Raw genomic sequence first — 60,279 nt, forward strand, 5'->3', positions numbered from 1 at the left:
TTGCGGAAGTGTCTCCGTGAGGATGATCAGTTGTTGGCTAAGATTCCTGAGGATCTTCAGCCTAACATGACTTTGGAAGCGAGGCCAATGAGGGTTCTCGAGAGGAGGATGAAGGAAATTCGGATGAAGAAGATTCCTTTGATGGGAGTCCTTTGGGACTGTGATGGTGTTAAAAGGGAAAGGTTCCTCATTAGTAGTTGCTAAAAGAGGACAGTTTCCAGAAGTGGAAAGTTCTAAAAATGGAAAGTTTTATGTGAATTAGAATTTGTCCATTTTTTGTGGTTGTGAGCCTTGGAGAGGCTAGTGTGGCCTTAGTGGCGGACCATGGGGTCATTTTGTGTCTGTGCAGCGGTCTCGCGAGACGTGTGTGGCCTTTGTGGTGGGCTGTTTAGCCATGTGTGGCCTTTGTGGCGGGCTGTTTAGGAATTGTGTGGCCTTTGTGGTGGGCTGTTTAGCCGTGTGTGCCCTTTGTGACGGGCTGCTTAGCCATTGTGTGGCCTTTGTGGCGGGCTGTTTAGCCATTTTGTGGACTTTGTGGCGGGTTGTTTAGCCATTTTTTGGCCTTTGTGGCGGGCTGCTTAGCCAGAGTGTGGCCTTTGTGGCGGACTGTTTAGCCAGAGTGTGGCTTTTGTGGCGGGCTGTTTAGCCAGAATGCCTGTTTAGGCGGTCCTTCGGGACAGATGGTCTTTGTGACGGTCCTTCGGGACGAGTGGCCTTGGTGGCGGTACTGTTTAGGACATTTATTTGGCCTTTGTAGCGGTCCTGTTTAGGACATTTGTTTGGCCTTTGTGGTGGTCCTGTGTAGGACATTTGTTTGGCCTTTGTGGCGGTCCTGTGTAGGACATTTGTTTGGCATTTGTGGTGGCCCGTGGGGCAGTGAGATGATCCTTGTGTGGTCAGGAGGTATTCCAGTAAGGGGATATGTGGTTGGTAGGACATCGTGTTGTCTTACGCGAGCCACGGAAAGGGAACCTGGATAGGGATAGGACTCAAACGAGTTCAGAATTGTTTGCTCGCGACTCCTGAGGAACTTAGGTTCTCCTAGTACCGCCATATTCTAAGACTTTGTGGCTTGGGAGTGTGGTTGGTATATCGACTTCGGATGACGATCCGGGGGCGCGCTGTAGGGTGGCAACCCGAGAGACGAGTATTGGACTCCTTTATATATATGGCATGCAGGCTTAGGCTCGATGAGTAGCCAATATTATGGCATGCTGACTTCGGTCTGATGAGGAGCCAATAAAAACTCAAGGTTTAGGCATGTGAGTAAAAAGGAGAATCCAAAAGTCGAGAGCAAATAATGCCTGAAGCGTGAGTCTATCGCCTAGAGGTGACCTTTCGTAGATCGGTAGGAGGAGTGCGGGCCATGGAGACGGTTGCACGGGAGTCCTTGGCTGATGGTTGTTCGAGATTCGAGGACGAATCTATATTGGTGGGGGAGAATTGTAACATCCGCGAACCAAAATCCCAGTTTAGAGGATTGCATCGGTTGATGCATATAATGCATCAGTCGCAGGTTCAGTGTTCTGCGGATTGACTTAACTTAAACACTGCGTTTTGGGTTAGGAAAACGCTTACGTCGTGTTTTGTCTCATTAGACGAGTTTGGCCGTTTTTAAGAGAAAGGAAAAGGAGAAAAAGTGTTCCTAAGTGTTCTTGAGGTTTTTGGGAGATTTGAGGTTGTTCCTGTAGAGATCAGTAGCTGGGATCGTTGTAGGAGTTTCCTTGGAACGTTCTCTTCCTGTGTTTGGGTCGGATTTCTTCTGTGGCAAAGGTAAGTGCATGACCATGGCTTATCTAAGCTGGAGATTACTCTGATCTGTTTACTTCTGTGTTGTTTGGCTTGTTAGAATGTTATTTGAGGCGTTAGGAAGCTTTCTTGTGGCTTGGGAACGAAGACCCGGCGAGTAGCTTCAGGGAAAAACGATGCTCGGCATGTGCATCGGTCGATGCACTATGTGCGTCGGTCGATGCTAGTACGAGGTCGATGTGATTAGGGTTGCTGAGGAAGACAGTCGTTGCAAATCCGCGAGGAAGACAGTCGTTGCAAATCTACAGCGCAATCGGGAGGCATTTACAACAAATTCGCAAAGAAGGTCACCTCCCTCGCAAATAAATCGCAATATTGCAACGATTTTGCGAAAACATAATCCATAGCAAAATATCTATGGACATGCGAGTGAATTGCGAAAGCCATAGCAAATCCATTGCTAAATTAGGAATTTTTTTTTTTTTATAAATATTACAAAACTTAATATTCTTAAATACATTTCACTGTGTTCATAAGGTGAATTATTCTGAACTACATTACTAATACATTATTATTAATAATTAAAAAGATGATAGAAAACAGTATTATGAGACATTGGACCTTATGATACTTGAAATTTAATTTTACTAACTTTTAAAATTATTTTGATGGTTTTTATAAATAAGATATTCAAAGTTTATGACAGATTTGCTAGATATATAGCAAATGCGACGCAAATCCATCGCAATACACTAATCGTAGCTAATCAATCGCAAATGACAACTTCAAACCCTAACCCCTAAACCCTAACCCCTAAACCCTAAACCCTAAAGACTAATAACATTACTATTAATGATTAAAAAGATGAATCCAAGACTTATAATCATAGATAGGACAGTGCAACACAAAATTGTTGGAGAATTGGAAAATTTTTGGAATATTTGTCTCAATGTAATGAACATGTATATGATATAGTGTAGAAGATAGTTAATGATTGGAGGAAGATGCAAAATTGGACAATTTTGGAAAGTTTGATGATAGAGAAGAGTATGATGAGCTTATTGGACCTTATAATATACTCGCAAGTTCATTTGACTAATTTTTTTTTAATTATTTTGATGGTTTTTGTAAATTAGATATTCAAGGTTTGCGACATATTTGCGAGTAATTCGCTAGATGCATAGCAAATTCGTCACACATCCATTGCAAATCACTCAGACCATAGTCGCAAATGACAACTTTAAACCCTTGATCCTAAACCCTTATGACTAATTACAATACTTTTAATGATTAAAAAGGTGAATCCAAGATTTATAATCAAAGATAGGGGACAAATGCCAATTTCAAAACCTAAACCCTAAATTAGTCGCAAATCCATCGCAAATGTCTCAAATCATAGCAATTCCTTCGCAAATGACACTTTAAACCCTTGAACCTTAACCCTAAAGACTAATTACATTATTATAGATGATTAAAAAGATGAATCCAATGTTTATAATCAAAGATAGGGTACAAATGTCAATTTCAAAACCTAAACCCAAAAGACTTTGCGAGAGATTTGCTACGGTCTCTCGCAATTCTCTCGCAAGGTCTGGAAATATTAATTACATATGTTAATATGGTTGCTAGGGATTTGCGAGGGACCGTAGCTAATCCCTAGCAATGTTTGCGAGAGATTTGCGACGCTGTGTTTTTCTATATAACTAGAAAACCTAGTTTGACCATACACTACAAGAAAACATGGAATTGCCGACTGCAAGTTGCGACTTAAAAAGCAGTCACTAAATTTAGCGACTGCATTGCGATTGTTTTGCTATTGAATGGTTACTAAAATAAAACAGTCGCCTAGTAGACGTTAATTCGAGATTGATGCATAATGTTGCAGTTTAGTCACTAATTTATGACTAATTTTGAAACCAATTTGACAGTCGCCAAACATTACGACTAAGCAGCTACTCATTAACGACTAATATATTTAATTTGGGCCTTAAACCATTTGGGTCCTAACCAAACGACGAAAATCCAAAACAAAAAGATGTTTTTATTTAGATTTACATTTTTGTGAATCTAAATAAAAATAAAATTATAAAAGTTCTCGAGATCTTCTCTCCCCTCTCTGTCTTTTTTTTTGGTGCAAATCTCTCCCCTCTCTATCTCTAAATCTCCTTTCCTCTTCAGATCTCCTCTTCTCATTGTCTCCATATTTCCTCTCTCTTCTCTTCTCGTCGTCTCCCTCCGCCGCAGCTACCACCAAACCCACTCGATTCAACTGAAACCCGTTCTGCTTCCACATCTTCCACCATTTCTTGTCACCTTAACTCCAGATCTGGCTATCTCTACTACACAAAATCTATTTCTATAGAAACCCAGAAGCAGCCATGGTAATTCCTCAACTCCGCCTCTTAATCTCCATCTTTAATGATGAAGTTTTTGTTTACGAGCTTGATTTTGTAGATTTCAGATGAGGTATTTGTTGTCTTGAAGCCTAGTGATAAAGTTTGTAGAGATAATATGAAGATTGGGATGTGGGAATGAGGAAGCAAGCTTTGATTAAGCTTAACGAATGGAGTTTCTTAACGCTTAAAGATGAGAAATTTAGGTTTACTTTTTGTGATTGTTTTTTATTTCCTTTGGTTTGGTTTTTAATTGTAGAAGAGGATGAGGAAAGGAACTAAAATTGGTAATCACGGTATGAAGCTTTTTCACTTGGATTTTAAGATTGATACATGTGGGATTTATGGTTTGAATTTTGTCTGTTATTTCAGACTTAAAAAATTAATGATGGTTCATAGAATCGTTGATGTGGTGCAGGTCTCGTTTTGGTGTCTTTGTAGATGAGGACCAAAACAAAACTTTATAAGGCACATATATATGGTAATTGCTTCATTGAGCTTATCGGCACATATATCTTTGCATCATATTAGCATGCTTTTGTCTTCATAAGGCAATTAGCAATGATTCTGCGTGAAGCGCTTAACACCAAAACAAAACTTTGTATATATATTTTTTATGACTTTTGATTGCTAATAATAATCTGTTTGGTTTCTCCAGTGTTATTGTGGGAGAGAACTCAACCGTCTTTGGGAAAAACGCACCAAGCAGTGACAGGGAAGATGATGAAGATAGGATTGAAAAGGGTGCTGCAGCTTTCAATTCCTCCTGGTTACCGGGAAGTGACCCCAAGTATGTCTTTCTTCCTCGAGTCTCAAACCAATGACCCAAACCCTTTTGATGTTCAAAGTTAGGTTCTTTCACTATCCCTCCATCCCTCATGTTTATGAAAACTTTTGTAATATTTGCGACTTGTACTCTTGGATGTTTTCTTGAACTTATGTTGGATGTAAAATTAAACTTATGTCTTTGTTTAATTTCATGTTTGTTATGTTTTAGTTATAGTTTTTATAATCAGTTTTGGTATTATAAAATCAAATAATTCATTTTTTAAAAACATGATAATTAAACATTCGTCAAACAGTCACCGAAACGTACACAAAACAATAACCAAAACAGTCGCAAATGAGTAACCAGATCAATCGCTAAAGCGTTGCAATTCAGTCGCTAAATTTAGCGACTGTTTGGCGAGGGAAGAATAACCACAATTATCAGTCGTCAATTAGTAGCTCCATTTCGACTGTTTAGTGACTGATTATTTTAGCGACGCACTGTTTACCGACTACGCATGTCAGTCGCCAATCAGTCGTTACTAAGTAGTTTGCGACTGAATAGTGACTGTTTTTGTAGTCGGCGATTCCATGTTTTCTTGTAGTGGTAGCTCAAACCTCGATTAATCCGCAGCCACAAAAAAAACCCTAGTTCCCTAATCCTTCTCTTCTCCGATTTCTTCTCTCTTCTCCAATCTCTTCTCTCTTTTCCGGTGAGTCTCCTCCTCTTCTCTCAGTTCTAGTAAACCTTTCTCGAACCCTTCTCCTCCTCTTCTCTCAGATCCGACTCGATCTCTTCTCTCTTTGTCGGTTAAACTCGATCTCTTCTCTCAAGGTCCGATAAGTCTCCTCCTCTCCTCTTCTATCTCTTTGAAGTTAGAAAGTTTTCTTAGATTAGGGTTTTGATTTGGGGTTTAGGGTTTCGATTCGATTTAGGATTTTAATTCGATTTTAGGGTTTCGAATTTGGGGATTCAATTTGGAGTTTAGGGTTATAATTCGATTTGGGTTTTAATTCGATTTTTGGGTTTCGAATTTGGGGATTTAATTTGGGGTTTAGGGATTCAATTTAGGGTTTCGAATTTGGGGATTTAATTAAGGATTTCGAATTTTGGGATTTAATTCGGTTTTAGTGTTATGATTTTAGGGTTTTAATTTTTTGTTTTTAATTTTGTATAATTTAGGGTTCTAATGAGATTTTTTTTCTGCTTTCAGATGTCTTCTAGAGAGCAACACGGTTCTGTACTCCTCCAGTCTCTACTCGAAGGAAAACTTCTGCTTTTGCTCATCCCCAAAGATTACCTTCTCCCGCTTCTTCTCAAGGTACATCACCGGCGATGCAGGATAATCTACATGGAAGCTCTCCGGCGATGCCTGATGATCCTCCTACAGCAATCATTTTTTACTTTGGAAGAGTTACTTGCAAGTCCCGGACGTGCTACCTTACCGAAACTAGATCCTAAGCGACCTTCGGGTACCCTCTGGTGAGACTGTTTCAAAGTATCTTCTCCTGTCTAATTTTTTTTTTTGTATTTTCATAGTACCTCACTCGATTTATCCTTTGCTTTGTAGGTTTTACCAGGACTCTTCAGTGGCTTATTTTGTAAGTTTGCTTTGTGTTTGATGTGCTTTAATTATAGATTTTGTGTTTTAATTATTAATGCATGTGATGTTTTTTGAAGCAAACATATAGTTTGAACTGAGTTTGAAACTAAGTTGAAGAGTCGGATTAGTGATCAAGTGTGTCAGTGGAAGCGTAAGTGGAAGCAAAAAGGTGATGAAGCAATGCCGCGGTGGCTTGATCCTACAGTATGGGAAGGGTTGGTCAAGTTTTGGCTTGAACCAAAGTCAGAAGCAACGAGTATCAACAGTCGTAATGCTCGGTATAGTGATCCTGATGGCACCAGAATACACAAACACCGATCTGGTCAGACATATTTTAAAGCCCGAGCACGAAAGCATGTAAGTATACCTCTTAAAGTTTCTTATTTAACACGTTTATTCACTGTTTATGAGCATTGATCACTGTCTAATCAAATACTTGTTTCATAACTCTTGTGTTAGTATGAGAAGACCGGTGATCCATTACCTGATTTACTGCTTGTCCTAGAAGAGACTCATAGGGAACTTGATGGGTCTTTTGTTGATGGAATGTCTGAGAAAATCTACCATCAAGTGTCATCGAGGATAGCTGAAGCTGAATCTTTGCTACTCTCTTGGGATAATGTGGAGAGCAGTGCTTCTGGCGGGTTATCTCTTACCGCAAAGAACCAAATATATGCTGAGGTAAAATTCTTGCAAGTTCATTGTTTATGTATCTTTGTTATAGTTTCTCTTTGTATCAATGTCTAACTGTTGGTGTGTCTCTCTTATGTTGGCAGGTTGCTCCGAAGAAAACGAACAGGATATATGGGGTTGGGAACTTTCAAGCAGAAGCATCTTCGGATCACATTGGTCAACCGCTTCCTCCTACTGAAGATCCACATGATCTTGCTGCAAAGCTTGCTGCTGCTGAAGCTACCCTTGCAACTCAGGCGACTCAGTTACAGAAGATGCATAGTTATGATGTTTACTTTGATTATCTTGCAGAGAAAGATCCTGAGTTTGCTGCAAGATTTCGCCGAGAGGATCCAGCTGCCAGAGACACAACCACCGGAGAGGCAACCGGCGGAGAAGCTACCGGCGGCCAAGCAAATTGATGAACTCTCTTTCTCTCTTTCTCTCTTAATGTGTAATGTGTAATGTTTAGCTTAGAACTTGATCCCTTGTAAACTTATTTTATTATTAGAAAACTTAGTAATTCTAATTACAGCTTTAATTTACATAAGTTATAAGATTTAATTCTAATTACAGGTTTAATTTTAATTACAGGTTAAATTCTAATTGCCGGTTTAATTCTAATTAAGCTAATCAAAATGAAATTTTTTTTTTATACCATTATTATTATTTGCACAGAAAAAATAATGCAAAAGCATCACAAATTTGCGAGGGAGTTACTAGATAGTAATTTTGCAAGGAAATTTCTTTATAAACAAGTCTTCGCAATTTGCGCTTAGTTTGCGAGGGAATTTTTTTCCTCACAAAGGTTGCGAGGGATTTGCAACGTTGACCGATTTGCGAAAAGCGATTTGCGGGGAACGGACTTTCCTCGCAAATCTCTCGCTATTGTCGATTTGCGAGGGATTCGCTACATATTTGTCCATCGCAAAACCGTTGTTTTCTTGTAGTGGATTTACATGTTCGTTTGGTGGCTTACTTGCCACTTCATCAATTAAAAAATAACATCGGATGAATCATTCCATGTCATCATCATCAAAGGAAATACGAAATGTCTTTTTTTCTACACGTCTTGTTCTTCACCTTGTTCAAAAAGGATTTACATGTTCTTCACCTTGTTCTTCACATCAACAGAGATATCCAAAACTTAATTTTTGAACGTCCAATTCGTCATCGTCTTCCTCATTATTCTTTTTCGTTCATCGTGCTCTGATATGTGATGGATCCGGTTGCGATAATTGTTGTTCTGATAATTGGATAAATAAACACAAATATGTATTTAACATTAATGATAGAGGGTGTAGAGTTGTGCAGATAGATGCGCAAAACTTGTCCAATGTAGTATTGTTGTAATATATTTATTTACTTTCAGTTTCTTTCTTGTAATAACTTAGCCGAAAAGCAATATAGATCATTTGTTTACGTTCAGTTTTTTTCTTGTAATAAGTTAGCCACAAGCAATATAAATCAGCCGTCATATGAATTTACGCAACATTTCGTCTTCCATGAAATATTATAACTCAGCCGTAAAACTATATAAATAAGCCGTCATATGAATCTATGCAACCTTTCGTTTTCCGTGAAATATTATAACTCAGCCGCGAAGCAATATAAATCAGTTGTCGTATTTCATTAAATGACAGCGATAATAAAAAATCTTAATCAGTCAGAAAAATGGTTTAAATCACGGGCTATTATCAGAACACTCAAAAACAAAGATTCGACACATACGGGAACCCAAAAATACGAACACGAGTGTAGACGAAATGCGACAGTGATGATGACGAGAGAGACAATCGCCGATAAGCGGCCAGAAGAGACAACCGTACTTTCGTTTATCTTATTATTATTTATAACATATGTTCTATTACATAGGTATCTGTGATAGGGAATTTTTTTATATAAAACAAGAAACAAACCACACGTTAAGTTTAAATGATGAAGCCATGCATAGTCCATAGTTTACCAAACCTCATATAATCAAATTAATTAAGATCATGCTCGCTAGACATGTAAAACCGTGAAGAAACACCAATGTACAGACGAATTCAACGGTTGAATAAGGTACATATAGAACATAACATATGATTATAAGTCTCACCATAATTCTGTAATGTATATGTTGTGTGTGCGTACGTGCGTACATGTTGAGATGAAAATGCTACTACGTGACTAAACATTAGTCGGATTTTCAGTTTCCGACATGGAGCCGCCCTCCATAGCCGCCTTTCGGCCTCTTTCTGACCGGCTATTCTCTGCAAATTTAAGGCTACCTTCATGCAATCCTTGCCGCTTTTCTTCCTCAGTCCACTCCGCTGCATAGTAATGTTCTTCTTTTGATTTCTTCTCATCACTTGTTGGTCCAAAGAACATACTACCCCATTGTGGAAAATGTATAAACGCAACCAAAAGCGTAAAAATCATTGCCATGATTCCCATTAGCGACAAGCCATCAGCAGTGTGGAATTTTGATGAAGAGAAAAAGACTAGTTGAGTCAGTCCCGATCCAAAATTCCCTCCCGCACCGGTAAGTCCTGATATTAGTCCTAGAGAGCGACGCGACACAAAAGGAACAATGCCAAAGATGGCCCCACAAGCAGCTTGTACGCCGACTGAGAAGAGCATCATGGCTAAAATAGCTATAGGAAGTGAAGTAGCACGGCCGAGCCAAACACAGAAAAGACCACCAGAAGTTTGTAATATCCAAAGGGTCCATAACCTCCCTCTCATGCCGAAATATCGAGCTGACATGTCAGATGCATAGCCACCAAGAGGACGAGCAAAGAAGTTAGCCATACCAAAGCTGGCTGCTATCATACCAGCTGTATGGAGTTGAAGTTGAAACCTAATATACGTAAAGCACAAGAAACAGATCAGGTTACTTGTGATTAAAGAAACTCAAAATCGTTAACCAAAACTTGTTATTTATGTTAATTCAAACCTGTCGAAGAAATACTCTGAGATAACATTGTTGATGGTCATTTCGATTCCCATGGAAAATCCATAGAGAAGGAACAAGACATATGTTCTGTAGTTCATCACAGCATACCAAAACACCTAAAAGATACAAAATTAATTTGTTAAGGAAACAAGAATAATTTTAATTTTATTTCAACTTATAGATATTGATATGTTTTATTAAGTACCTTGGAGAACCTGTCTTTGGAAACTTCACCTTTCTTCTGTAGAGTACTTAGGTTTCCATCAGGAAGATCTTGTCCAAGAGTGAGCACAAGAATGCCCATAATGACCTGTAGAAACCCAGGGACGAAGAAGGCGATCCTCCATGCCACGAAGGGACTGGCTCCGGCGAGTTTGATGACATGGAAGACCATTGGCATGAGTAACTGAGTCACGCCTCCTCCCATGTCACCCCACCCTCCGGCACATCCGTTGACCAGTCCGATGATCTTGCCGTTGAACATGACGCTCGTCCAGTATTGACAAGACACAAACGTGGCTAGACAAAAACCAATCATGAAGCGGACGGCTAGGTAGCCACCAGCGTCAGACACAAAGGACATGCTGAAGACTGTTGGAGCCGATAGCATCAGCAAAAAAGCAGTCCCGTACCTGTTTCATTTTTATCGGAAGTCGCTCATCAGTAGTTGGAATGAATACTTATAATGAAAAGAAAAGAAAAATTAAAGAAAACACAGTTAAAATTGAAAAAAAAAAAAAAAAAATGCATGCCTATGTAGATCATAAAGTTTGGCGTTAAAAAAATGATGTAGATCATAAAAACATGTGACGGGATTGATGACGGTTGTAATATTTCCTAAAGCCAATAAAAATTTGATTGGTTTATATTTTGCCTAATAGAAGTTTGAACAATATTGTTGAGAATATTTAAACCTTTAAGAGTCTCTTTTGCTATCGTCCAATCTGCCTCATATAACTCTTCGAACTAGAGTCTATGGATGATACATTAGATCTTATTATATAAAAGTTTGATGTCAAAATTACTCATTAACAAGATCATAACACGTGTCAATTGTATTGATAAGATGTCGACACTTGTCCAGATTACTGATTAACATGATCGCGACATGTGTTAAATTAACAAGCTTAGATTTTGACACATGTTAAGTTAAACGCTAGAAAAAAAAAAGTTAAAAAAATATTTACCAAACAAAAAAAAACTAATCCAAAATCAAAAAAGAAATATTTATCTATCACCGGAAATAGATCATATGTCTTATTAATAAAGATGTATATTAAGTAATGGTCGAAAATGCTTGTAGATAAACCTCATATATGTCTGGATTTAATTATGCTTCATATATGGGTAGACAAACTAAGTCAATGTGTACGTATAATATTTATATAATGTTACACATATATCTTCAACTACTTTCACCTATCTGACTATTTCCACATCTATAAATAATAGATATCATATTATTTTAAAATTTTCATTTTTTTCATTGTCTAAAATAGTTTACCAAAATACAAGGTTCCAAAATTACAACTTAGACGATGGTAAGGACTTTTAATATGTTTGTCTTATACAATTTTGGATGAAGAATCTATTTTTTTATTCCTTCTTTTTATTATTTTAATGTAATTATGTTATAGTTTTATTAGATTTTAGTTATATTCTTTAGTTAAATTAGATTTTCTTATTAGAAATTCCGTGATATTTTGAAATAATTTTTTTTGCTATTATTTTGAGTTTCTTTTTTTTTCCGTTAAAGATATGTAAGATCTTTCTTTATTTATTCCTTTTAAAATAAATATTTTAAATTTCTTATGCTGTACTATTTTAGATTTTTATTTTAATATATATTTTATATCTATAAATTATCTAAGACTCCTATATCATCGTGTATAATTTTTTTTTTAACTGTCTTTTAATTTTTCATATTTTATTGGGTTGGTCATAAACTCATTGCAATCATGTAGATATTTTTTTCTCAGTTTTTCATCCAAAATATTTTTTTTCATTAAACAGTTTTAGAGGTTAAACAAACTGTCACTATAAACTTTAGTGGTGAAAAGAAGCTACGTCAAAATGAAAGTAAAGAGATAAAAATTAGTTTAATTTGTTCAAGAATACATTTTATAGATAGTGATAAAGAGTGCATTTTAACAATAAAATATTTTACCGTACAAGAACACATTATTAGTGGTAAAATATAGAGTAAAATTATACGTAGATGCTAATAAGATTACACTTTGACGAGTTGATTGCATGTAAAAAAATTTATGAATAAGTTGTTGATTGTTTTTGAAATTTGACAATAATATAATATTCGTAATGGATAATGTTTAAAAAACATTTTGGTGGTCGATAATTTAGCTTTAGGTTAATTTAAGAATTGTAATAATAAAGTAAAAATAGATAAAACTTCTTTCTAATTAAAAATATTTAATTAGAAATAGATAAAACTTCTTTCTAATTAAAAATAGATAAAACTTATTATAATTAGATAAAAATAGATAAATAGATAATTTAGCTTTAGGTTATTTATCTATTAAAGTAAAAATAGATAAAACTTCTTTCTAATTTAAAATATTTATCTTTTTATTTCTGAAAAATATATTTCACTTACAAAATATTATTTTTATATTAAAAAAAAAGTTTTATTAAATAATTTTAAAACCCGCACATTGTGCGGATCCTAATCTAGTTAATTATTATAATTCTATACTTTTGTTTTTTGTATTTTCCCATGATATGATAAAATGTTTCATATTGGTGACTGGTGAGTCCTAGATCTAATGTATGTGTTGTAACAGCACGTTCGTTCGTTAAGTCCATAGTCAAGATAATTTCGCTAGTAAACACATTCGAATATAGTTGTAAAACATAGTAAGTACGTACCTAGCCCCGAGCAAGTCACAAACAGCTCCCATAGCGAGTCTAGAGAAAATGGCTCCAGAAACTGAGGCGACTCCGGCGTTTCCAATATCATTTTTGGTCAAATCGAGGTTATCTCTGATGATCGGAACGAGAGGTGCGGCGGCAAACGTGGAGATGAAGCAAGTGAAAAAAGAGATCCATCCTAAGTGGAAAGCTCTCATGTGAGGTTTGGCAAACGAGAATGGTTTGAATACCTTTGCTCTATGCTCTGAGTCAACCGGCAAGGCAAAGTTAGCCGTTGGATCATCAGATTGAACAGGCTGAGACGCAGGGGCATCTTCGCCTTGGACAGAGAAGGAGAAAACTTGTTCCCTCGCCGTGACTCCATGCATGGAGGTCCCAATGGAGCCTTCTTCATCATTATGGTAAGCCATTATTCCCAAGAAATGGGAGAAGAAGACTCTTTCTTCTTGAGAGGCAACGTGCTTCTCGTCCTTCCCACGCCTTTTCTTTTTGGTTTTCTAGGTTTGTCGGTTTTATTTTTTTTCATGCCATATATATAAACGTAGAAATATCGCATATTCGTTTGGGACAATTAAAAAATATATTTTATGGAAGATTTGGTAAAATATGGTTATTTATTTATAAGTAATTAGAATACTCTGTAAATAACTTTCCTTTTATATATCCAGCGTGTCCTTATAATAACGTATAGGGTCAATAAAATGATTCACTTCCTCGTCTCTCAACCAATCAGAATGTTCTATCTAATATTTTATTTAAAAAATAAATCAAAATTAATTTAAAAAGCAAAACAAATTAAGGAAACAAATTTTATATATTTTTATTTAAAGAAATTTAAATATTGTTTTGGTGTAGATTTTACAATTAAACAAGGTTATATATTGGTTTGAGTTTATAAATGAGAATTAGGATTTAGATTTTACAATTAAAACGAAACTATATGTCGGTTTGGGTTTACAAATGAGGTAGTTAGAGTTTAGATTTTACAGTAAGAACAAAATTGTATGTCAGTTTGGGTTTACAAATGAGATGGTTAGGTTTTAGATTTTATAATTAGAACAAAATTATATGTCGGTTTGGGTTTACAAATGAGATGGTTAGGGTTTAGATTTTACAATTAGAACAAAATTATATGTTGGTTTGGGTTTACAAATGAGATGGTTAGGATTTAGATTTTACAATTAAAACGAAATTATATGTCGGTTTGAGTTTATAAAAGAATAATTTAAGTTTTTAATTTTATAATAATATATACAAATTTTATTTCCTTATTTTAGAAGTTCAGGGGTGAACCCAAATATCTCTCCAATAAAATTTGTATAAGGGTGTAAATAGTTTCCTGACATGAGTCAAATAGTTATTCTAACAAAACATAAACTGAAAATTACAAAATTTATGGTGTCATACACCATAACACCCATGCTTCTTAAATTAAACCCCGTAAATATTTACGGATATACCAAAATTCTTAAATTAAAAAAAAAAACTTCCAATATATATCGATAAAATCAACTAAAGTCGGTTTATGTTAAAGAGAAGTAGCCACAACCATATCTGACTAGAGACTTTGGCGGATGTGTAGACTAATCCACCATTTTAAAAACAGTTTCAGCAAATAGGGTATTGCATCTACAATTTGCATAGTAACATGAATGTTAAAATAAGTACTTGGAAAAAGTAAAAGCTAACTTTCTTGTATGCCAAAAGGAATATCCAATTAAACAGAAGTAAATCATGTAATATGGTCGTTGACAATATCGCATTATATAATACTAATACTCCATGTTTATGTATCACGCTGTCAATCTCTTAATAAATTATAATTGCAACTTGGTAGACCTCACGAAGACATAACCAAGTGCTCATCGTCGACTAGTAAAAATGTTGTCATCCCGTGTTAGAAATTTTATACAAATAAGTGTATCATTTTAAAAATCATAAAAATATTTGGTTATTATTACCCTTCTAGTCCACGATTAGCACTTGCTAATCAACTAAGCTATGCGAGTATGCGACAATATTGACTAATTTCACCGTCCATAATATATAACTAGATATGGTACGTTACGTATGTGTACCTACCAAAAAGTAATCTAGTGTTGCCGTACGAGAACCTAACTCGATCTGGTGCGTACGGTGGGGCACCGGCATATCATCAAGCTGATCGTCGTCATGTTGCTTCCCTTATTCATGCCTCCTCTCTTCTCTCTTCTTGATTATTAATTACAAAACATTTGTATATAGAAATACATAGTATTTTATTTGCGTTGTTGAAGGTTTTAGAACAATTTTTGGGTTCACTCGTAAGGTGAACCCCCTTGTTGACTTCTCCTTATTTTAACCAATTATAATTTAACATATCACAAAACATTTAATAACCTATTCATTCATTTCCTTATAAAATAAGGAAACAAAATTTGTATATATTATTATAAGATTAATAACTCAAACCGCTCTTTTATAAACCCAAACCGATATATAATTTCATTCTAATTATAAAATCTAAACCCTAACCATTTCATTTGTAAACCCCAAACCGACATATAATTTCATTCTAATTGTAAAATCTAAACCCTAATCATCTCATTTGTACACCCAAACCCACATAAAATTTCATTTTAATTGTAAAACCTAATCCCTAACTATTTTATTTGTAAATCCAAACCGACATATAATTTCATTCTAATTGTAAAATCTAAACCCTAATCATCTGATTTGTAAACCCAAACCGACATATAATTTTTATTCTAATTATAAAATCTAAACCTTAACCATCTCAATTGTAAACCCAAACCGACACATAATTTTGTTGTAATTGTAAAATCTAAATCAAGCCAATATTTAACTTTCCTTAATTAAAAGTATACATAATTTTGTTTCCTTCATTTGTTTTTCTTTTTAATATAATTTTGATTTATTTTTAAAATAAAATAATATATAGAAGATTTTGATTGGTTAAAAATGAGGAAGTGAACAAAGGGGTTCACCTAGAAGTGAACTTAAGTATTTTTCAAGGTTTTATATACTACAAGTGATTGCTACATTTTACCGAAGAAACATTGACTATATATGCATTCGCCATTCGATGCTATTTATTTGATCACATCATCAAATTTAAATGATGGCTACGACATATATATGTTTTTTTGGTTTAAAATATATATGTTTATATTGATTGATTAACGCGATAGTCAAAATTAAATAATTGATTGCATATATATATATATATATATATATATATATATATATATATATATATATATATATAAGTGAACCCACAACCACGATGGATGCTGGTTAAGTCATATAGATACGTGGGACGGGAACTTGTTGAATTATTAAAAAAAAAAAAAAAAGATAGTCAGAAGCTCTTATCAAATGAAAATTAAAAGCTATGAGTATTATAATGACCGTACAGATCATGCGTCTCAATCTCTATCACAAAATCCAGGCTGTGCTAAGTTATGTATTAGGCATATTCTGTTCTCATGTAACTTTCAAAAGCCAAAGACTAACGGAGTCTAAACCATATTTCTCATTACCTACTTCCAATTTTCCCTCTTTTAGATGTTTTATTTTTTTTGACAAATTTCGTCAACTTTATGAACAAATTTTAAAGTCCAAAGTCAAAAAAACTCTTCACATAATATAATACTTCGATTAATTAATTTCAAAATGTGGAAACAATATATCAAATAGATTTTGACAACTTGTAACTTGATCCTGAACTTGCTAGAAAGATATAAAATTAAACTTATAAATGCTAAAATGAGGTTAGGTCCCCCACGTCATACTAGCCAATGAGATGACACGTGCGTTTACAAAAGATATATAGCAAATTTTTCTATTATTTCCCAAATTTGTGTCCAAATTTTCTGTTGAATGATATATTTTGTTGTGACTTTCCAAAAAAATAGTTCAGAAATATTTAAATGAATATCATATTTTTAAAATATGACATAACATTAATTCAGCATTAATTATTACTGAATACGGTCTAACCGAGTTTTCAATTTTTTTGCTTTCTAATTTTATAATTATATATAACTAAGTAATGTAATGGACTTATTTTAAGCCCATGAAAAAAGAACTAAAATTTAATAGATGTAAGGCACAATATCGGTAAAGATGAGATACATTACATTAGGCGAGGTGTAATAACACTTCGTAATGTTGTTGTTATTAATTATTTCAATTCAAAATAATTAATAAGAACGACCCACGTAATTTTGGTAACAAAAGTCTGCGAGGTGCAATAGAAGTGTCCTACAATTATTTTAGAAATTTACCATAGGAGAATTAGAGCATAATTGATCTAGTTTTTTTTGTTTTAGGTTTTTTCCTAGTTCTAGGTACACCAAACATCTATATACTAAGTAATTATTTTATGATTAATTTATGATATGAAAAATTCTCTAATTAGACGAATTATTTTTTTCTAGTTTTATAAAATTATTTCTTAGTCATAAAACTTATAAATCATGTTATTTTATCATTTAATATATAGTTCGTTCATATACCAATTTTTAATGTAACCTATAATCAACAGTTTCTAAACAATAGTCTAATTTTTTTTTGACAGAAAAACATTTAATAAAGTAGGAATTGAAATAGCAATGAAAAATATATTTCTTTCATTTATAGTTTTAAAATTTATTACAGAACTTATTTTTATATTTATATAATTTTTAATTTTTTTTTATTATAATGTGCGGTGTGCACCATACTAAAAGATGTTGTAGATTCGTCACTGATTATGTAGTCTTATTAAAAAAATGCATGGGAGAACTGAACATACTCAGAATTTCAAACCAGAATTTTGAAGTTTCTCTTGAATGATCATGTCTATTTTGTTCACCATTCCAGGAGTCAAGTAATTATTCCAATCACCGACTTCTCCTTTACGGAAAAATGTTTTGTTATCTCTACCATTATATAATTTTCCGGTCTTGTTGATCTCCAAACTGCTCAGATTACGTAGAGAACAAAGATCTACAATCTCATCCATCGATCCACTCTCTCCTTCTTCCTTCGTAAAAGGACAACCTAAGAACTCAGCAAGTCTCTTGATCTGCTCATGAGGTTCTGCTTTCATCTCCTCATACTTCATAAAAAGCACATGATTGGGATCTTCTAAGCTTCCTCTCCAGTAGCTTAAGACTTGATCCCAAAAAGGTCCAAAAAGGCTGACTCCCCTACAAAAAGACTCAAACGTATCCTCGAAACTACTTATTACTTCATCGTTAATTTGTTTCTTACAGAAGAAGTGCCAATATGAAACCAAAGTGTCTTTCACGTTCCTGGACATATACACAATTTTACAAGTGGAATTTTTGAGACCTTCTTGCAGCGCATGTAACGGCATGTGTGTCGAAAACAGCCTTGGAGACGATGAGGAGTTGGTTAGGTCCGGTTTTTCGCTATAGTAATAGAGATTCATCTCAAGATAGGGTACAAGAACGTGCGGGTTATCAGAAAGAAGAGGATGATGATGATCATGAAGAGAAGAGTATTTTGATCTATGAAGGAGTGCGAATGTAAGTGCTTTAAGCCAAGTTGTGCCACATTTAGGGAACGAAGCAACAATGACATCGGTGTCTTGAGGCTTGAAGTTTTTTTGGAATCTGAGGACAGCTTGTAGAGCATGGTGAGTATACTAACATCCTTGGTACTTACAAACATCTTTTCCACTGGAATCTTTGTCCGAAGGAAGTGAAGAGATGAGAGTCTTTGTTTCTTCATTTAACTCATCGTTTCTCAAGTTCACCGAAATCTTTTGCTCATCCATTCTAAAGCGAATAATAATGAACCTAGACAATAATATTTGTTTATTTGTTAATCAGTCATGGTGGTTGGTATAGGATTTTGTTGTGGTAGCGAGGATTTTTTTGGCTTGGTTGGTTGTAGTTTTGGAGTCTTTCCACAATTATATTTAAATCTAAATCCACATCTACCGTACATATTTTTCAAGTATACCGCCTATTTCTGTTTCTTCCTTTTTCGGCTGTAGAAACATGAAAACGTACTACCACAACTTTTGGGTTGTGGAAATTAATAGTCTTATTTAAAAACAATTTCAAAAGTAACCTAACTTAAAAAACTACAGTATATGTGAAACATTAGAAGCCATTAAGCTAAAATAAAATTGGGTTTTAACGAGTTTCAGTTTAAGCCCAATATTGTAGGAACTAAACTTCTATGCCAATCAATATACATCTAATCAAAGTATATGTTAACACTAGGATTCAATTTATTATATTGTACTAGGACCCGTTCGATGACCCGTTTCCATGAGAGGATTTTCAAAATGTCATTTTAAAAGAATTTATTAGTATTTTTTAGTAAATGCAATATATTTTCTGAAAATAAATATATAAAAAACATTTACTGTTAACGTTTATTCTTATATCAAAAAACATTTTATTGTTAACGTTTGTTCTTTATCACCACCTAAGTCTTTGTGAACTAATTAAACCAATTTTTGTTCATATACTTTCACTTTGACATAATTCTTTTTCACCACTAAAATTTGTTTGTGATAGTTTGTATAACCACTAAAATATTTCACTAAAATTGTTTAATCAAAAAAATTGTAGATAAAAAACTAACATGATTGCAATTTGAGAAATTGAAAGATAGTTAATTTGACATAATAAGAATTAAAAAGAAAAAATTATAAGCAAGACGATATATGAGTCTTAGATAATTTAGAGATATAAAATATAAAATAAGAAATAATTTAAAAATACACTAACATTAAAATATATATATTTTTTTAAAAAGAATAAATATTGATCTTACATATCCTTAACTAAAGAAAAAAAAATACAAAATAATATAAAAAACATTTTAAAATCATCACGAATTTCTAATAAAAATCAAATTTAACTAAATAACTTAACTAAAATCTAAAAATACTACAACATAATTAAATTAAAATATTTAAAAAGGAATAAACAAATTTAAGTTAGTAGATTTCCTTTTTAAACTAGGTTTATAACTTTTACTTTTTAATTTTTAGTTTTTTAAATGTTTTAATAATTTTAGAATTGACACATGTCAAGATCATATCTATACAATTAATAAGATATATTTTTGTCTAATCAAAGTATCAAACTTAAGTAAAGAGTAATATGCATCGGCGATTAAAACTCTTCTCATCATGTGTCTACAATGTTAAACTTTACATATTTCCACCCCAAAAAAAATGTAAACTTTACATACATTAAAACCTCTATAAATTAATAAAGTTGGGACCATGAAAATTTATTAATTTAAGGAGGTTTTAATTTATCAATAAATTAATAATTAATAATTAATAGAGAGACTTTCTTAATTTGGTAATTTTTTCAAAAGAAAGAGTAAAAATAAGATTGAATTAATATAACTAATCTTTTTATAGAATAATAATTATTATTACTATATTTTAAAGAAAATACTCAAAGTTTTTATATAGTAAAAATATTAGAAATGAACTCTAACAAAAATTAGTGTGTATATATCCATAAATTTTGATAATTTTATATAATTATTAATTTATATTATTGATGGGACCATATTTTTATAAAAGATTTTCAAAAAAATTATTATTTTATTATTTTATCAAATTGTATCCAAAATTGTACTGCCCAACTTAAAAGCTGAAAAATATATTAATTTATAGCAATTAATATTTTAAAGAGTATTAGGGGGTGATATTAGTTTGAAATTTATGAAGATTTTTGAAGAGCTCAACAAAATCATTAAAAATAAATAAGTGAAATATTGTTAAAGATTGCTAGAGAGCTTTGTTGATTAGTTTTCAAAATTTTTGTAAAGTCTTCCAAACAAGCTCTGTATTTTTATGATATTTTCCATGACTTTATTTTGTAAAGAAAGTGTCTAAAATCATGAACCAATAAAATAATAATTGAACTCATTAACAATCCTAGATTATTTTGTTTTAATTGAATAACACAAAACTTTTAATGATTTTATAAAAGTCTAAATCCAATAACCCAAATATGTTAAGATTTTAAATGATTTTTTACAAATCACAAACTAATAACATTAAAATCTTGATCTAATAACAACATATTCTAGATAACATTTAAAATTTTTAAAACTCTATTCAAATCTCAAACCAATAACCCCAATTATTTAAAGAGTAATATGCACCGCCGATCAAAACTCTTCTCATACAAACAAAGTTTTCTTCCCTTTGATCTATTTAACGAAACAGCACCGTTTTTGGCTTTGTTATGTCGCGCAACTCTCACCAAAGAAGAAACCTTTTATAAGTCGATTTTAGGGTCTTTTGGCTACCCTTACCTTGAAATCCAATATTTCAGGATACGAGATTATGGCAGAAACAGAGAGAGCGATACTAGGGTTCCTACAGAACAATGCGCAGATCCCTGATTCTGGTCAATTCTCTTCCGACCACAACCTTGATCATGATCAAGTCAAGGACGTCATCAAAAGGCTCCAAGCTTTTCGTTACATCGATGCTCAGGTACGTACTCTCTTTCGGCATTATCGTAATCTTAGAGATCTTGTATCCGTCTCTATGGGGACAGAGGAGAGAACTTACAGGGTTAAGTAGATTTTAATCTGAGTATTTATCTCTACAGGAAATTACGAGGGTGGTGACATGGGTTTTGACTGAAGAAGGAAAGAAATTGAAACGATCTGACCCGTTTTTTTTTTTAATAATAAATAATAATAAAAAAAACACTACAACTACTAGTCCTATACTCACTAGTCACCTAACCACAAACACAACCAACAACAGAAAACATATACCAATAACCAATAAATAATTCAATCATAAACTAATGATCCAAACAGCATAAAACAGAGAACCAACATTCCTAAACAACATTATAGGGCTCAACTCTAACAACCTCCTCTTCATTGCCTTGATTCCACGATCACACCTTGCCCTTACCTGCATCACAAACACAAATTGCAATGCATGAGTATTTTATAAACACTCAGTAAGGCAATCCTCTCATCTACTGGGCTATACACACAAGCAATAGAGAAACTCTAACCATCAAACAACAATCAACAAACAAACCAGGCTCTGCATCGACCGACACCATCAGAAACCAACATCGACCGACACAGGGTATGCATCGATCGACACAAGGTTCAACTGCATCGACCGATGCTCCCACTTGCATCGATCCACACATGCTCGAAATCACGCGGAAACCCTAATCGCATCGACCTCGCACTAGCATCGACCGACGCACATAGTGCATCGACTGATGCTCATGCGAGCATTGTTTTCCCTGAAGCTTCTCGCTGGATCTCCGTTCCTGCAACCACAAGAAACGATCCCAAGCCACAAAAAAGCTTCCCAGCGCCTCAAAAAACATACTAACAAGCCTAACAACGCAGAAACAAACAGATCAGAGTAATCTCCAGCCTTGATAAGCCATGGTCATGCACTTACCTTTGCCACATAAGGAATCCGACCCAAACACAGGAAGAAAACGTTCCTAAGAAGCTCCTACAACGATCCCAGCTACAGATCTCTACAGGAACAGCTTGAAATCTCCCAAAAACCTCAAGAACGCTCAAGAACACTTTCTCTCTTCTCTTTTCTCTCAAAAATGGCTAAAGTCGTCTAATGAGACAAAAAACGACTTAAGGGTTTTTCTCCTTTCCATTTGCCTAACTTAAGTCAAAACGCAGGAAATTGAGTCAGCATCGACCGATGCTCCTCCAGCATCGATCGATGCACATCCCAAACCGGAATTCCGGTTCGCGGATGTTACAGAAGTATGCTGCACAAGGATCACCGGAGGTACAACTTTTCTTAGCTGTACCAGAAGAAGGTAGCATATCAATGGTTGAGCTCAAGGTATTCACAGTGGGATTTGTAACCTTAGTCATCATGCAATTAAGAAAAAAAAAACGTCCTTAAAAATTCTTGATAATTTTACAGAAAAAGCTAGGCAAATCGATGGATTTTGCTTGGAAATATGCTAAAGAATACAAGTGGTTGGAATTGGAAAACAAGCAAGTCTCGAGGAAGGTAATTGTTAAAGAAACTGTTCTGAAATTGTTAAGTTTAATGTTTCGTTTATTCCCTTTAATCTCTTTGTTTAGATGTTTGGTTTATTGTAGTCTACTTACATCAATAGCTCTCATCTCATGAGCCATATATTTTATTGTAGGTTCAACATGTAGAAGATAAAGTGAAAAGAATGCTTCTAGAGATACAACAAGGGAAGGTTTGTATCATGTACATTAATTAAGTAGAGAGAATTTTGTATATATTGCTTTTGGCTTTATCATTGAGTGTCTCTTTCTTCTACCTCTCAGGTTATTGACAATGACGGTATCAATTTTCTCAAAGGCAGAAATTTCATCAAAGAAGTGTAATTTGATTCTCTACTTTATCTTTTGTATTTTGTTTAGAATATTTTTTTTTATTTTGATCAAGATGTTTATATTCTTTCTATGTTTCCAGGAAGTGGAATGGGTTTTGTTGCATAAAGAAAGGTCCTAACTATGCTCCCGAGAGAACGATAGTGTCAACCGATTTGACTCGAGAAAATCTACAAAAGTTTGTCCTATTTCCCTTGCCTCTTTTCAACTGTACATATGTTAAAATTATTACAGTAACATTGGTATCGTACACTCTCCTGCAGCTGGAAAGAGTTAGAGTTTAAAGAGCATAACTTCAATGCTAAAGGAGCTCCTGTTAAGGCTGGTCTTCTTCACCCTCTTCTCAAGGTAAGCTGACAACAACAACAAAATTATTGTATGATCACTTTTGTTGTGTAGGCTTTTTTACTTAATAACAAACTTCTTAAACTCTGTCTCAGGTGAGGAAGCAGTTCAAAGACATATTTGTTCAGATGGGGTGAGTGAGACTCTTGGAATATATAATGTAGTTTTTCTTTTCATTATTCCTATATTTCTGGTTAATCTTAATGGTGGCCTTTCTGTGGTAATTACAGGTTTGAAGAGATGCCAACAAATAACTTTGTGGAGAGCAGGTATATATAAGGCTTAGGTAGATGTTATTAGAGACACTTGTTATTGCTATTGTACTGATCTGAACCTGTTTCCTTGTAAAATTGTAGCTTCTGGAATTTTGATGCATTGTTCCAGCCTCAGCAGCACCCTGCTCGAGATTCTCACGACACTTTCTTTCTCAAAGGTTCGAATCTTTTGAGTGTACTTAAGTCTCTGTTGCTTGATGGCATCCCAATGACTATCTTTAACTCTTGTAAAACTTCCTTTGATTCAATGTAGCTCCTTGTACGACAAGAACACTTCCAGAAGATTATGTTGAGAGGGTGAAACGTGTTCATGAGTCTGATGGATATGGATCAAGAGGGTAAATTATAATAATGACTTGTATATTTCTGGTTAATTACAACTAATTTTGTAATCTTATTGACATGACCTTTTTGCATTGAAGGTATGATTGTGATTGGAAGAGAGAAGAAGCAAACAAGAACCTTCTCCGAACTCACACAACAGCTGTTTCTTCTAGGATGCTTAATGCACTAGCACAGGTTTGACTAGACTATTAGCTTACTTAGTCGTTTCAATTCTCAATTCCATAACTGTGTTCTGTTTACTAAATTTTTGTATCTGTGTGTAGAAACCTTTTGTCCCGAAGAAGTATTTCTCGATTGATCGTGTGTTCAGAAACGAGGCTGTTGATCGGACCCATCTAGCAGAGTTCAATCAAATGGAAGGTATATATAGTACTACTGATTAGATTAGCTTCAGTTGGTTCGGTAACCTTTTATGAATTTTTCATATTAATGGTGTCTTATGTTTTGATCAGGTTTAATATGTGACCGGGGACTTACACTGGGAGACCTGATTGGTGTACTAAAAGATTTCTTCGCACGCTTAGGTAAACGCTTCCTTAGTTTCGCTGTTTGGTACTCATACACAAGAGAGAGAAACAAAAATCTCATGCGTTTATGTTTTTTTTAGGTATGACAAAGCTGCTGTTCAAGCCAGCTTACAACCCTTACACTGAGCCAAGTATGGAGATCATCAGGTAACTACAGATGAAATCTATGATAAATTTATAATGTGTAGACTAAGATATTTTCTTAATTTACCGAGAGATAACCCTGTCTGTTGTTACTGTTGTTACTGGATTTCAGTTACCATGAAAAGTTAGGGAAGTGGGTGGAGATTGGAAATTCTGGAATGTTCAGACCTGAAATGCTCCGACCGATGGGTCTACCTGAAGATGTCCAAGTCATAGCTTGGGGTCTTGGGCTTGAAAGGTAATGATTTTTGAATTTCACCCACAAACAACATCTCATGTGTTCATTGCTGATATATATATTTTTTTCTTTTGATTTGTGTTCATAAAACCAACCAGGCCAACAATGACATTATATGGTATCGAGAACATACGAGATTTGTTCGGACACAAGGTAACTACAATGGTGTTTTTCTTCTTAACGACATTTTTAGTTAGCCATTCCCTTATTTTCCATTGCCATACATACTCAAATCCACATTTCGGTTTTCTGTCGCAGGTGGATCTCGGTCTCATTAAACGGAATCCGATTTGCCGAATTGGAATCTGAGTGAGATTTTATCGTCTACTTGGTTCAAAATGGTCTCCTCTTTGAGTCTTTTTCCTATCACCTCTTGTGCATACTCGACTTCAATTACATACAATGCAATCTAACATTTCCTATGTTTGTTTGGTTATTGATGTATGTATAAAAGATCGTGCTTAATGCCAAGTACCTTGCAGAGTTAAATGATACATGAATTAATTTATAGCTCTACCCCTGGGAAGTGTCAGTCTCATGATTTAACCAGACAAAAGTTAACGAATCTAAAGTAAGTACCCAAAATAACACATAATATAGTTTTTACATAAAACCACTATCAATTTTAGTGATTAGAAGAAACATTAACTAGGATTCTTTGGTAAGTAGTTTCAGAAAAACCAATATAGATTAAGTAAAATGGTGCAGAGATGGATAAGATTAGCAAATTTTATTTAAACACTTCAATCAGTTTTAGAAACCTAAGCTAACTGATAGGGTTAAAAGTTACTTAAAAGTTAAAACACAAAAAAAAACGGAAAGGACAAAAACAAAAACAAAACAACACAGGTAAAGAGGTCACGATGCACTCAATGAACTGGATCGGTCTGATTAAGCCAAAATCTGATCATCTATGATTGAACAATGTTTCCTGAGAGCCGGAATACTAAGAGAACGTTTCCTCGTCTTTGCTTTATCCGAGGTGGGTACTCCCATTCTGTTCCCGTATTCACTTGTGAGCTCAAGGGATTCAGTTAATGGCTTGTTCGCTGTCCTGAGGAAGAGATCGAGGTTTTGGGAGTATTTGTCATCTTTGTTTGGCTTTGTAGTCTCCTTGTGGTTGTTTTCGGACACCATGGAGATTGTGTCTCGAGATTCTTCTTCTTCGTTGTCTGTCCAGTAACTCTTGTCTTCCATTGCCAGATCATCGTACTCTTCATCTGACTTTGTCGATTCCTCATCCACCGATCCAACCTGGTTTAAGATTAATGTAAGAGTCTTATAACTAACGGGAAGCTACACTAAAAACATGATAAATAGAATTAACATCTCCCAAGGAATCAGGATTTGGTTACCTCGTCACGGTTGCGTTCGTCATTGTTATCGTTAAGATCTTCATCAGAATCTGGCTCAGGAAAATCATCGTCGCCTTCTTCATCTTCATCGCTCCCATTTACAGACTGGTCCTCCTTCAGCTGCATGGAGGACATGGTAAACAACCTTCACAAAATGCAAAACAATTACGTCTTTACACATTGATTAGTGTAGGATATACCTCTTTCGAAGGCCCATCAGATATCCGTGGCGAACTGCAGCAAGAAGAGTAATGCCTGCTGCCGGTTTCAATTAAATCTGCTCTTGACTCATCCACACTCCCGGCATGGCTAGTTGCGCCATCACTGGGCCATGCGCTGATCCCAAAGTGACCAAACTGAAGATTCACTGGTTCAACTTTATGTAGCTGATGCTCTGATCTACCCTCTGTCTCAGTATCGACGACGGGCTTCCTGATCTTATCAAGAGAACCAACAGGCCAAGTTTTTGCTACAGTACCATCAGTATTGCAAAGAGCCATAAAACGCCTAGAGGAGCCTTGTCTTTGGATCACCTGAAACATTCCCTTTGAACTTAATGAATTGGCTGCACATTGGTTTCTGTGCTCGTCGTCGATAACAGAAACGGTGTTTGTGGTTATATCGTAGAGCTTGTCTCCTGTTTCACGTCTACGCAGGCAACCAAAGACCGTCGCGTGAATTGTAGCCACACTCTTGTCAACATTTGTGTTGTTTATCTTAGGAACGAGATGTTTGTCAGCTCGTTTACATAGATAATCCTGTATTGTTCTGATGTTACGTATATATTTTACATACTTATTCTTCTCTGGGTCCAAGGTCATGTACTTGGCTCGGACTGCAAACCGTTCCAAGTGTTTCTCCTCGTTGGCGATGTATACCATGAAGGGAACAATCGAAGGGTGCTTTTTCATCAGTCCCATCTGCACAAAGGAAAAAAGAAAAGAAAAAGTTAGATTTAAAAGACCTAGTACTAGTAGCCATGATCACATTGTGTACTGAGATACAGGTAAGACTTACCACAAAGTTAAGGCTTAAGTGGACCCCTTCAACAACTATCGATTCTTTCCTCTCTTCCCATGTGGTAATGAGCCTATCGAGACTGTCAATCACCATCTCGCTTTGTGCCTTATACCCTTCTACAGCCATCTGCTTATCACTTAACAAATCATTGGTGCTTGAGTTTGATCCAGCATCCGTCTTTAGGGTATTGGAGTTTACACCTCGAGAGCCTTTCAACTTTTTGGCTTTTCTTTTGGCTTTTGACTCAGCAACTGCCACAGGGTCAAGGCACTCTCCAGCATGGTATGTTGAAGCCCACAGCAAAGGATTCTGCTTCTCATCAGCAAAGCTCCGCATCATGTGCCTTATAGAGTCGGTTGATACCACAGTCGTAATCCCCAGCCTGCTACCCTGTAACACATATTTACATATTGCATCTGATTAAGAACACAATGAAACCAGATACACCTTACGACTTTTCACTCTGAAAAAATGTATATCAGAAAAGAAGAAGAGAGCTTCTTAGTGTCGATATAAAGCATACAAACAGAGGGAATGAAAACTTACCAGCAACGCAGACAATGTAGATTTACCACAGCCACTGGTGCCACAAAGTAACACAGTTACAGATTCTTTCCTTTCTCGGATTCTGCAAGAGATAAGAAGAGTTTGTAGAACAATGTGTAAAAAAGATGAAAAACGACAGTGTCAGGACATGATATATAAGTGGGAAATAGCAAATCCAATGCACAGCAAAATTTTATGGATAACAAATAAAATTACAGCCGTCCATGGGAAAGTATGAAGATAAATATGAGCATAGCATGAGAGAACAGTTGATATATAGGAAAAGCATGACCAGCTACGACTTTACAACAATAAAAGAGATCTACGTGCAAGATCACATCTCTTTACTGGTCGTTCAATAGAAACAGTCTGGCTACTATTTCATAATCATAGATACACTCCCTATCCCCTAGATAGCCATAAAAAGTCTACAGAATATCTTAGAAAGGCACATAAATATATTTTATGCATTTAAAAGAAGAAATTATGACAAAAACCAAAGACATATGCAGATTCCATATGCCATCACTTTTCCTGACATAACCTATCAAGATATATTCCAAAAGTTAAGAAATTTTACCTGCATGCCAGAATCAAATCTGCCCTTTGATCGCGACCAACATACTTGTACTCAGCCAGGGCATCACACACAACATCTAAGAATATTTCTCGTGAAACAACAACAGTTGTCCGTCTTTTGTACATCTCAAATGGTTTACTTTTATTCTTGTCAACATCAACATCATCAGCAACCAAACGATTAAGTTTTTCTACACAAGTTGAACCACCATTTTCCTTTGCGAATTTAGGTTCCTTCCCATGCTCTGGTGAGGTACTACAAGATCCCTCACTTCTTATTAACTCAAACACCCTACGGCTGATCTGCCAACAGAGAAAAAAACACATACAGATTATCAGGAATACATCAAGGAATGAAAAACTGGTCACTTATGAATATATATAGCCACAAACTCTTTCTCCTGACCATCAACTCCAACACATATTAACTCATTCACATGCACAACAAGTCATGCCAGGGATACCAAAAGAGATTTTACATAAAAGGAAATCGCTATTTTACAAAATACAACTGAATCGAGACCACTCTAATCCTGAAATTTAATATGGGTTTAATTCTCACAGCAGCAAGCTCAATACTAGTATACAAAATTTCGAAATCAGAGATAAACAAAAAGACTCAGTCAAGTACATATACAAAATTGTAGCATTAGACAAGTAAGAACAAATGTAAAAGATCATTCTAACTCCTTTCTCGATCTATACACATCACTGATCCAACCTCAATTCGCAATCGGGACAATCAAAAATACACATAAGAGACTCAACATTGAATTAAAAAATCGAAATCGAAAATAACCTTGAAGGCGTGACGAGCTTTGCATCCCATAAGCTGAAGAGTACTCTGCAAAACAGGACGCGTATAACGAAACGAATCATCTCCATTATCATCATCATCACCTTCTTCGTCACGCACCACTATATACAAGACCTTCGTCGCCTCCGTCATCTCTACAAACCAAAAAATTTTAAAAAAAATTCAGAACCAAAAACAAAATCCAGAGAAAAATTCAAACAAAGAGAAGATAAAATCGGAGAATGCAGATCAATCGATTACCCCTAGCCGGAGAAAAAAAATGGTATCGGAGATCGGAGAAGTTGTTAGAGAGGAAAGAAACTGTGAGAAAATTAGGGTTTATAATGAGGATCGTGATAAGAAGAAGAAGAAGAATATGAAGAGAGGAAAGATATTTTCGCCATTGTTTTAAAAGGTTGGGTTGGTCTCACTCGCCTTCTTTCTCCCTTTGTTCAACGCATCGTTCAAGAAGAGAGCCTTCACGACTTCTCTCTTTAAAGATACCTTCTTCTCTCTCTCTCTTTCACAGACTCGACCCAAAAAAAAAAAAAAACACTTTTTATATCTTTTGGTTTTTGTTTTATGAACTCAATCAACCCCAGTATCTTACCTTTTTGACAAAGACATCCCTAGATTTTGTTTTATATCAAATTTCCCCATCTTATTTTGCCAAATATCTTTTCTTTTGTCGGTCGCTCAAATGGAACCTAATTTTGAAGTAGTACGTAGTATTCAATAGAGGATGTAATTTAGGAGAATCTAATGAAATTTTAAATGTTTGTGACTGGAGCCCTTGGGTTCTTTGGATAGTATCCCTTTATGATTTAGTTTTTTTCATCTAAAGGAATTAAATCCATAAATTCATTGGATTGAATGGTATTGACGACAGAGCGATTTGTGTTTTGGAAGCTAAAGAATTAGTGTTGAAAGTGATGAAGATGGTGATGATGGAGCATAATGGTGAGAAGCATGGTTGTTGTCGGGAGAAGAAGCCAGAGTTTAGATTGGGATAGGGGAGAGATGGTTATCGTAAGATGAGGAGAAAGGAGAAGAAAATGAGAGGGCCAAAACTGTATTTTTGGTACGGGCTACATTTCTTAATTTCAAATATTTGGTACACAAAAGCCCTATTTTAATAAATATCCCTAAACAAGATGCAAATATGTTAGAAATTAGAGAATGTAAATGAAAATCCAAAACGTTAAGTATGTAAATTTAAGAGATAATAAAAGTAAAGGGGTTTATAGATAATTAAATAGTTTTTGGTTTGTAAGATTGGTCTTTGTCAGGAATTAACTACGTAGAAGTATGTAACTAGAAAAGTGGATTCGATATCTATACCCTAAAATTAGGATCAATGATAATCGTTCCTTTGAAGAAAAGAGCTATGAATCAATTGAGCAGATGACCAAAAAATAAGAAAACACCATGAATTTTGGTTTTGTGATTTTGTTTTTTACGAATATATATATGCACTTTGAGGTTTGTATGAATTACGAAATATAAAAAGATATTGAGTTTGATTGCCAAAAAACAAGAAGATATTGAGTTTACTTCTATCGAGAGAAGAGTATGTGCATGTACGTACCTTCGCAAGAGTATTCCTTGCACAAGTCTATTAGAGCATGGGCATTAGTGTATACTTGGTTTTGGTCCCCCAAGATTAATAATATTATTATGAGAATTTCTTATTTTTAGTATGAGCATTGGTGTCTATTTGTATTTGGTCCCCCGAATAAATTAATAATATTTTCAAAATTTAGAAATTTTATTCAACTTAAAAACAAAAACAGAAAACATAAAACATGAAAAGAAAAACAAACATTTTATTCAACACATAGAAATTTTAAAATTAATCTTCATTATCTTATACTCAGCAAGACTCTTCGTGTTTGTGGACTGAGCATTGTTTCTTTTTGCCTTTGTAGCTTTGACCCCTGCTGGCCTATTCTCACAGTCCTCAACATCACAACATAAGTCTCAGGCTGGACTTGCAACCACCCGCTACGCCACAATAACCCAACAGCTTCTTTCAACCTCCCAGTAACACACAGACCCTTTAGTGTCTTATCCAGCTTCTCTTTCTTTCTCTGACTCTCCACCTGAAAGCTAGAAACATGTTGCAGGTCAGGTGAAGAACCAAAAATTTGATCTATCAATCAACGTAAAGCTTCCGACTTTATACAACCTCATAAGAAATGATCATAGCGTGATTGAACCAATTCAAGCAGAAGTATATAATAGGGCTCAACATTCATACCGACAAAAGAAGTAAAACAAGAATCAGGCAAATGAAAGAAGTAAGACCAGAATCAGACCTGCTAATTCTCCTCTCTGCCAGCATCCGGCGTAGGATAGTGGTCGCGTAGCCGGAAAACATAGGACCACAAGCCAAAGACTGAGACACCTCCGTTTGAAACTCCCGAGTGAAAGCAACCTTGGCTAGCCTGTTCAGCGTGAAGCAGATAGACCAAGAGTTGGATTTTTGAGAAAGAGAAGACGAGATTAATGGCGTTCTCATCCAAAAAACAATGAACATTCCCATCAACGGAGAAATTGATTGTTGTGCATTCTTCCAATTAAATTTCTTGATTTAACGGTTCAAGCGCATTTCTCATTTTCCTCGTTTCTGCAACAAAACACGCAAAACACAATATCTCTAGATAGTTTCAGTTCAAAACATTCTAGATAGTTTCTCTAGACTACTACAGTGAGCAGCATAAACTTATCAGAGTAATATAAGCTCAAGTGATTAAACAAAACAATCAAATTCATATCTAACCGTTTTCAGCATTCTGTGACTGTAGACAAGTTGCAGAACCACAAATGCTGCCACCATAGTTCCTATCTTCAATTAGAAACAACTAGGAACAAAATCAATCGAAAGACTCACCACACTGACCAATACCGATTGAGAACTTCCTCATGGAAGGGTGACGATCAAACTTCCATCTATCACTACAGTATTTGAAAAGCTCCCAAAGTGCTAAGCTTGCTAACAATCCCACCAATGCAAGTGGCATCTGATACCTACAAGCACCAAAAAAATCAACACTTTAATTCCAAACCCAATTTCAAGATTCATACTTTAACCTCTAAAAATCTAAAGGTTTAGCCTTTATCCAATTAAAAGAGTAAATAGAACCATACAGTGCACAAGCGAAGAAGACGATGAAGAGGGTAGCGTAATTCCTAGCGAATCGTTTGATATTCTCATGAACTCTCATCCTCGCTTGCTGAGAAGACGACGGGAACGAATAAGAGTCGCAATTGCCAAAGAAACCGGTGGTCCACGGTGGCGTATCTCCGGAAAAGTCATCGGCGGAGAGCTTGGAGAAAGGGTTGATAGTCAGAAGAGAAGAAACAGTGACGAGCCGAGACAAGAGAGAAGCAAAGAAACCACCGGTAATGGAGGAAACGACATCATCGGAGGCAGAGGAAGTTGCGGCAGCCGAGGTTGATACGGGTGCAGAGGAGGAAGCGGCGGCAGCTGCAGCGGATGTGCGGTGATCGAGGAGCTCGAGATAACCGGAGTCTCGGAACCAAGATTCGAAAGCAGGATCGGGTACGCTTAGAGAAAGAGGGTTAGGAGAGAAAGCCAATCACAAACAACCACGTGGCCAAGTCGACGGACGAAAAACGTCCCCTTTGAAGATACGTTTCTTCGTTAATGGACCATTTTTCATTTATTTTTAAAACAAAAATCATGGAGGACGGAGCAAAAGGACGCCAATGCACATAGTCTTATTTTTGCAGAGACACGTGAAGTTTGTGTTGAGATTTTCTTGTGGTGATGATAAAAAAACCATATTTATAGAGTTTGTGATTCTTAAACATAGATAAGCTTTGGAATATTTGTTTTTCAAAGTACATTATTGGAATTAAATTTTTGATTCAAAATCATACGAAATTAATACTCATCATTTGAACATAAATGTATCTCTTACTTGGTTATTATTTTTTTATAAAAAATGAAATTTTGAAATTAATTATTGTTTTTAAATAATAATTAATTTATTTTCTCCACTCATTTTGTGTAATTTATTTATGGTATCCCTAGCTACTATAAAATCATAATAAATTAATTTGACCCAAAAGTTTAAAAAAAGAAAAAGAATCACGGCAAATTGAAGTTTTAGTGGAAACTAAAATACTTATATATTTCTTAAGGGAAAAGAAAAAGAAAATCTAAAAAGCTAATGTAATGACAAATCACATGATTCAGATTCACCGTGTGGACCATAATAAACAAGAATCAATAAGTGGTAAAAGTGTAAATCTGGCGTGGGAACAATGGTAATAAAAAGTTGAACATTTTACTTCTTCTGCGAATGATTTGTACTTTGTCGGGCAAGAATCTTAAAAGGACAAAGTGGGGTTCCATCGTTAAAGAACAAAACAAAATTCCAAACGTTACATCCATGAAGTTTTTAAGCCATCCATGGATTTAGTCAAAAAATTTCATATTAATTTCTTAGTGGATCAATAATTTATTAGAATCGTCATTGTGTGCATTTTGTATGTTACTACTGAAATTTAAACTAAATAAGACATCATGAGAAGAAAATTGTCTAATCATTTATATATTGTTATCATAATAATCAAGGGAGTGCAATACCGGTTAGATGAGAGAGAGATGGTAGACTATAATAATACCAGCTACACGAGGTAGTGGTGAATGGATTAGTATGTTCGTCTCATACGGTTGTGCCTATTCTAAGATCAGTTCATACGTTTGTTTGTTCATTTGTTTATGCTCTATCTATTCCAAATTTCGTTATATTTAAACTATAAAATGGTGAATTTGAATATGAAATGGTGGGTTCAATTATTTTGCTGTAAAATTAATTGAGACAACGATCCAAAGCAAAATCGAAAGGATATGAAGCAAAAAATAAAGTAAAACCTCTATAAATTAATACTCTATAAATTAATAAACACTATAAATTAATAAATTTTGTCAGTCACAAGTCGAGCCAATGTAAAAAATAACAAAATTCGATAAGATAATAAGATAATAATTTTTCTGAAATCACCATGTAAAATATGGTCCCAATAATATCATAAATTAATAATCATGTAAATTTACATATATATATATATAATGTATGTAAAGAAAAAAATATATAATGTATGTTTCTCCTAAATCTCATATCTACAAAACAACTGTTATTTTGTATTTTCAAAGTATAATGATATAAAATATTTTGTAACATGTCATAAATATAGCTACATTTTTTTAAGTTTTCAATTTTTAGATATCCATCATTTACATTTTGATATTTTGATTGACTATTAAAATACAACAATCTATATTATTATTCATAAATTTTATTTTATGTATGTTATGTGTATAAGTGAATTTGTCTATTGTATTTGTAATTTATTGTTAATAATGTTTTCTACATATTACAAATTCAATTCCAATACCATAAAATTTTGAATATCCAAAATTATTGTTAAAATTGTCTCAATTCATAATTTTTAATAGTTAAACTATTAAAAATATATCTATAAATTAATATCACTATAAATTAATAAAATATTTTGGTCCCAACATTATTAATTTATAGAGGTTTTACTGTAAATATAGTTTCCAAATGAGAAATAAACTGAGAAAACGATTTTAGAGGAAAAAAAAGTAAACAGTTGGCAAATGTAGGAAATAAAAATCGTTAAACATTTGCATAAATCATGATCAAAGATCGTGGGGATATGGAAAAACGGAAACATTCGTGGAGAATCTCAGATAGAAGCAATTGTTAAGTCAACTATGTTAAAAAAAAAATTGGGGAATCATTAGTAAATTGGTGTAGGAAAAATAAAATTATGATAGATCATATAAATATTTATGTATCCAATTTTCTGAATTTATTATCTTTCATGACTGAATATTTAACAATTCAAATTTAGACTACGATCATTCTATTTCTAAGGTTAATGCTGAAGTAATACATGTTCCTATTGTACCAAATATACACCATACATTAAAATTGTATAGCGTTCACAACAAAATCTTCTGTTTAAATCAAATACCACGTAAAATTATTTAAAATATTACTTCATTGTTCATTAATATTTCAAAAGTATCAATAATATATATCTCATATATATATATATATATAATATTTATGTTTATTTACTAAATACCAATATCTATCTTAATATCGTTAAATGAGGTCCTTGTGCTGCCTCAATTATGGGATACTATTATTACCGATGTAGGATGCTAAACTTATTTACAGCTTTCGGAATAGAAAATACCAAAAAACAGAAAAAAAGTAAAAAAGTAGAAGTTCATAACCATGATGTTTGGGGGCCCAAGGTATTGTCGTTGATAAAGTTGAATGTTGAAACAAATAAGATGAATGAGCATGGGGAAAATCTTGCTAGATGCTCATGCGAAGGTCAAATAACGTGCAAGTTGATTGCGTTTGATCTAAATGGAATTCATGTTGATATCGTTCATAAGACGGAATTTAACTGCAATTAGAACATGCAAAATAGAACATGCACAATATGAAATTTTCTGAAGTACCTAACAGAAAAGGTAAGAAAATATCAATTTATATGTGGCAACTTATATGTTCTCTAGAGTAATTTATTTGTTTTTCTATAGTTGTCAGCAGATATTTTCTTGATAGTTTTCTGGAGTTTTGCTTTGACAGATTTGTTGTTGGGATTTGGTCATCTAGGGAACAATAAGTTTCGACACTCAGTTTCATTGCTTTTCTTTTTATGTCGTTTGTGATAGCTCTATTAAGTTTAATCCATGTTTTTATCCAAAAAAATTGTTTTAATCCATCTTTTACTTTTTTTTTTACCAAATTATTAGTCGAGGAGATGGTCGAACAACTCATGGGATATCATAAGTCTATGACCCCACTATTCTGTTTCGTAAGTGCCTCTATGACTATGTTCTTGATAATGAGATATGCGGTTTACTTTGATATTATAGAAATATACAAGTTACAATATGTATGAGCTATATATGGAAATTGCATTTCTTCATATACACAGGATAAGGCAAAATGCGCTACAACGAAAAAGCACACTCTTGAGGATAAAGAGAACCCTCTTATCCTTAAGAATTTAAGAAAAGTTTGGGAAATGTCTTAGCTGTGACAAACTAAAGTGCAATGAGAAAAACACTTTGCTTGATGATTCGCCCTATAAAACCTTGTGTAATCATGTAAGAATTGTTAAATGTTTGCGACACATCTTTTAAACGCCAAGGTATTTTTTAGCCTGGATCATACATCAGTGATTGACACATTTTTTACTCTTTTTCAGCCACACACTAGAATCTTTCCTTACCCGTAAAGGTACAAAGACCCTAACGATTCTGCATTGGGTGATTCTTTTACCTAATTAATATTCAAGATCATCCCTAGTTTTGTAACATCAAGCTGAAAGATTCAATGAAGAATCAGATAGTTCTTAACCTTCTCTTTCAATCAATTATTAAGAAAGATGCCGCATTGATTGCTAATATCTTATGTGCTTTCAATTTTGAGAACAGGACCTGACGGTATACTAAAGAAGTACCTTAAAAAGTTAGCGGATGCTAATAATGTTCAGAATTTTGTAGACGAGAATCCAACTAGCCAGCCTGCCATAACCAGTGGCGGACCTATGTACAAACAACGCAGGTCACATGACCTGTGCAAATTTTTAAATTTCCCTAATGGTTATTGAGAAAAAAACACATTTATTCTCATCAAAATTTTTTTTACTTGTTTAACCTGATTTAAAATTTATCCTGGGTCAGCTATTGGCCACAACTGAGATGCATGAATCATGGGACTTCTATTCAAAAGTCGTCGAGGCACATTATTACTGAGTCCATTTCACTCTTTTATTTCTCCTTGTGAAAATTTATATGTCACTACCAATTTTATCTAATACATGACTATGGTTGATGTTACATGACAAGGAGTTTGGTCTTTAGGTGTTTTGGTTTTATTTAATTAGTTTAATTATTAATTTAGTATTGGGAGTTTTCCTTTAATCATTAGGTTTGGTTGTTTGCTTTTCACGTTTAGGTCTTCAGTATAAATATAGGTCTTTATGCTAATGAGTTTTTTCAGTATAAATGTAGGTCTTTATGCTAATGAGAGATCAAGCCCTAAGAATTAACCTTAATCTCTAAGAGGGAGCTAAAACTTTTCATATTTCTTAATTCTCAAACAAAGAAAGTCCATAACAGTTTGATATTAGAGCTGTTAGGTTTTGATAAGATGATAGCTTGATTCTAAGTAAACCCTTAACTCTTGATTTGTTTCTCACTCATAAACCCTCTAAAACAATAAGAGATATTACTCTTTGATGTCTATATTGTAAATGTTCTCAACGAATCTCTAAGAATACTTTAGATTGAGCCACTTCAATCATGAGATACATTTATTTTAAATAAGTTGAATCATAAAATAGGTAAAACTCTTTTTACACATATTACATAATTAATAATATTATATGTATTATATAATAATTCAAAATAATTTGAAACTACGGTTAAACAAAGATGATAAAATAATTATGATTCTAAATCCTAAAAAAACTTCCAAATGTAATAACTTAAACAAATAATATGCTATAGCTAGATATCAAATCTTAGTTTTTTTTAAAAAATCTTGATTGGTAAATAATTTTTAAATATTAATTTTGAATTTTCGTCCATAATTATTTAGAGAAAAAGTGAGTTGTTTTTTTTACAAACTAATAATATTAATTTCAATATATTATTATTTTTAATTACAATTATTCTTAAGAAGAAACTAATATGCTCATCTTTCTAATGCTATTTTGATGTAGTTATTGTCAACTTTTAGATTAAATTTAAAAATGTAATTCCAGATTAATCTTATCCAGTTAGACTTTTATATCTTCATGGGCCTCAGCTTCTTCTCTTAGGCTTTTCCAAAACACGAAGCCCACCTTACCTCTCCAAATGATTTTAAGCGAACCGAGATTAAACCAAGATCACATCACTGGTGGTCCGATCAGCTCCGATCGCTTTGTGTTCCTCAGCCACTTGGCTCCGCCGCGATTCTTTCCCGTGAGTCGTCTCTCTCTCTTCTTTTTCATTTTCACTCCTCCATTTTTGAGATTTAATAATGTGTGACGTTCTCCGATTAGAGTATCTAATTTTCTAATTTGGTTGTTTTGTTGTTAGAACTAATCCGGCGGTTTGAGTTTTTTTTTTTTAATCTATGGCGGAACCACCAAAGCTTAGGGTTTTAATGGTCTCTGATTTCTTCTTCCCAAACTTTGGTGGTGTCGAGAATCATATATATTATCTCTCTCAATGCTTGTTAAAGCTCGGTCACAAGGTCAGTGTCTTCTTAATCAATCAAAGTTCATACCTTTTTTGCGATTTTTTAGCTATATGGAAATCGAATTCTCATAAACCTGGATGCTAGTTCAATAGGATGTGATTATAATTCAAGTTTCAGGCTTTATCATAATATCATCACTAGCTGTAATCAAGTAATGTAGCATATAATGTGATAGGAGCTTGGGGCCAAATTTGCGTTCTTCTATTGTTTGGTGCTTTTAGCTTCTTCTATAGCGTCTGCTACAAGGTCAGTGTGAGATCATTAAGTTCATGTCTTTTTGCGTTTTTTGTTATGGCAGAATCAAATTCTCGAAGCCCTTCTATGCTAGTTTAGGATGTGACTATTCAATTTTCAGGCTTTATAATCAGTATCTGTAACCAAGTAATGTAGAATAGTGTGATAGGAGCTTGGGCCAAAGTTTCGTTATTCTCTTCTTTGGGGAATTAGTTTAAGGTATTGGTGCCTTTGTTGCAGGTGGTGGTTATGACACATGCTTATGGGAACCGTACTGGAGTTCGATATATGACAGGTGGACTCAAAGTATATTATGTACCTTGGAGACCTTTTGTTATGCAGACCACATTTCCGATAGTTTACGGAACACTTCCCATTGTAAGGACCATACTTAGACGCGAGAAAATCACAGTAGTTCATGGACATCAAGCTTTCTCTACGCTTTGTCATGAAGCTTTAATGCATGCCAGGACGATGGGCTATAAAGTTGTGTTTACAGATCATTCCTTGTATGGGTTTTCTGATGTTGGGAGTATCCACATGAACAAGGTTTTACAGTTCAGTTTAGCAGATATAGACCAGGCGATTTGTGTTTCACACACGAGCAAGGAGAATACGGTTCTAAGGTCTGGATTGCCCCCAGCAAAGGTTTTTATGATACCAAATGCTGTTGATACTGCTATGTTCAAGCCTGCTTCTCTTCGTCCCAGTACTGATATCATCACTATAGTTGTCATAAGTAGATTAGTGTATCGTAAAGGTGCGGATTTGCTTGTTGAAGTCATTCCAGAAGTTTGCCGTTTATACCCCAATGTGAGTTTAAACCCCCAGCTCACATTAGTAACCAATCATACCGCCATTAGCTCTTTTAGTATCCGCATTTACTTATTTTATTTGGTTTTTGAAAGGTTCGTTTTGTAGTTGGAGGGGACGGACCAAAACATGTGCGTTTAGAGGAAATGAGAGAGAAGCATTCTCTCCAAGATAGAGTTGAAATGCTGGGTGCAGTGCCACATTCTCGTGTACGCTCTGTATTGGTAACCGGTCATATTTTCCTGAACAGGTGTGCTGATTCTTACACTTTTTAATGTTTAAAATTCACAAAACTAGACATTAGTTTTTTATCAGTTACTGCTACTACAGTCTTGATCCTCTGACAGTTCTTTAACAGAAGCCTTCTGCATAGCTATATTAGAGGCAGCTAGTTGCGGATTATTAACTGTCAGCACTCGTGTTGGAGGTGTCCCAGAGGTGTGTAACATTTCCTATAATATCTTCGTTGCCCTTTCAGTTCATCCTCATTGTTTCTTTCTTCCAGATTTGATCAAATCAAGTTTTCTTCACAACTTGCAGGTCCTACCAGATGACATGGTTGTACTTGCTGAACCAGATCCGGATGATATGGTAAGAGCAATTGAGAAGGCAATATCAATACTCCCAAGTATTAACCCCGAGGAGATGCACAATCGAGTGAGTTCTGCTTCAAATCCAAATATAAGTCTATTTATAAGAGTTTAGAGTCTCTTCTCTAAGCCTTTAATTTTTTTTTGGTTTGCTTGTTGCTACTAGATGAAGAAGCTCTACAGTTGGCAAGATGTTGCTAAAAGAACCGAGATTGTATATGACCGTGCTTTGAAGTGTTCAAATAGGAACCTTCTAGAACGTCTATCTCGGTACATTATATTCTTACTCATATTGATTAATTTAAACCCCACCCCCTCCATTTTCTTCGTTATTGACGAATATCTGATCTTCTGTAGGTTCCTCTCGTGTGGAGCTTGGGCGGGGAAGCTATTTTGTATGGTTATGATCCTCGATTACTTGTTTTGGCGGTTACTTCAGTTACTGCAGGTGATCCCTCAATTATTCATATTCTCTAGTCCTTGTGTTTACAAAATGTAATTGATGTCTCCAAATTTTGCCACAGCCTGATGAAGATATTGAGGAGTCTCCCGATATCCGTCTTTGCCATCACCGAGGCATCGAAGTATCTGATGGTCTCAAGGAAGAAGATAAAGTGAGAAATGAGTGAGTCGAGTTTCATCTCCGTCAATTTTGGCATTTTGTTGCCTGAAATTAGAAGTGAGCCCTAGATTCATTGTTTCTTAGGACATAAGTAACTCCGTAAACTAATTTATACAGTGTTCATATTTTCATTACAAGTTCTGTCTTTTGCCAAACCGAAAATAACCATGGAAAAGGTAAAGACGATGATGTAGCAGTGAGTCCCATATACTCGTCCGGAAAGAAATTTGATTTTGGATTACTTTGAGCATTCTAACATTACTATGTATGATAAAATAACCATCATAATTTCATTATTTATAAATCATAATATTTTGTTATATGCTATACTATGCATATAATGCATATTCTCAAATCAGATGTAGAAGAATATGGGGTATGCTTTTTTCATTCACCAAGGCAATACAATCATATTTATACATATAAAGAAACACGGAAAAACCTATGTCTATAACGATATAATACATACGACCCCATTAATATAAGATATGGCCTAATACTCCTTCTAGTTAGAGAATGAAGATTAATGAGGCTTAACTTGGAAACTAAGCGATCAAAGTGTGATCACGAGTCACCTTGGTTAACAAATCTCCTAGTTGATCCGCAGTAGGAACATACGATATGCTTTCTTGTTCATTCACCAAAGCAATACACATATAAGAGACACGGCTGAACCTACGTTTATGACGCATAATATATATATGCGCCCACTAATATAAGAAATAACCCAATATCAAACGTTATTTCGTCTTCTTTTCTGCCCTTTGTTCATTATTTTTTTTATATTTGATTAATTTATATTTCCTATATAACAACAAATAACTGTAAATGGTGATACAGACTATATAAAGAAGTAAATTTGTAGATATCATCCATTTATATAAAAAGTCATAAAATATTAAGATTTAATATGTAAATAAAATAAAAAAGATAAGATGCATGAATATTGTGTGATACATACATGTATTATATTAGCTGTCTTTGGTCTGTAACAATTTAAGATAATTATTTCCTCAAAATTGACATTAGTAAGTGGACCTATATTTAAATTATCCTATATAAGTTTAAAGCTATAAAACTATTTTTTTATTTAATACCATATACAGTTTAATATATATTATTTTATATTTATGAGTCAGTTACACCTTTATATTGTATTGGTCTTATGTAAATCATCAATATAAAACAATGTACAAGAAATGTAGTTTACCACTTACACTTACACTTGAAAAAGAAAAAAACAGAGCCAAAAAATGGTTTTGAGAAACAACAAAAATAACATTGGGGGAAAGGCGAGGAAGACTCCAACTTCATCCAGGGGTCGTAACCGTCGCATCCGGCTTCCGGTGAGCTGTGCTTCTCAAGTTTTTAAGCTGACACAAGAGCTAGGCTTCAAGACTGACGGCGAAACTGTAGGTTGGCTCCTCCGTATTGCCGAGCCAACAATCTTGGCTGCCACGGGCCATGGTGTCAACACCACCTCAGATGACACCTCGAGTGATTGTATCCACCCATATATCAATATTCATAATACAAGTAATATGAATCAATTAAGTTTTGGTAACAATTGTACTATCGATAACTCTGTCCATTATGCGGACACAAGTGCTGTTGTAAGCCAAGCCCATCAACGAGAGAATATTACTGGTCATCATGGACTAGTATCCCCAGCCGCTACGATGAGTACTGATTATGGTTCAACTAGTTTTCCGGAGAACTCAATGCCTCAGCAGCAGCCGCAACCACTGGATGATGAGTTTGATGAGGAGGATGAGATGGGGACGGCTGCACAAACCTATGTCAACCCCGAGAATACTAATTGGCGTTAGAGATTGTGTTTATGTCTATGTTCAACTTGATTTGGTTTTACTTTGGTTGCTATTTGCGTATGGTTTTCTTCATGTTTCTCAAGTTTAAGATGAATAATTGTTAACTAAATGTAATTTCTTTTGGGTTCAGTTCAATTTCAAAATTTCATCTCTAGTCCATTTATTTGGAAGAGGAAACGGTAAGAGTTAATTAAGCTGAAATCTAACCAAGTAAATGTAAAATTGAATTTTAACTGTATAGACTTTGATTTAAAGAATGTGTTTTAATTACATTGGAAAAAAAATATCCAAACCAGCATGTAACAAATATTGTCCAGCACTCCGTGTATGCCTTAGAGTTTAAAGAGTGTAAAAAATAAGAAACGAGACCCAAAGAGAAGAGATCTTTAATCCTTACGAACAAATTTGAAGGTGTTGAGAAAGCAGACCAATTTGTCGGAGTTGCTGACATCTTCATCAATTCAGTTCAGATTAGTGTGTTCTATTTTTTTCTTACAACAAAAAATTACGTCATATGAGCCATTTAAGTGGAAAAGTTTTTACAAGCAGAACATAATGCAAAAATGTACGCACTGGCGGAGCTAGTGAAGGAAGAGAGCTTGTATATATATATCAAATAATGGCAAATTTTGTCTGTTTTTAGTGAATTGGCACCCATGTCTGAAGTTCCACTACCTTTTTTACCCTTTTTTTTTTTATTTTTCAATACAATGTTTTTCTTATTGTATTTATATAATCTTTTAAGATTATAACAAAAACTCCAATAATTTTTCATATTAGTAATATATGACCCCATAATCCATTATTCTTGCTCCGCCACTGGATATACGCGTTTGACGTGTCAAAGAACCCGCATTTACATTTGCGTCTTGAAAAGTTAGATAAAGAGAAAGAAGAAAACTCATCCTTGTCAATTTTGATGTCGTCTAAATATATCGAGAACGCCAGCCATTCTAAAAGAGAAGACACCGTCATCACCAAGAGATTAATGTGCTCTAAATGTCTTCCTAAAACTAAAATTTTGATACTATGAAATTAAAAATGTTAAAAACGTAGCATCTCGTGTATATTAAAATCCTATTTTTTATATTACAAAAAATCTGAAAACTATTAGTGAAAAACCATAGTTGAAACTTGAAAGAGCTATAAGATAAAAGTTTTATAAATTCATCGCTAACACATCCCAAGAATCTAAAACCCATACCCAAAATTTGTGATCTACAATGGAATTTTTCGGCTCATTCGAATAGGACCCAAAATGCAATATATTATATTTTAGAAAGAATTACTCAGATGTTATAGAAAAGTTGGTTTATTCTTGATATGTATAGATTTTTAAAAAATTGTTCAGATATTTAGTGCTCTGGATGTAATTATAATTAACATCCTGGGTTTATTTTTTATTTTTAATTCCAAAAATATTAAAAAGTACATATCAGCAAACAATTCCACGTCATTATTGACAATGAATGTCTGATTTATATTATTTCACGGCTGAGTTATAATACTTAAAGGAAAACAGAAGGTCTCGTAAATTCCTACGACGGCTGAGTTATAATTCTTGGTGGCTCACTTATAACAAGAAATAAGCTGAAAGTGAATGTCTGATTTATATTACTTCACGGCTGAGTTATAATATTTAAGAGAAATAGAAAGGTTTCATAGGCTCATATGACGACTAAGTTAAAATATTCTGTGGCTGACTTATAACAAGAAATAAAAGTAAACAACTGAATTTTATTACTTGACGGCTGAGTAATAATACTTAAGGGAAAACAAAATGTCTCTTAGATTCATATGACAACTGAGTTATAATGTTTGGTGGCTGACTTATAACAAAAAATAAAATTAAATTAAACTTGGCGTGCATTGTTTCCGCATCTATCTGCACAACTCTACACCCTCTATCATCGGTGTTAAATACATAATTGGGTTTCTTTACCCCATTACCGGAAACAACAATTACCAGAACTGGATCCATGAAAGAAAATGAAGAAGAATGAGTATAATTAAGAAGTGAAAAACAAGGTGAAGAGGAAGGTAGAAAATATGTAAATCCTTCACTTTTAAACCAGTTGAAGAGCATGAGTCGAAGGAACGACGTTTAGTATTTCCAGAGAACTTGATCACATGGAATGATGACATGGATGATGCGTCCGAAGTGACAAATCAGCCACCAAACGATATGTAAATCAGCCATCAAACAAAATTCTAATTCAGCCGCAACATGAATACTATAACAGTAATTAAAAAGAAAAAAATGGCAGTCAAATTCAGCCGCTTAATGTCATAATTCAACTGAAAATTTGTAACTCAGCGGTATCGTTTAATAAGTCAGCAACCGTAACTGAATGATATTCTAGTAATTAATCTTTTTCTACTAAGTTCGCCATGAATTGACCAAGTTTTCCGATAAGTCAGCTCATGGCAGCTGAGTTATAAAATTTAACCAGAACTTAGCCATAACCACACCTCATTAGTCTGCCGTTGTTCATAACTCAGCCAGATTCAGAATGCTAATTCAGCTGTGTCGTAGTGATAATTCAGTCAAAATTTTGACAACTCAACCATCAGATCATAACTCAGCCGTAAGGGAAACTCAGCCAGAATTCATTAAGTCAGCTGTAACGCTTGACTGGGTTATGCTCTAAGTCTGCCGTCCGCTCATAACTCAAATTTTTATCTATTAATCAATCGCAACATACTGTAAGTCTGCCGTCATTACCTCTGTAATGCGTTATGGCTGAGTTATTTAATACACGTCAGCAATTTCTGACGTGGCGTCTGACGTGGCAATGACATTTTTGTAATTATGTTTTTTCCTGTAACATAAAACAATAGCACGTTGGTTATATTGAAAATACCCGAAATATTTTAGTAATAATTATTTTTTTATAATGGTTCTGGTAATATTACCTAAAACATATGACACCTGAATAAATCTCCCTATATTTTAAGTCATCTTGCAAATAACAAAAAACAAAAACTCAAGTTGACTTTTATTTAAATTATGAACGAATGCACACAAATGTTTTGTTTTGCAATGATACACGCTAAAGTAATAAAATGAGTTGTTTGAGAGTTCTCACGTACCCACACCAGTTTTTCAAACTTCTCTCTTAAATTGTCATATAATCTTAATGTTTAAATAAACCTTACTTGCTAAGAGAGAGGAGTTAATGGCGGTAGCTGTTGATAACTTCACTGGGGCGAAGGATTGGCTGTCATGGGGGAGGTGATATAAGATTGGAATCACTCCAACTTAAGATCACACAAGGATCAAGAGATTCCAATCTTATCTTGCGAAAGGTGGAATTTCACGAGCTGGCTCTGAAGCACTCTCTCGTGAATCAAGGGGTGATACGATGGATATATGGGTGATTGACTCACTCAATCAGTAGGATAATCGACTCACTCGATCAATGAACGAATGAAGGATGTTGAATCACTCAACAAACTTAATCCGCAGGATTCTGAAGCACTTAGTGAATCACTCACAAAGAACTAAAGAACAAAGCAATACAAAGACTCAAACTTTGTAAAGATGAAAACATTTCTATTACTTTAAAATGATCAAGGGTAATTTTCAATGAACGAACTAATGAGCATATATAGGCTCAGCTACACGTTCTAGTGTTCTAAAACAAGAAAGAAATCGCAACAAATGAAAATATGATCGTTGGACCATTAAGTGTAGAATCATTCCAAATAAGGCAAGAAGATGTGCCTTGTATCTCATTAACTTAGGAGGAAGTGGTGACATCTTGGAAGCTTCTTGGGCACTTTTGGAAACAAAAATATTCACAATAATAGAATAGGAAGTAGTCGTTGTGCATTGATGACAATCAGATCCAAAAAAGGCAAGTAATTATATAACTGAATCCGCCTGATCCAATAGCTATTATTGCATGTGAATATCTTCCAAATATTCTCTGGTGGTTGTGGAGGCTCTCTTGGTTTCCATATGTAGATTTGGGTCACTTCCAAGTGAAGGCAAATGGAAATTCCATATTTGGCTCCAAGTAAATAGACGGACATGATTCAAAGGGTGGTTTGGACTTGGGTCTTCTCTTGGGTTGTTCTCCATGGGCTGGAGACTTGTGGTGAATTAAATAGGGTTCTGGGCTTCCTCTAGGACTGGTCCAAGTGTCAAAAGGCCGAAACTCTTCATAGCTTGCAATGATGTCTGATCCATCTGCGAGTAGTTCAACATGTCTGTCAGCGACTAGTTCAGCAGGTCCAGCGAGTAGTCCAACAAGTACTTCAGCTATGACTTCTTTTGTCATCTTTGAATCAGATGAATGGTAAGTGATTCTTTGATGACTTGGTGTTGCCTCATTAAAAACCTTTCTAGGTAAACCAAGTGGGAAAAACCCTAAGAAAGGGAAAAAGAGTGCAACAGTCATATCCCAAAAAGTAGGTAATTTGACTTGCTAATGCTTGATCCCTCTTGAACCATTGGACTCCTTAGGGTTAATTTGATGATGATTAATTAACCCTTCTCTTGGAAAAGATTCTCCAAGATGCTCTTCGTGGACCGGTTTGGTGTGTGGCCCGGTTGGTTCGCCATGCTCCCGGTTTGGTTTAGTTCTGATGTCCGCATCATACCCTCTCCCTTGAAAAAGTTTCGTCCTTGAAACTGTACTATCTTCACCAAGAGAAAGCAAGTTAGCTTTCATTCGATTTTGGGAGTTAGGGTCTTACCTCGGTATGGTTTTTGTTTTGTGATGTGTGGTGCATCAAGTTGCTCTCCTTTGAGCAGGAAAGATAGGATCACGTCTCGGTTTTGATCCGGTATCATGGTTGATTGTGTAACGTGCTTAGCTCCTCCTTGGATCTGCGCTTGAGCTTTGAGATCCGATGGTTCCTCTTTAATTAAGAAAGATTTCGGGACTCTTGTAGTCTCCTTAAGGAATGGTGTGTGACCACCAATGGCGCTGGTTTACTCCGGTTTTGATTTAGAATATTCATGGGTCTCTTCATCTCCGGTAAATCGCCTTTATGATCCTCTTTTGTACCTGCAATGTTGTTGACACTTTTGGCGAAGAAAAAGTGGGTTATTACAGTCATGGGATCAATATAAACATGTAAAATATTTTTGGTTTGAACCATTTCTGTTATACAAAAGTGTAGCACTAAGTATATTGCGAAGTGTATCAATTAATATACAAGAAATTAGTTCCATAGGTTTATTTAAGCAACCAATGTTTTTCTCACACTCTTTAGGTCCTAGCAAGTTTATAATCACATCATTCAAATTAATAGAAATAAATTGAAATAATGGGTTACTTACTTGACATAGTTCATCGATGAGTGTATCATTCAAAATCAACAACGTTGGTTGATTTAATGATCGATCTGGTGGTTCTTCCTGCAACAAGATGTTGGTGTCAACCTCATCTTCTTTAGTGGCTTGTAAACACGTTTCTAGCTCTTGGTTTGGTCGCATGTTATCACGCTTTGCTAGTTTTTCCGTTTTCTCCACATTTAAAACCCTTTTAGATGTGGTCTCTCGCTCGCCATTATACACGTCTATGGTACCTGTATCTTGCTTGAAACTTAAGGATAAAATCAAGTGCATTATACTTGAAGTTGAATCATTTATGACAAAGTGTTTGAAGCTACAATCAATTGTTAAATTATTCCAATATAGAATAAGATCATATGTTTTACTTACTAGAGTACCATGTAGAGTGTTTGACATCAAATCTGACTTAATGAGAGTGTTCTTTGAAGCAGGATCAAATGGTGTTGAAGATGGTTGTGCCTTCACACATGCTTTAGGAGTTGGTTGCTCATACACCTTATTTTGGCAAACTTGTGTTGATGTTGTTTTGGAAAGTTCTGCCTCAAGACTTGTGTCAACATCAACTACCTTTGAAAATGATACCTTGTAGTCTACCTCTTTAGATATGTCATCCATGCTATGACATTGACCTGCATCACTACCCCTTGGCAAAGACAAGCGCATTAATCTAGAATTGGAAGTTTCTAAATTTGATGTTGATAAACAATCATTTGAACTAGATGCATTCAATTTTAATTCTAGCGATGTGAAATCTTCTACTTTTCTTTGAGGACATGTTGCAGCAAAATGACCTCTCTTATGACATTTATAGCATGCCGATTCACTTGACTTTGAAAAATTAGAGGACTTACCTTGCTTGAGTTTGTCTCGTGGTTCAAGTGAAGGTATGGGTTTCGATTCTCCTTTTTCACCTGTACCTTTCTCATACCTTTTGGATGAAAGCAAGTGCATCAAGTGGTCTAGTTGATGATAAAAGTTAAGCTCAGTATTCGTGTAACTTACCTTGTTGGAATTTTGATATGCTTTTTGATTGGAACTAACACGGTGGTGTGTAGTTTTCTCTCGGCTTGGTTCCTCTGAAGGGTAAGTGTTTTGACTAGGATGGGACAGCATTTGAGGTGCATATCTCTCCCTCATAAGCAACTTTAGTTGTCCCCACGTTGAGTATTGGCTCCTTAAACCTTCGTCTAACTTTTTCTTCTTGGTTCCACCAAAGTCTTGCGCTTCCCATGAATTGTTTAAGACAATATTCGAGCCTATCTTCTTTGGGAATGGCATAGTACTTAAAGTACATGTCCATGTTAAGTTCCCATTGTGGATAATCTCTTTTGTGTCCTGCAAACTCAAAACTCTCAAGTCCAAAATATTCATAACCATTGTTTAGAGATAACCTGAAATTTGTCTTGTAGGTCTGGTTGGGATTTGATAGCAATGGGTCTTTGCTAGTGCCATGTTCGAGCTCGTCTCCTCTTAGCATACTGGCCCTTGCATCTCTCTCAGCTAGGGGATCACGTCTACCACTTGGAGGTGGTTTAAACCGAATTGATCCTCTTTGAGTCACTTCCTGTACCACTTGTGAGTTTGTACGGAAGTACTTGTCTCTCGGTTTTGCTTGACATGAGGATGTAGGCACTTGGTGTGACAAGATGTGATGGTTGGAATTCTGTTTTCGCCTTTTAGGATATTGATAATGGTATTCCTTTGTTGTTCCTCTATCATACTCCATGTTGTCTCCCTTCTTAATGTGATTATCATTTCCTGAAAAAAACATAATTTTGGTCAGTGGAGATTTTTAACCACGTCTACAAAAATCATCTTTATATTTAATCCATGATTAAGAATGGCATTTATTGGTGTTGTATGAGTCGGGTGGTTCAGGGTCTGGTGCTTCACGATCTGGTTCTTCCCTTGAATCAGAAACTGAACTATCATCTTGTTGCCTCGATATAGCTTCATAGTTGTCGTCCTCATCCGACATTACTAGATAGGGCTCTTCTCTATGGATTTCTTCTCCCGAGTAAAACTCAATGGACTCCATGTTTGCTTTGGTTTTCGTGATAAAAGAATCTCGCACAAGCAAATGAAAGATGTATCAAAAGTAGATCAAACAAGTAAAAAAAAAGATTAAATATAAAATAGAAATGAGTTTTTTTTTAAATAAATTCAAAAATTGCAAATTTTCAATTTTTCTTTTTTCTTGTATTATTCTTATTTTTTTTTTCTGGTTTTATAAAATTTCGAAAAAATCATTAAAATAACAAAATATGATTTGCATGTTTTAAAAAAAAAAAAATCAAAATAGGGAAATAAATAATTAACTAAAGCAACTATAATTTTTTTTTGTTTTAAAGAAACTGAAGCAAATAAACAAGAGCAAAAGCAAGAAACAAAATTTTTATTTGGCTTTTGGTTTTATAAAAGTAAATAAATAACAAAAAGTAAAATGATATAGGTTGAAGAGATACAACCTTGGGGATAGGAGCTTTTAAAGCTCTGATATTAGATGATATAAGATTGGAATCACTCCAAATTAAGATCACACAAGGATCAAGAGATTCAAAGCTTATCTTGCGGAAGGTGGAATTCACGAGCTGGCTATGAAACACTCTATCGTAAATCAAGGGGTGATACGATGGATAGATGGGTGATTGACTCACTCAATCAGTGGGATAATCGAATCGCTCGATCAATGAATGAATCAAGGATGTTGAATCACTAAACAAACTTAATCCGCAGGATTCTAAAGCACTTAGTGAATCACCCACAAAGAACTAAAGAACAAAGCAATACAAAGACTCAGACTTTGTAAAGAAGAAAACGTTTCAATTACTTTAAAATGATCAAAGGTAATTTACAATGAACGAACTAATGAGCATATATAGGCTCAGCTACACGTTCTAGTGTTCTAAAACAAGAAAGAAATCGCAACAATTAATGATAATACAGTAAAACCTCTATAAATTAATAAGGTCAGGACCATGAAATTTTATTAATTTATAGAGGTTTTAATTTATCGATAAATTAATAATTATTAATTCATCGATAAATTAATAGAATTTTCAAAAACATTATTATCTTATTAATATTTTTTATCATAGTTTTGAAAATTTTATATTACAAACTAAGATACTTTGTTATGATTCACATTTTTATAGAATTTTATTAATTTATAATCTTAGATATCGTAATATGGTTGATGTTAATAGTTTACTTAATTATCTAGGTGAAAATGACAAATGTTAGAAGTTTAGAGTTTAGAAGAAATTGTTGGTATTATCTTTCATGGTAATGATGAAGTCGAATAACATATTGCAGTGTCTTTAGATTACATGTAAAAAACAATTACTGCATTTTTGGATGCGATTTGAGAAGACAACATTAAAAGTTTTTCATACAATGAAAAAAATTAGAGATGAACCCCAACTAAAATGCAAATTCAAGAATAGACAAACGACAATAGAGTCACATTTCTTATTTATATATATATATAGTTTATATCATTATCAATTTATGATATTGCTGGGACTATATTTTTACATAGGATTTTCAAAAACATTATTATCTTATTATATTATCGATACCGGAAAAAATTATTAATTTATAGCGAGTATTCATTTAAAGAGTATTAATTTATAGAGGTTCTACTGTATGATCGTTGGACCATTAAGTGTAGAATCAGTCCAAATAAGGCAACAAGATGTGCCTTGTATCTCGTTAACTTGGGGAGGAAGTGGTGACGGCTTGGAAGCTTCTTGTGCACTTTTGGAAACACAAATATGTACAAGAATAGAATAGGAAGTAGTCGTTGTGCATTGATGACAATCAGATATGAAAAAGGCAAGTAATTATATAACTGAATCCGCCTGATCCAATAGCTATTATTGCGTGTGAATATCTTCCAAATATTCTCTGGTGGTTGTGGAGGCTCTCTTGGTTTCCATATGTAGATTTGGGTCACTTCCAAGTGAAGGCAAATGGAAATTCCATATTTGGCTCCAAGTAAATAGACGGACATGATTCAAAGGGTGGTTTGGACTTGGGTCTTCTCTTGGGTTGTTCTCCATGGGCTGGAGACTTGTGGTGAATCAAATAGGTGTGTGGGCTTCCTCTAGGGCTGGTCCAAGTGTCAAAAGGCCGAAACTCTTCATAGCTTGCAATGATGTCTGATTCATCCGCGAGTAGTTCAGCATGTCTGTCAGCGAGTAGGTCAGCAGGTCCAGCGAGTACTCCAACAAGTACTTCAGCTATGAATTTTTGTGTCATCTTTGATTCAGATGAATGGTAAGTGATTCCTTGATGACTTGGTGTTACCTTATTAAAAACTTTTCTAGGTAAACCAAGTGGGAAAAATCCTAGACAAGGGAAAAAGAGTGCAACAATCTTATCCCAAAAATAATGTAATTTGACTTTCTAATGCTTGATCCCTCTTGAACCATTGGACTCCTTATTGTTAATTTGATGATGATTAATTAACCCTTCTCTTTGTGCTTTATCAGAACTCCATTTGGGAAAAGATTATCCAAGATGCTCTTCGTGGACCGGTTTGGTGTGTGGCCCGGTTGGTTCGCCATGCTCCCGGTTTGGTTTGGTTCTGATGTCCGCATCAGGAGGAATATAGATGGTGTATTTAGAGTGAGCTCAGCCTCTGAGATGATCATTCACAATTATACTCCACGACCACACATGGCCGCGTTCTTTACTTGAGTTTGGAGAATGGTTGTACGAGAACGAGTAAGAGTTTTTCTATGGCTCGTAGGGCATCAGGTGTTAATGGTGAATGTTGAAAGACGTAGATGTCACTTATTTGACTTTAATGTATGTATTGTATGCAAGGGTGGAGTGGAGACAATTCTACATGATCTACGAGATTGTCCTGCCATGTCGGGATTTTGGTTGTGCCTTGTCTCCAATGCAGAAGAGGAGTGAGTTCTTTGGTCAAACTTTGTTGGAATGGTTGTATGCGAAGTTGAATGGGGAGGTGACTAGGGATCGTCTATCTTGGTCGATAATTTTTGTTATGGCTGTTTGGTGGGGTTGGAAGTGGTGATGTATGAATGTTTTTGGTGTAATAGGTAAATGCAGAGCTAGAGATAAATTCCTGAGAGACCTGGCTCAAGAGGTGGTAAATGCTACTCGGTCCTGTGAAGAAGGAAGGTTGAGGATGGGTAGAGTGGAGCGAATGATTTGTTGGAGATTCCCGAACCCTGGTTGGTTGAAAGAAAACACAGATGGAGCCTCTCATGGTAATCCTTGACCCGCTACTGCATGGGGTGTCTTGCGTGATGAGAATGGTGATTAGAGGGGTGGTTTTGCGCTTAAAATATTTTTGTTATAATTCACACTTTTATAGAATTTTCTTAATTTATAATTTTGGCTATCGTAATATGATGGATGTCAATAAATTATTTGATTATCCATGTGAAAATGATTAATATTTAGATGTTTAGATTTTTGGATAACATTGAAGTCCAAGAAGATATTGCGGTATTTTTAGAACTAATTACACATAAGTAAGCAACTATCACGTCAAGGATGCTCCACAATTTTTGGATGCAATTTGAAAAAACAACACAAAAGATTTTTGATGCAATGAGAAAGTTTATAGATGAGATCCAACAAGAATGCAAATTCAAGAATAGTAAAACAACAACAATATAGTCATATTTCACTAAAGTTTCTTATCTTATTATATAAAGTTTGATATCAAAATTACTCATTAACAAGATCGTGACATGTGTCAATTATATCATTCAGATAATGACACATGTCAATTTTAAATTTATTAAAATTATAAAAAATAAAAATGTAAAAATTCAAAACCTACCATAAAAAGTTTTATATAAAAGTAAAATAGAGAAAGGAAAACCTAATTTTATTTAAAATATTTAAACAGTTTTAAAATTTAGAAAAAATCATTATAAGGAAATTATATATATATATATATCATAAAATTCGAAATTATAATATTGTTTACTTATTTTAATTTTAAGTTGCTAATTTTACAAGAAAAAATATTACTTTTTATATAAGAAAAAAATCATTGTGAAAATTATACAATTAATTACTGTTTCTAAAAAAATGTAATTCTCACCTTTACACAAAGAAAAATATTGTTAAAAAAAAAATAGATTGTCTTATATTTTTTTCACTAATCAAATAATTTATTCAAAAAGACTGCTATTGTTATATATAAGATAGGAGTTTGTAAGATTAACATATGCGTTTTTGTAACTACAAAAATATTAAAGTAAAGAGACATATAATATATTTTTTAATGTGTTCATAAAGACAATTTGTTGGTAGTAGTAAAGACTAAAGAGTATATTTTAACAGTAAAATATATTTGTGTGTACAAATACATTTTTAGTTGTGATGTAGATAGTAGATTTGTAAATGGATATACATTAGTGTATTATAGCAAAAAAAAAAACTATTTTCTATAATTAAAAGTTTATCTATTTACTTTTATATATTGTTTTTACTTAATAAAAGAACTAAATATATATTCTTTGTTAAATTTAATTTAATTTTAATAACTTTGAACTCATCTACATCTATTTTCTTTAACTAAAAGCGTATCTATTTACTGTTTTTTTTTCAATCAAACAATTAAAAGAAAATTTCTTGGTTAGCTGCCCAAACCGGAGGGAAAGGATTAGCTGCCCAAACCGGAGAGAAAGGATTTACAAAAGAAATTTCAGAGATAAGAGAACACGAAGCACGGGCAAGACAATCCGCCTTCGTATTTGACGCACGCGGGATCCAAGAGATGGAGAATAGTGGGAAAGGCTCCAGCGAGTGAAACTCATCGAGCAAGTTGGAGAAGGAAGGCCAATATTCAGAAGACTGCACCATAGTGAGTAACTCAGCACAATCAGTCTCAAAACGTTGACAAACGATCCCTTCAACATGTATCTGCTCAATGGCCCACAACAACGTTTTTAACTCCGAATGCAGGGGGAGGGGCTCTGTTTTAGACACTTGGCCCCCAACAACAAGGTTTGCTCCTCACCAACGCAACACCACCAGCCCAATCATGAATGCACATCGGTTTCTTTCCAAGAACCATCAATCTGACAACGAGATGAAGAAACCTGGACATCTGAATACGAAGATGGAGCTGACATGACTGTCGTAACAGAGAGCGCCTATTCCCAGGCTAAATTATCGCCCAAAGTCTGAGTAATTATATCATTCACCTCTATCTCTTAACCTTGATTTTTTTTATTTATGGCCTTTCAGATTGCCCATAAAATTCATGCTAATTGAAGAAGTTAATAACGATCACCCTGTTGAGAGACGTCCCTCCAGAAAACAAAATCCAAATTCGAGTACACCGACTCATATGGTAAACCCTCTGACAAGACCAGACTCAGAGAAAAATCTCAAACTTCACACGAACGAGGACATTCAAAATAAAAACGTTATTAATAGTTTCAATCGTAGAGTCACATCTTTTACATCAACTATCACATTGGACACCTCCGTGTATCTATTTACTTACTAAAAATATTTACTTTATATTATTTGATAAATTTAATTTTATTTTAAAAATTATAAACCCGCCATGTGCGGGTTCTAATCTAGTATATATATATATATATATATTTAGCTTATATCATTACTAATTTATGATATATATGGAACCATATTTTTACATAGATTTTTTTAAAAAGTATTATTTTATTATTTTATCGAATTGGAAGCCCTAAACCCTAAACCCGAAACCCTAAACCCTAAACCAAGATCAATTTATTTTTATTAATTTATAACAAATATTAATTTATAGAGGTTCTATTGTATATGATAATAAGGTTAGAGGTGTTTAGGCCCGTACATTCTTCATGGCCTACCTAAATCATATAATTTAACTTTACTTTTTGGAGTTCGCAACGTTGATTAACTCGATACATTTTCAAAGTCCTTACGTTTTTTCCATAAATTTTTTTTTTGTCATCTTGTGATTGTTTATTTTGTGTATTGTAAATTTAATTTACTGAAACGACCCGACTTGTTTTTTTTTAATAATAAAATAATAAATAATAAATTATAACTAGTGGTCTCATACCCACTAGCCAGCTAACCATAATTACAACCAACATTAGAATAATCAATACAAAAAAATAACCAATAATAAACCAATATTATTACATAAACAATATCCAAATACCAAACAACAAGAAACACAAAACCAGCAACCTAGCAATATTTCTAATGACCCAACTCTAGCAACCTAGCAATGCCAGACAACATCCAATCGAGACCCTAAAACATCCTCCTCTTCATTGCCTTGATTATACGATCACACCATACTCTCAAGCCACAAAGTATTAGAATATGATGGTACTAGGAGAACCTAAGTTCCCCAAGAGTCGCGAGCAAAAAATTCTGAACACGTCTAAGTCCTATCTATATCCAGGTTTCCTTCTCGTGGCTCGTGTAAGACAACACAATGTCCTACCAACCACATATTCCCCCACGGGCCGCCACCAAGGCCAACCAAATGTCCTAAACAGGACTGCCACAAAGGCCAAACAAGTGTCCTAAACATGACCGCCACAAAGACCAAACAAATGTCCTAAACAGGATCACCACAAAGGCCAAACAAATGTCCTAAACAGGAACGCTACCAAGGCCACTCGTCCCGAAGGACTGTCACCAAGACCATCTGTCCCAAAGGACCGTCACAAAGACCATCTGTCCCGAAGGACCGTCACAAAGACCATCTGTCCCGAAGGACCGTCACAAAGACCATCTGTCCCGATGGACAACCTAAACAGGCACTCTGGCTAAACAGCCGCCACAAAGGCCACAAAATTGGCTAAACAGCTCGCCACTAAGGCCACACAATGGCTAAACAGCCCGCAACAAAGGCCACACATGGCTAAACAGCCCGCCACAAATGCCACACAATGTCTTGAAAGACCGCCACACACGACGCAATGACTCAAAAGTCCGCCACTAAGGCCACACAAGCCCCTCCAAGGCTCTCTGCCACTAAAAATGGACAAATTCTATCTCCCATAAAACTTCCCAATTTTTAGCACATCCCACTTCTGGAAACTTTCCACTTATAGAAACTTCTATTTCAGGAAACCTTCCCTCAAACACCGCCTCACGGAAATTTTGTATCCCGAGCACCACCTCATCTTGTTACTTAGTTGCACAACCAATCACCGCTAAGCGACCAAGTAAACAAGAGAGATGTGCTGGAATACTCCATTCCCGCTCCAACCACGAACTACAACTGGGACCAGGCTAGACAAGTTCAGGTCGCGAACTGCTTCTCGAACCACTTCTTGAAACTTGCCTTCAACCTCGCCTCTGACTCCCAAGTCTGCTCCTCAACACCATTACAGTCTCAATTTTGAGATAATTTTATCAAAATTTGATTAGAAAAATTTGTTAAAAGATTTTTTTGAACCTACACTTTTTGAATAAAAAATTATTAAAAATAGTCGATTTCTAAGTTATAGAATTACAAAAAGTCGAAATTTCATATCTACTAACTATATTACTTTCATATTTCTTAAATAAACTAAATAAAAAATGGCTACAACAATTAGAAAACTATACACGGAAATAAAATCTTCTTATCCTTTGACTTCCATTAATTTTATTCAATCTCATAGGAGTAACTGAATTAAAACTTGTTTTTGGAACTGATGATTCCAAGAATCATAGGCAATCAAAAATAAAAATTATAATAAAAAGAATTATTATGATTTCCACAATCTTTATTAGTTCCAATGTTTATTAGTTCCACGATAGATGATTTGTATAACTGAACAATACATATATGATTTGTAAGCATTTAAATGGAATTTTTTTAGTAAGGCCACTCGCCAACCCAGTTACCGGGAGGATCGTAGTTGCAAGTGATGAAGGTTTGACCATTCTTACATCTCGCTTTTGCACATCCCTACTTCTCCGTGTTTCTCCACACAACCTGAGTATAGTGGCCACATTGTTTGTCCCAAACACATGTGTTGAAATTATAATCGTAGTCAAATTGTTCGCCCACCCACATGTCAACCGCTGCAATGCTTGTCATACCATTCTCTCATCACTACGTTAAAATGTTAGTATTGAAAATCAGAAAATATGACAATTATAACAACAATATAAATATAGAGAAAACCAAATAGTATGCAAAGTCACGTTTCATCATCGAGTATGCAAGCAATCGATGCAAGCAATCGACCACACGACCTAAGCACTCGATGCAAGCAATCGAGTACAGGATCGAGTGGGGTGATCGAGTATGCAAGTGAGATATGAACAGCTCGAGGTATTATTTGATACAGGTTATCGTGTACCTGATCGGGTAAGTAGTCGAGTGAGTGAAAGAAATGCAAATAAATAAAATACGAAAGTTTCTAAGGATGGGGGTAATTGAATCCTAAGTGTTCTAGACCAGTACGGATGCCTTACATGCCTCAAGCAATTATTTCCTAGACAATGAACCTCTAAGACCTTGTCACCACACTTTCGCACTAGCAAAAATCAACCTTGAACACATTACCACACTGTCGCACTAGCAATATGAACAAGCAGGCATTAAGAACGATTCATTATTGTCAGTAGACTTAAACTCATCTAATTTTGTTACTCAGAGTTAAGTAAACCTCTAGCATTGGCTAAATCAAGCATTTTATCTACTCCATTCGGCCTGTAGCATTTGTAAACGCCCTAGATCTATTCTCAACCTTTCGGTCTGTTGACAGCATTAAGAGCACCAATCTAGAAGGAAATCTATCAATCATTTACAATCAACTAAAGCATCCTAACCGATCAAGAACACAAAATCATCTATCCCATCCCTAGAAACTTTACTACACTACTCGGACATAGAAGCGAATAACAAAGCAATCAAAATGAATGAAAATGACATTGTATTAAAAGATAGAGTAGAGTAGAGAAAGTAAAAGATAGAAATCTATGAAAACTACAAAATAAAAATGCAAAACAAGAAGAAAAATGTTGAGTCGCCCAGTTCTCTCACAGAAGCTCTCGCTCTCTGGTTTGAGGGTCTGCGGCGTGCTACTTTGCAAGCTAGGGGAAGAGGGGGTTTATATATGGAAACCCATTTGACCTAGCTTCCCGGACCTGCCTGATGATCTACTCGATGGGGTACAAGAGGGTGAAGTCGGGTTACTCCTCGGGTGGATCTTCGGGTTACTCTTCATGCTCTTGGATCCTCCTCGATCGTGTTGGGGTTTGGACTTGTTCTTGCAGCTCGATGGCTCCTTCGGGTACATGCTCGAGTTGTCCTTGTTTTTCCTCATTTTTGGCTCTTTAGCACCTGTTTTCATCCAAAATATGCAAATGCAGAAATGCAACACCCTAAATGCTCTAAAAGTGAATTCCTACAGTAAATGACCTAAAAATGCTAAGTTAGAGGTATGAACAATGCAAAATATGGACAAAAAAGGATGCTAAAAACATGGAAATTAGAGAGTTATCAGACCCCCAAACTTAAATCTTACTAGTCCTCTAGCAAGAAAGTAAGAGGGTACGGTTTGAAAGTGGGGACTCATAACCTTAAGATGCTAACCGAAAGATTCAAGCTATAGTCCTTAAAGTTAGTTTAATGGTGCTAAGATCAATCAACATACTTACAAATATTTTTCTATGCTTATTACCATGCATCGATCTAGCTCAACCTCTAACTAAAGATAAGGAAAATCTCTTTCACATTCAATTAAGTGTTTGGCGAATTCTTGCAAATGGAAGGTGAATCAAGCTCAATCGGTTTCAAAGGTAATGCTTTTTAGTAAGGTGGTTTCAAACAAATTCTTTGGGTGGTTTTCTCTCAAAAGATGGAATGCTAGACAGTTGTGAAAACTATCGAAGACTGAGAACAATTTGGGCATACAAAGCTTAACTCTTGATGATCTACCCTTTTCTCATTCACTCTCATTTTTATTTTTTTTTATTTATTTAAATCCCCTAAAATTTAAACTACCCACATCC

At 34.7% G+C, this 60,279-nt stretch overlaps 6 protein-coding genes, 1 long non-coding RNA gene and 2 pseudogenes across 21 annotated transcripts; 4 read left to right on the forward strand and 5 right to left on the reverse strand.

Annotated features, from left to right (window-relative positions):
• Positions 1 to 3,773: 3,773 nt before the first annotated feature.
• On the forward strand, positions 3,774 to 7,736 carry LOC104790759 (putative transposase-like protein At4g04430). 8 transcript variants are annotated; one of them, XR_768813.3, is made up of 8 exons: positions 3,796 to 4,130; positions 4,204 to 4,438; positions 4,561 to 4,623; positions 4,801 to 6,393; positions 6,482 to 6,512; positions 6,592 to 6,871; positions 6,974 to 7,195; positions 7,291 to 7,736. It is a non-coding gene; the product is annotated as a putative transposase-like protein At4g04430 (long non-coding RNA). The 8 variants fall into 8 exon arrangements; XR_015558975.1 differs by lacking the exon at positions 4,204 to 4,438 and having other exon boundaries at positions 3,811 to 4,130; positions 4,801 to 6,512; XR_015558976.1 differs by lacking the exons at positions 3,796 to 4,130; positions 4,204 to 4,438; positions 4,561 to 4,623 and having other exon boundaries at positions 6,125 to 6,393; positions 6,603 to 6,871.
• Positions 7,737 to 9,147: 1,411 nt separating this feature from the next.
• Positions 9,148 to 13,521, reverse strand: LOC104790760 (high affinity nitrate transporter 2.6-like). The gene is made up of 4 exons (XM_010516544.2): positions 13,014 to 13,521; positions 10,333 to 10,759; positions 10,128 to 10,243; positions 9,148 to 10,031 (listed from the first exon to the last, which is right to left on the reverse strand). Exons 1-4 carry the CDS (start codon positions 13,424 to 13,426, stop codon positions 9,359 to 9,361), a joined length of 1,629 nt encoding a protein of 542 aa, XP_010514846.1. The 5' UTR covers positions 13,427 to 13,521; the 3' UTR covers positions 9,148 to 9,358.
• A 4,238-nt stretch (positions 13,522 to 17,759) lies between these two features.
• Positions 17,760 to 21,912, reverse strand: LOC104790761 (cytosolic sulfotransferase 5-like; annotated as a pseudogene).
• On the forward strand, positions 21,225 to 25,781 carry LOC104698863 (phenylalanine--tRNA ligase alpha subunit, cytoplasmic-like). Its single transcript, XM_010414250.2, has 19 exons — positions 21,225 to 21,510; positions 21,629 to 21,671; positions 22,784 to 22,869; positions 22,954 to 23,043; positions 23,186 to 23,242; positions 23,334 to 23,389; positions 23,482 to 23,577; positions 23,663 to 23,747; positions 23,840 to 23,877; positions 23,975 to 24,013; positions 24,101 to 24,177; positions 24,273 to 24,357; positions 24,442 to 24,538; positions 24,628 to 24,724; positions 24,817 to 24,888; positions 24,972 to 25,038; positions 25,148 to 25,273; positions 25,372 to 25,426; positions 25,532 to 25,781. Exons 1-19 carry the CDS (start codon positions 21,358 to 21,360, stop codon positions 25,580 to 25,582), a joined length of 1,470 nt encoding a protein of 489 aa, XP_010412552.1. The 5' UTR covers positions 21,225 to 21,357; the 3' UTR covers positions 25,583 to 25,781.
• A 203-nt stretch (positions 25,782 to 25,984) lies between these two features.
• On the reverse strand, positions 25,985 to 29,966 carry LOC109124537 (P-loop NTPase domain-containing protein LPA1 homolog 2). Its single transcript, XM_010516545.3, is given in 9 exon segments — positions 25,985 to 26,166; positions 26,168 to 26,527; positions 26,629 to 26,748; positions 26,829 to 27,548; positions 27,646 to 28,038; positions 28,195 to 28,276; positions 28,775 to 29,076; positions 29,573 to 29,724; positions 29,831 to 29,966. Coding segments are annotated over 8 exon segments (2,151 nt in total). The 5' UTR covers positions 29,723 to 29,724; positions 29,831 to 29,966; the 3' UTR covers positions 25,985 to 26,142.
• Positions 29,967 to 31,318: 1,352 nt separating this feature from the next.
• Positions 31,319 to 33,171, reverse strand: LOC104698864 (PRA1 family protein H; the record flags this gene model as incomplete). Its single annotated transcript, XM_087455498.1, has 4 exons — positions 31,319 to 31,678; positions 31,888 to 32,198; positions 32,352 to 32,599; positions 32,720 to 33,171. Coding segments are annotated over 2 exons (606 nt in total), but the record flags the coding sequence as incomplete, so codon positions are not given.
• Positions 33,172 to 38,490: 5,319 nt separating this feature from the next.
• Positions 38,491 to 41,407, forward strand: LOC104790763 (phosphatidylinositol N-acetylglucosaminyltransferase subunit A). 8 transcript variants are annotated; one of them, XM_087452970.1, is made up of 10 exons: positions 38,548 to 38,627; positions 38,745 to 38,901; positions 39,083 to 39,153; positions 39,382 to 39,954; positions 40,050 to 40,204; positions 40,302 to 40,392; positions 40,495 to 40,611; positions 40,711 to 40,814; positions 40,902 to 40,992; positions 41,069 to 41,407. In XM_087452970.1, the coding sequence occupies exons 2-10, from the start codon at positions 38,877 to 38,879 to the stop codon at positions 41,171 to 41,173; spliced, it is 1,332 nt and encodes a 443-aa protein (XP_087309096.1). In that variant the 5' UTR covers positions 38,548 to 38,627; positions 38,745 to 38,876; the 3' UTR covers positions 41,174 to 41,407. The 8 variants fall into 8 exon arrangements, 4 of the variants coding, with proteins under 4 accessions (XP_010514850.1, XP_087309097.1, XP_087309096.1 ...); XR_015558983.1 differs by having other exon boundaries at positions 38,554 to 38,627; positions 40,313 to 40,392; XR_015558985.1 differs by having other exon boundaries at positions 38,554 to 38,627; positions 40,063 to 40,204; positions 40,313 to 40,392.
• A 967-nt stretch (positions 41,408 to 42,374) lies between these two features.
• Positions 42,375 to 43,169, forward strand: LOC104790765 (transcription factor TCP16-like). Its single transcript, XM_010516549.3, has one exon. The coding sequence runs from the start codon at positions 42,420 to 42,422 to the stop codon at positions 42,993 to 42,995; it is 576 nt and encodes a 191-aa protein (XP_010514851.1). The 5' UTR covers positions 42,375 to 42,419; the 3' UTR covers positions 42,996 to 43,169.
• Positions 43,170 to 46,972: 3,803 nt separating this feature from the next.
• On the reverse strand, positions 46,973 to 49,603 carry LOC147942528 (uncharacterized; annotated as a pseudogene).
• Between the last annotated feature and the right edge of the window lie 10,676 nt (positions 49,604 to 60,279).

The sequence above is a fragment of the Camelina sativa genome, chromosome 6 (assembly GCF_030686135.1).
Source record: "Camelina sativa cultivar CO46 ecotype springtype chromosome 6, ASM3068613v1".
Classification (NCBI taxonomy): Eukaryota; Viridiplantae; Streptophyta; class Magnoliopsida; order Brassicales; family Brassicaceae; genus Camelina; species Camelina sativa.

Bases quoted from the DNA above. Each gene is read 5' to 3' on its own strand.
- LOC104790760 (XM_010516544.2), bottom strand. From the start codon at position 13,426: ATGGCTTACCATAATGATGAAGAAGGCTCCATTGGGACCTCCATGCAT. The intron at 10,760-13,013 runs GTACGTACTTAC...AAAATGAAACAG, and splicing joins TGTGACTTGCTCGGGGCTAG to GTACGGGACTGCTTTTTTGC. The intron at 10,244-10,332 runs GTACTTAATAAA...TGTATCTTTTAG, and splicing joins CCAAAGACAGGTTCTCCAAG to GTGTTTTGGTATGCTGTGAT.
- LOC104790763 (XM_010516548.2), top strand. From the start codon at position 38,782: ATGGCGGAACCACCAAAGCTTAGGGTTTTAATGGTCTCTGATTTCTTC. The intron at 39,955-40,049 runs GTGAGTTTAAAC...GGTTTTTGAAAG, and splicing joins TTTGCCGTTTATACCCCAAT to GTTCGTTTTGTAGTTGGAGG. The intron at 40,393-40,494 runs GTGTGTAACATT...CACAACTTGCAG, and splicing joins GTGTTGGAGGTGTCCCAGAG to GTCCTACCAGATGACATGGT.
- LOC104698863 (XM_010414250.2), top strand. From the start codon at position 21,358: ATGGCAGAAACAGAGAGAGCGATACTAGGGTTCCTACAGAACAATGCG. The intron at 23,243-23,333 runs GTTTGTATCATG...TCTACCTCTCAG, and splicing joins TAGAGATACAACAAGGGAAG to GTTATTGACAATGACGGTAT. The intron at 24,889-24,971 runs GTAAACGCTTCC...TGTTTTTTTTAG, and splicing joins AGATTTCTTCGCACGCTTAG to GTATGACAAAGCTGCTGTTC.
- LOC104790765 (XM_010516549.3), top strand. From the start codon at position 42,420: ATGGTTTTGAGAAACAACAAAAATAACATTGGGGGAAAGGCGAGGAAG.